Source organism: Diachasma alloeum, unplaced genomic scaffold, assembly GCF_001412515.2.
Source record: "Diachasma alloeum isolate Michigan unplaced genomic scaffold, Dall2.0 Dall_scaffold_00208, whole genome shotgun sequence".
NCBI lineage: Eukaryota > Metazoa > Arthropoda > Insecta > Hymenoptera > Braconidae > Diachasma > Diachasma alloeum.
Window position 1 is genome coordinate 429,235 of NW_021680373.1, and position 72,089 is coordinate 501,323.

General features: G+C 36.6%; 1 protein-coding gene across 1 annotated transcript; it reads left to right on the top strand.

Annotated features, from left to right (window-relative positions):
• Nucleotides 1-29,399: 29,399 nt before the first annotated feature.
• Nucleotides 29,400-32,465, top strand: LOC107036304 (protein escargot). The gene is made up of 2 exons (XM_015254185.1): nt 29,400-29,842; nt 29,954-32,465. The coding sequence occupies exons 1-2, from the start codon at nt 29,722-29,724 to the stop codon at nt 31,237-31,239; spliced, it is 1,407 nt and encodes a 468-aa protein (XP_015109671.1). The 5' UTR covers nt 29,400-29,721; the 3' UTR covers nt 31,240-32,465.
• The last annotated feature ends 39,624 nt before the right edge of the window (nt 32,466-72,089 follow it).

Sequence of the window (72,089 nt, forward strand, 5' to 3'; positions counted from 1 at the left end):
CCTCCTTCGACTTCGGCGAGTGAAGTTACTTATTATTATGTTCTTCATTTCTTTTTGTTATCACCTTTGATTCGGGAACACCTGGGGAGGAGTGAAGCTCGTGTCTCCACACCCTGAAATTTGACATCCGGTCGGGGGTTCGTCGGCGCCCGATCCATTTTTATTCAGAGACTCAATCAATTGATTGGAAAAATCGTTGGAAATTCGAGACTCAACGGATTTTCAACGCTCGATGAAGAATTTTTTTTCGTCTTTCGTTAATAGTAGTATACGTGTAATTATTTATGTAATTGGTGAGGGTTTCAACACGTCAGACCGAATTAATAATAGAGGAAGGAAACAGGTAATAACGAGGCGTGATCCCGAGGGAAAGTGTACGTCCTTTTTGGGTTGAAATTTCTGGTAATTTCAATTCATTTCTTGGAAATTTTTATGGAGTGATAGTTCACTAGAATTTCAAGGAATTTCGCCGTTGGAAATTCATAATTTCGTGGAAAAATCAATGGAAACTGCAAATTTTAGGTCAATTATTCCATGAAAATTGATGGAAATCAAGAAAATTCTAGTCAGTTGGGGAATTGCATTAAATTTCCAGCGAAATTCGACATTCGATCAATCTTGTTTAACAACTGATTGGAAAAGTTGTTAGAAATTTGAGATTTTGAGAATTAATTGATTCATAATATTTTCTTATGAGTTCTTTTTCCGTCTCCACCCTTTAAATGTTCATTAAATGAGAGTTTCACTAGAATTCCGAGGAATTCGGTTATAAAAAAATGGCCATTTGATGAAAACGTCAATGGAAATTGCAAATTAGTTTCAATTATTCCACGAGAATTAATAAAAATCAGGAAAATTCTGCGTTATTTAGTCCTGAATATTCGTCTTTCGATAGAAATCACAAGTAAATTGAAGAATTCTCGTCTTTCTACTGTCCAAAAATTCGGAATTCCATTGCATTTTCCGCAAAATTTGAAAATTCTCCATTTTTCTCCGCTAAATTTACTCCAACGTCCCTCTCCAAAAAATCACTACGAAACTTTCCCCCAGTTTTCTCTCACTGTTCTCCCAAAAATCCCTGGAATACCCCGAAATCATCAAGACAATAATCACCCAACAATTAATGACATTCCAATAATCACCTATTTCCTGAAATAAGAAATTTCCAAACAACCTCATTCAAGGATCTACGCCCTCACCAGTTAATTCAACGAGGCAGCTGACGGATAATCAGCGTCCGCTCCTCATTCTCTCCTCTTAATTTCGAAAATGTGCCGCTCTTAACGGGTTCGGAGGACTTTGAACACTCGATGAAGACTGGCACGTGTGGTGGGGCTATCGGAAACCCTTCTGGGATCATCACCGTGGCCCCTCAAAGAGGTGTCGATTATAGTTGTTTGTGGAAGGTGCTCGTTGGTCAAGGTCGAGGGCCTCAGGCCCACTCACCGATCTTTTTTTAAACATTTTTTTCCTGAAGATTGCTGATTGATTTCACGCGATTCTGATCAAACACCTTGAGGTGCTCCTTTAATTCATTCAATCTGGGACCGCTCGTTGGTTATTGAATTCAAAATGCGCCTCACACATGCATATTTCATATGAAGAAAAAACAATATTGATTTCAAAATGAATTTAGTGAAGATGGCGTTGGAAACAAGAGCTCCCTTGATTCATTAAGTATTAGAGAGCAAATTTATTAATATTCACGAGAAAAAAATATACTTGAATTGAGTATAAAATATACTTGAATCAAATATATTTTATACTCAATTCATGTTTTTTTCCGTGATTCAATAATCATTCATTTATGAACGCATTATTCATTTCATATGATTAAAACATTTTCATTAAACAAAATAGACGAGTTCTACAATTTCCAAAGTCAGAGAAATATTTTTTTAAATTGAATAAATTGAAATTAAGGTTCTAATTAAGCTTTTATTAAAACTTGGACTTCATTTTCATTTGCATTCTTATTCACACAAAATGAATAGTTTAAAAAAAATATCAACACATATTTCCATAATCAAAATTAAGACTTTATTATTTATAAATGAAATCATTGTTCAGATGGTGAATAAAAAAAAGTTGAAATGAATTTTTAAAAATTCCAAAAAGGGTTTTATTTGATTAAAATGCCTGATTTCTCTGGCTGCACGATACCAGAATCCAAACAAAAAACAAGGAAACCCATCCTTTGACACCGTGAAGAGTAGAGGTTCAGCCCCAAGTTTTTAAAGCTCAGTAGCAGATGTTACAAAAGTGCTAACTTAGGAAAGAAAAAACACAGGCCACGTGCACGTTCTTCAACTCGGTCATGGATCCCTCAATATCCACCCTCGCCTCCTCGGTTAACCCCAAACATCGTGCCTCTCACTTTTCCCCCCCATTTTTCCTCTCTCGTTTCGTCAAATCCCTTTTAAGTGCCGAAGACAACGCCCTCGAAATGGTTGGGGCCACACGATTGCGATGTATCATCGTAGTTAATAAGAGTATAGCCTCATCTGTGATTAGTGGGTCGTGATGGCGTGCGATAGGGCCACTTGGACAGGTGACCGATATGTTACGTGAGTCAAGTCAGCGTGTGGCGATGCGTCACTGATTTCCATTTAATTTTCTGGTTCATTAGACGGAGAGAAAAAAATGTGAAATGAAAAATCATCGAATTAGAAACATTATTCTCAACAGAATTTTTTTGTAGAGAGAATTTTTTCTTCCGAATGGAAGCCCTGCATTCGTCAAATCCCAAATTTCCAATTTTCTGTGTCAAAATAACGAGTTTTGTTGGCATTAAAAAAACAATTTCTATATAAATACAAACGCAAATAAAAAACGAGTGTAAGTGTGGATAAAAGCAGAAAAATTTATTGAAAATTAACCCCCGAAGTTCAACAGCTTTTATCAGCGATCAGTCGACAATCATTACAGTAGCGAAGTGGTAAAACGGTTTAAGTCGATTTTGACTATTGGCCATTTTTCAATGAATATCTCGGAATCTAAGGGAGATAGGTAAATTTTTGTCAAGATCTTTTTTGCAGCACTCAATTTGCTCTAGAAAAAAAGTTATTATGACAATTTCGTTATCTCTTCTAGATTCGGAGATATTCTTCAAAAACTCAACTAAGAAATAAGTCGACTTAAACCGGTTTACCACTTCACTACCGATTTGCAATATTTTATAATATTATGAGAATTTTTACCTTTCTATTACTATGATTTTATAATCTTACTTGAAATTTGAAAATGTTAAAATAATTCATAATTAAATGTTCTATTAACTATTGACTAAATAATTCTAAATTTCATAAAAGGATTTTTCAATTAGATGTGTAATGGTCAAAATTCTGATTCGATTACTGCTTGATAGATTATTTCGGAATTAGAATAATCGATTGATGATTAATTTGGTAATTGAAAATTGCTGGGTAGTATTATCAGTTAACAGATGCAAAATTCAACTTATTTTGATTTTTTTTTAAATAAAATTGAAATAAAATATTTTTTTTTGTATTAATTTCAAAGTCAAACAGCCGAAGTCGATAATATACTAACTACAAAGATGATAACCTTAGATTACTATTTATTTATTTATATTGATTATTATTATATACCAAATTGATGATTGTTCTGATCCGTGGCTTTTATCGCATTTCCTTCCCCAATTTTCTAATCTCCAACCGATTTTTCTCTGCGCGTGTATAAAAAATACCCCAAAATATGTAAATGACGGCCAAAAACATCTCGCGCTCCTTTATTTTCCCCCACCGAAAGCCTAATTGTCCCGTCGTAAAATTCGAACCATCATCGATGACCGTGCCAATTTTTCATGCTCCACTTGTGGGCGTACCTCGAAAAATTTCGACCCGAGGTAGCCGCAGAGGTTTAATTACCTACTGGGGCCATCATCCAAACACCTCAAATCCCTAATTTTCACGGCTGCCACTAATTACCACCTGCAAACAGGCGAAAACAAAAGGTGGAAAATTGAGGCTGCCAGCATCCATCAGCAACATCAAACAAAAAATAAACGAACATTTCGAAAATTCGTTCAGCGCGACGATTTCAGTGGTAAGCCCTCATTATCTGTATTTACTCTAATAAGATATTTCGAGGTCTTCAAAAAAATTTTTTTGGGTTGGAGCTACTAAAATTCCCAACAGATTCTTCATAAATTAATAAATTTAATTTTTATTGCGATCAATACACGAATTTATTAATTTTCATTTAAATTTAGCATATATCAATGAATGAATGGGTAAATAATTAAATAAATAAATAAATGAATGAATAAATAAATAAATAGTGTCATAAATATACCAGAACAATTCATCAGCGACATCAAACAGAATCCAAACGTTTTGTCGAACATTTCGAAAATTCGTTCAGTGCGACGAATTCAGTGATAAGCCCTCATTATCTCCACCTATTTTCCCTAAAAATATATTTCGAGGTATTGATTCTAGAGATGTAAGATTGAGACGCTGAGATAACGAGAACTTACCTGCACTATTCCTGAAGGTTGGAATATAGAGATTACACACTCGGAGGGTAAAACCGTAACAAACAGATTTACGTCTCGTCGTGCATTTATCGTTTTTATAAACATTGAACACTTAATCCCTCAGACTCGAGGGAGTGTGTGATACGAGTGGAGGAGAGATAACTCTACATTTTTTTCCCGGAATGCCGAGTGAGCTTCAACCTCTCTCGTATTATTTCTCTCTTGTTTCCTATTTTTTTTTTTTTTCGTTTCCCGAGGGGCGCGTATTCCCGCAGTCCAACGGTGATAGTGGTGACCTGATAAGGCTGTTTGACAATTTGGCAGGTGACATCAGGAGAGAAATATCAGACTGTGGAAATATGTATTGACGCACCTTGTGATAAATGCAAATAACAAATCGATACGGAAATTCCTCTTGTCGCGGAGACGAACGATTTTGATACTAATTTTTTTGAGAAGTCGTGGAGTAACGGTTGTGGGAGGTGTCGCTTAAATAGTAGAGAAAATTCGTTTTTAATCGGTGATTTGTGGAAGTTGAGACAAATGGTGCAATTTAGATCAATCGAATTTCTTTTGTAACAGTTTTCGAATTTTTTAACAACTGTATCATTTTTCATTTATATTTTTTTCATTTTCGGTAAATTATTCTAGACGTTGCAATAGATATTGCATTATTTATTCTTGAAGTGTAATGTGGAAGGAATTATTTATTTCAAAATCTGAATTATTTTCAAATAAAAAATGTCATGTGAAAGTTTATAAAAATACCTTGAAAACAGGAATAAAATAGAGAATTTCCACTCGGCAATTTTTGAGTTTTTTAAGCAACTTTCAAGGTTTTTTTTTTGTTTTTAGGACTTTTTTGTTATTTTATATTTCTAGTTGTCTTTCGTACTTTTTTCTTCTTTTCATTACTCCAATAGTTTTCTCTTCTCTGTGGATTATTCTTGACGTTTCAAACAATATCAAATTCCTTATTTCCCGAATGTAATAAAGAGGAAATTATTTATTTCAATACCTGGGTTATCTTGACATAAAAAATCTCATTTGAAAGCTCATAAAATCCTTTGAAAATGAAAGCAAAATCGCACATTTCACTGTGCATTTTACTCCGCCATTTCAATAATTTTGTTTTTCTCCGTGAATTACTGTAAACGTTTCAATGAATATCAAATTCCTCATTTTGCAAGTGTAATAAACGAGGAATTATTTACTTTAACATCTGCATTACCTCCATACAAAAGAGAAGAAATCCCGAATAATGGGAATGGTCTTCTCAAATAATGCAGTCGTCAACATCTCTGCGGTTTTTCCTCGTTTAAACTACAGTAAATACCCCGAGTCCTCGCGTGCGACATGGTCGCCCGTATAATACACCGTCCGGTGGGTCCTGTACACTGTTTACCCGGCGACCGCAGAATTAACCGCATTAATCTACCCCGGGATCGTTTACGCTGATGGCAGGGGGAGGGGGACGGTGGAAAATAAAGTGATGGACAAAGATGAGAAACCGCAACCGGCCTTCTGTTGTCTCAGCGTCGTTCCCCCCATCGCTTCGCTCCCATTCGTCCTCATATTAATCCCGAGACTAGACAGTTAACAATTCGTTTCGGATAAACTTGGCGCGAGACGTCTTCGTCGCCCGGAGTTTTCTCCGGCACCGCAAATTTAATATTTGTATAAATGTTTAGCTCAACCGTTTTTTCATTCCCTCTCGTCAGACGGTTTTCACTCGTCTCTGTGTGTATCGGTAATTTCCGAGCTTCCGGTGGGTTCAGTTTGATTCCCCTTGGCACTTGGGGTGGTCCTAATGCCGTTCGATGATGCGGCTTTGCTGGATGTTTAAGGATCGCGTGAAATGATGATCTTGTTAGATAGGTTTTGAGAGGCGATGTTGACCCACCTGGCGTGTGGGAAGTTCTAATTTTTTAATTTGATGGAAAAATTGTTTGAATGAAGAGAAGATGAGGAATGAGGTTCGACTTGTGGATGAATGCGTTGGGAAATTTTGGATGTTAAATAGGAAATATTTGGTGACGGAACTGAAGGTCAGGAACTTGCGTGGTTAGAATTTCTCATTTGCGGGGAAATTAAATGATGGAAAATTGTTTGATTAGAGAGTAAATTAGAATTTTCTACTTCTCTGAGAAGTTCTAATTTTTGAATTTGAGGGAAAAATTGTTTGAATGAACAAAAGATGAATAATGCGTTATTGAACACTTTGGATGTTCAATAGAAATTTTTTTTATTGACGAATAGGAAATATTTGCTGCAGGAATTGAACGTTAATGCCTTCATGAGTAAAATTCCTTATTTTCTAATTCCAATAAAATTCTAGGTTTTTGGGGGTGAGTTATTATTTTTCCAGGTAAATTAGATGATAGAAAATCATTTGAATAGACAGTAGATGATATTGTAATATTCGATTCAATTTTTAATTAGATGGAAAACTTGTTTGAATGAACAACAGATGAATAATGATTTATCCAGTTGTTGACACACCTGGGCCGTAAGAAGTACTAATTATTTAATACGATTTTAAAAATTCTTCAAATATAAATGAAAATGTTCAACTTCCGGATGAATTCAATGAGAACACTCAAAATTCAAGAAAACTTCTCGACTTTTCAGGTTTTCACTAGAAATTATCAACGAATAAATAAATATTTTTATGTGCCGCAAATTATTCATCTCAAAATGTTCATAAAATATGAAGTTTCTCTGCAATTTGAATTTTAATAGTTTTGACGAATAAAATAAACAGTTTTAACCGAAAACTTTGACTTATTTATTACTTTACTAGACAAATCAACGAATTTTTACTGTAAAACGATAAAAATGTACAAAAAATCTCTATTTCCCTGGAGAATTCAGGATAAAATGCCCATTTTTTCAGACAGAAATTTCATTTTTTGAATTTTAGTTTAAAATTTCTAAATTTTTCAATTTTTTGGGGGTTATTGACCTATCAAAGTGTCATTTACCCCTCCACCATCAACAAAAGGCCACTTACACTTCAATCCAAATACAAAAACCCTGGTAAATAGACGAAATTGATGCGCCATTGAATCTTTATCGCACTATCTCACCTTTTTATTACGCATTTATGATACGTGGAGTTGACTGGAGTACAAAAATACTACTGTTCCGGACCGGGGAGTCGATTTTTTGTCCTGCACAAAGGCATCATTGTGGCCTCAGTCTACACGTTTTGTTTACCGATGTGCTATCATCTATCGATGTGCAGCAAAATCGCTTTTGCGTCGAGGTATTTCTCACGGGTTGAGATTATACACCAGAGTAGGACTGGATTCCAATGAGAAAAATCAAGAATTCCATTCTGAATTCAAGAATTCATTTTCTCCGTTGAATATTCCATTTTTTAATTAAAAAAAAATTTATGAACCTCTCCATTTAATATTGGAACTACCCATTTTGCCCCAGTACATTTTAAAGTATTCGAAAAATGGGTTAGTTTTCCAGTTGCAAGATAAGCAAAATCGAAAATTCCATTTTGATTTCAAGAATTTATCTTTCTCTGTTGAACGTTCGATTTTTTTGGTGTCTCGCCGTTTAATATTGATTAGTATCGATCATAAATAAACGACACAGGTCTCGAGGGAAGAGTCCCGGAGCACCTGGCCGCGGACCCCCCGCGCCAAAGGCAGATGCTGATGTACCCACTGCACATAACGCGTCTCAACGTGATTGCCATGGGCTTTCAGTGATGACGTGTGGCTCCTTCATACTGTCTGTTTCAGGCGCCTCAAAAGTACCTCCCCACATTCATTCCACCTTTCCCATTCCCTTCAATACCTGTAATGGATGATGTGGCGAGAAGGGGAGAGGACTCGTGCGAACATGCTCGATATCGATCCAACGAATTTAACGCTGTGTGAAAAATTTCGTATCGATTTTTCAGGTTTAACGGAAATTCATTCCCTATTTTATTCTATTTCACGATTTTCCTGGGAAATTTTTCAGTGAATGAACATGAGAATTCAAAGAAACAATTCAAGATGTATTGAATGAAAGCCATAGGTGGTGGAGAAACCGAAAAATTTAATACGGAGTAAACAAAATTTGAAAAATTAAAAAACATCAAATGAAAAAAATTGATTCAGTTAAATGAAATCGTAACTTTCCTGACAAATTTGTCTGAATGAACATGAGAATTCAGCGGAATAATTCAATAACTATTGAATAAAAGCTCCCGATGATGCAAAAATAGAAAAATTTAATGCGGAATAAAAAAAAACCCTGAAATATTACAAACAATGAAATGTTAATAATTGATTCAATTGAATGAAATGTTCTCTTCATTTCTTACACTTTCATTAAATTAAAAAAAATACAGATTGCATTTTATAAATGTTAATAAACAAATAAAAAATGAGAAAAATTTCCTCCGCAGCAATAATACACAGCATAATTTACATTTTTTCAACGTTTTTTTTCATTAAAAATTCATGTTCTTATGGTTTGAGAAAGGGTTGGAAGATAAAGAATACCGAGATGAATATGTAGAAGACAACCTGTTCCCCAACGGTCATTCCCACAGTCTCAAGTCACTTGTATCGTCGAATACATAACGACCATATTTTTAACAATAACAGTTTTTTCCCGGGCGTTTGGAAAAGGCCGAGTGAAATCAGGCATTCATCGCCTCTAAATAATCGTAAAAATGACGCAATAACTCGTGAATTAAAAAAAACAGATTGAGATTTGAATGGGGGAACAGTGATGATTTAGCCACCGCTAGTGGATGAAAGGGATATCTAATGTTACCTATCCATCATCTCGCCATCGGCATCTCACAAACACGCACATGCCATTGCGAATGAACGTGCTGAATATCCTCGGGAATTTTCTAATCATCCCGACGTTTGCCTCCGAACAAACGACGACTGATTGAAAGCGGCTTTTAATCTCGGTTGTATGAGAGGTGAGAAATTAAAAAATGGGGTAAATATTTGGGACGGAGTATTCAGGACGATTTCATTCGGATTTTTAATGTTATTACGAAATGGGGGAGATTACGAACTAAACTGAAGATTTTTATAAAAAAAATAATTTGATTAAAGTGTTCTTCAATCTGATGTTTCTAAAAACGAAAAAAAATGAAGGATTTTTGTTTTATTGGGGATTGTTAATTAAATTTTTTCTATGGATGAAGTATTCAGGACGATTTCATTGGGGTTTTGAATTGAATTATGGAATGGTTAAAAGTCTGAACGAAATTGAAACATTTTACAAAAAAAAAAAATTGATTAAAACGATTTCAATTTGACATTTCAAGAAAAATTAAATTCTTGGGTATTTTATTCCATTGATATTTTCATAGAAGGGAGATTTAAAATCGAAATTGGAATCACTTTTTGGACAAAGTTTCAAGACGATTTTAAAGGCAGAAAGATCTTTTAAAATAATTTTTTTTCAATTTATTCAATCAATATTTTCGTTAAGGCGAAGTATTTAAGACGACTCCATAGCAATTTTCCAATCTTATTATGAAATGATGAACATTATAGATAGAATTTAATAATTTTGCAAAAAGAAAAAATAAATATCTCTTCTAATCTGATATTTCTAAAATAAAAAATCATCGACAATTTTTTCCAGTTTAGATTTCCATCGAAAAGACCTTCTAATAAAATATTCTTATTCAGAATCTTCCGAGAAAAAACATGTTTAAAAAATTATCTTAATGCAATTGTAATTAAAAAAAATATAAATAATAAATTAGAAAATATTGCACATTGAAATAAAATAATGATTTCTCTCATTCAATAGACAAAACTCCCGTACAAGCCAATAATTTTCCATCTCACATTACACAGATTCGGTTGTGGATAAATCAGCCAGACTGAATAGCCCGAGTTAAAATCCATGCCTGGCTGCATGTGCATTAATACACGAGGATAATTGTATGCTCGCACTTGGCGATCGATCGATACCCGGTGTCGATCGATTCGGTCGATCACGCGTGACGAAAAGAGGCGATAGGCTAGCTGAGGGAGCATTAAGTATCGACGAGTGAGCGAGACAGATCCTCGAATAATATTCGTAACTCCATTTCCTGGCGTGTCCCTGGTGTGTATCATAAACACACTTACCTGGGTATCATGAATACCCAATCATCAGGCGGTGTAGATTTCATCTAGATTTTGTCGGGAGAGTGTTGATTAATCCCTGCAATATTTCTCATAAAAAATGAGGGATAATTCCAGGGAATTAATGTTTTAAATTAATAGTTGGAATAATTTTTTTTCTTCGTTTTGTTTTTTTTTCTTAAATGCGATTTACAATTTTCATTTCTTGCATTTTACACTCATAAAAATAATTGAATTAAATAGGCAATGCTGTTCCGTTCTATGGAAATTAAACCCTTTAATTATTCAAATCATTTTCACTACGAAAGTGGAAATGGAATTAATGTTTCATTTTATTCTATTGAAATTGAAAATAAAATAGAAAATATTCAGTTTGCTCCAGTGTTAGAACTGAAAATGAATAAATATTGAAGTTGCTTAGAATAATATTAATTTTATTATTTATAATAGTTTAAAATAGACAACAGTATTTTATTCTTCATCCCACTTGAATGAAATTCTGTATATTCATTTGATTCTGGTTTTATTTTCAAGAATGAATGTATATAATTCAAGAATAAAATAATTTCATCAATCATCAAAGACAAGTGGTTTGAATGATTTCATCACAACACCAGAATTCGAATGAGCTTTTTCCCCTCGCAACCCGTCAATTAATAAGGTATTTTCGCACGGTCACTTTATCAATCTCGTAAAACTCGGCTCATACCTCTCGCTTATATCATCAACAATCCACTGACCCACAACATGTTATGCGTATATATAACACAGCCACCATTTAATACGACCCGGTGCTGTATTATCGGCTCACGGCGATTCTTGGTCTCGGGATATAAAACAGACACACGTGCCCGGAACGAAAACGATCCGACTATTATCGATCGAGGGGAGTTGATCCACCTTTGAGAGAAGGAGATGAAATCATGAAACTCAACGGTAGTGAACAAGTCAATTTTCCCTTTCTGCTGAGGGTACGGACAGAGGAGTGGCGCATTTGAGTTGAATAAAATTTTTCATTTGACATTATTCTATTTTTTTAACCATATTGAATTTACATCATAAAGAATGAGGCATATAAAAAAATTAAACGATTTAATTACAGAAATTAGTTTCATTCCTAAAGCTGAAGTGGAATAAACGTTTCATTTTATTCTATCGATACTAAAAATGAAACCGAAAATATTTATTTTACGCCAGTTTTCGAACTGAAAATTGATAAATATTGCTTAGTTGATTGAAATAGTATTGATTTTATTATTTGGAATAATCTGACATAGACAACAATATTTTATTCATTTCAATTGGATGAAATAGTGAATATTCATTTAAATCTGGTTTTAGTTTCAAGAATGGATCTAATGGATTCCATATTAAAAATGAAACCGAAAATATTTATTTTACGCCAGTTTTCGAACGGAAAATTGATAAATATTACTTAGTTGATTAGAATAGTATTGATTTTATTATTTGGAATAATCTGAAATAGACAACAATATTTTATTCATTTCAATTGAATGAAATACTGAATATTCATTTAAATCTGGTTTTAGTTTCAAGAATGGATCTAAATAACAAATTTTTTCGTATAAAAGAAACTTTGGTCACTAACTGACTCTCGAGCTTTAAACATTTTATCTATTTACTTTTTAATTTTAGATGCAGTATTCGGTTTTGTTCGTTGCAAATGTCAATCGCATTCAATATTTGTGTTTCTTTGCGTTAACAAAATTTAAGAAACAAAAAAAAATTAAAAAAGCTATTATTTGATTCCTTGGAATGTTTTTGGTGGAAATGTTTCGATTATATGGAAATGATTCATTCATTGTGCATAAAAAATATTACATATTAATAAATTCCTTCTCTTTGCCTAAAGATATAAAACAATTTGTCTAGTAACTGCATCCGATTTTTTAATATTATGGATTTGAAATCAATTTAAGATGAAATTGTTAATGAAATTCCACAGTAATTTAGGAAATTGCATACAATCCAGGTTTTCATTGAGACAATTATTGAAATTTCAGTGATAACATGAATTTTCAAACTTGTTTTGAAAATTAAACATGAATTCAATCGAATTTTCATTAAATTAAGAATTAAACCAAAACGAGCTATAATTTTTATAATCTTCAATCATTCTCTTGTCATTTGTGCCTCAAGATTAGAACTCTATTAAACCTTCAAGAAATTAACTGATTTATTAATAACAAAACAGATAGAAATTTTCAAATACCAAGATACCGTTTTTTTAGATCAAAAAATCCAACTCCAACGTTTCCTATTTTATCAAGAACCCAGTGTTCTTCATGATACTAGTAACCAGAAACTTCTTTTTCCCCTGTGATTTTTCTCCATGCATATCACCGAACACTTACCACCTCATTCGATAGTTGGTCCAATTGAATTCACCTCCCCTCATAAATAACGGAATTTAATTCCCCCGAGTTCCCAAATACGAACGAATGAGGTGATAAATTATTCCTCGTCTAAAAATAGGGATTATGCATCTCGAATTTGCATTGAAACTCAAGCGTTGCATTGTGCCGAGTGGAAATAACCGAGAACCAGCTTTTGAAGTATTTTTATTCGATAACTCCAGTGACCCCTGAAGAGTTATAAATTACAGGGAACACGATATTGCATTGACTAGTCCCTGGACAACGACTATTGTCTCTCGGTTCGGAGAAAGTGTGACCCTAATAGCTTGTTAGCGATCAGACGAATCTCAAGAGTCAATTTAATTGAGTTGAAGTTGCCCGTGCGATGGGCGGGGGGAGGGGGGGAGGGGGCGGGGGAGAATTGACTGAAACCGCGAGATGATAATAGAAGAGGAAGTGGAATTAGCTTTGAATAGTCCGGAGGCAGCGAGTGACGTTGAGGGATCTGATGACCGGTAGCGGATCGGAGGTGCCTCACTGTGACCCAGACAACTCTCGTTGGATGGGGATAATCGGAGGCATGATTATTTATTTAACGAGCTGTACACCCTGCGGTGTTGCGCACTGAGGACCACCTGGGTGTATTTGGAAGGATCAGCGGGACGCTGAAAACAGCCGAAAAGGGCGGATAATTTTGTTCCCGGTTGGCGAATTGTTGAGTTAAAAATAGTCGGAAGAGTTGGAAAAATAATTAGGGGAAAAAATAATGGGATAGAAGAATTATTGTTGTTTGAAATGAATAGTTGGTGCGATAATCATGATTTTTGAGGTTGCAGGGGTGAAATTTGATAAAAAATATTCGGTTGTTCAAAATGAAAAACTTAATATAATTATTTATAATAATCAAAAAGGGTAACATTAAAAATAAGAATAGAAACAGTCGGAAGATTTGAAAAAGTAATTAGAAATAAAAGAATGTTTAAACTTTTTTCAGCGCTGACATATTTAGAATTTTCAATGTTTGAATAAGTATTTTGATATTTTAGGTGTAAAACAGTCTAAAGACGTAAAAAGTAATCAAGAAAAAATTATGAAATGAAAAAATTAATATTACTGTGAATAACAATTCATTTTAATCCTCAAATGGGAATGATGAATTAAAAAAAAACTTTAAAACGAATAATTGATGCAACAATTAAGATTTTGAGAATATTAAGAATAAAACGAGGAATATTATTTAATATCTGGAATAATTATTTCGAATAGTCCCACAAGATGTTATTAAAAATGAAAAGTTTCCTCTGCAATTGCCAAACCTTTTATTCCCTCGCAAGCATTTACCCCCGAATATCTCGTCTTGATTTACCGTCCATTCCTCCGAACATTAGTCTTTCTCAAGTGAGGGAGGTCCACTTGAGGCATAAAAACCGATATCATCTCCGTGAAAAAACACTGCCGTCAACTACCGTGCTACACAAACAATTTTTTTCCTCATTATCTCCCCAATTTTTTATTCACTCCTCAACCAGCTCCTCTTATCCTCTCTCGGGCCGAGCATTAATGCATCCCAACGCATGCCCAGATAGTCCCAGCACTCGCTTCAAATATCTCTGCATTCCCGGGTGATACAGCGCAACAGGTACAAAATGCCTGCATTCGTTTTACAACCCGTTGTTTTTTTATATCGCGTGACGTCACGCATCCGCGCGCACATATTATGAGTATTAATATGTGGCAGCACGCAAAAGAGATCCTGACCCCGTGATTATTACGACATATTATTGAGGCCGATTTACGCATTGATATTCACCATTTTAGTCTGGCATTCATTCAATTTATTTACTGCGAGATTTTTTTTTATTCTGAAAAATTGTTTGAGTTGAGTGCAGGAGGCGGATAAAATCATGAAAATATTTTAATAGCGTGATGCAGATGAATGATTTGAAAATATGGTAATGTAATGGGATATGAAGGATTTTCTGCAGTTGAAAATATCATTCTTAAGAATTAATAGAAATAGGGAAGAATAATTTTTTTGATTTTTGACCGGAATTTCTAGGATAATTTTTGGGAAAATCAAGTGGTAATTTCACTAAAATTTCAGTAAATTTCGTCTTTGGAAATTCACAGTTTGGAGATATATCAATGAAAGCTGTCAATTTTAGTTCATTTTTCCGGCTTTCATTCAATTTATTTACTGCGAGATTTTTTTATTCAGAAAAATTGGTTGAGTTGAGTACAGGGAGCGGATAAAATCATGAAAGTATTTCAGTAGCGTGATGGAATTTTTGCAGTTGAAAATATCATTCTGAACAATTAATAAAAATAGAAAAGAATCATTTTAAAAATCTCTGTTCGAAATTTCCAGTACATTTTTTGAGAATTTTTATGAAGTGATAATTTCACTAGAATTTCAAGATATTTCGGCTTTGGAAATTCACAATTTGGAGAAAAATAAATGAAAACTGTAAATTTTATGTTCATGTATTTTGTATGTTCTCATCTTTTTCTTTGTGAAAAATGAAATAAAAATACGGTGATTTAAAAAAAAATCATTTTCAATTTCTCTAGAATCGTCCGTTCCGTTCATTTCTAAAAACTAAAAAATCCCCTGCCCTCCCCCCCGCAGCGAGATAAACATCTAAAACCCAATGAATAATCATTTTTCATTACGCCTAAAGAAAAAAAAAAATTACATCCAAAAACAGGTGTAGGCATGACCACAGGCCCTTTCACCTCTCCATCACCGAAATTAGTTTCAATTGTTGAAATTCGATTATCAATCCGCGTAATTTCTCACTCGAACCAAATTAACCTCGCCCCAAATCCAATCTATAATAATTAAATTCCCAATGTGTCAACTCATGGTCCGAGAAATTCCCGAACTAGACAATTTCACCATGACCGCCGCATGGGTGTAACCCCGTAAAAAATTCCATTCCCCTTGTTTCAGCTGGACAATCACCGAGCAGATCAATGATGCATGTCAATCATACGAGTCCAGTCGCCACAATTAAAAAATTAAATTAACAACGAGAGAAAGACCGAGAAATAGCGGAGGCAGGTTACGCACCGAGTGAGTTACGTCGGTATAATAAATCGGGTGAAATTTTGCGAGACAACGGTGAGTGAGATCAGTGAGGAGTTGAATAAAACTTATCCTTCTTACTCTGCATTGTGTAACGTAAACGGGGCCGACTCGGCGCTTGACCGACTCTCATATTCGACTGTAATACGCACCCACGTAGCCCAGAGGCGCACGAACTACACGCACAAAACCCATGTATTTTACTCCACATTGTTATCATGCCCTACGACTACATGTACCTGGAGGGGCCGGGGATTAAGAGCACGGAGACACTCTGGGGTGAGGAAAGGACTGGCGCAATTGTGCACTTGGTGAAAGTGCGTGTCAGATACGACAGTGGCTCGAAACACCACCGCAGAGTGAAGTTGAAAAATTCAATTTAATTATGGTAATGAGCCTCGAAAATTAGGTTTGGGTGCGTCAAGGTGGAATTGGTTTTGTTGGAGGGGTAACTCATCGAGGATGTGTTATACACTGTTAAAAAAATTTGACCCGAAATTCTAACAAAAATGTTGGAAGTTTTATTCACACATAGTGTGGTAAAATTACAACACTTTTTTTACAGTTAATATATGAGAATTTTCTAGGAAAAAAAAGGAATACTCGCATACACGAATATTGTAAAATTACTACATAAGAAGAGCAATTCTATTCCATTCGTGTTGTAAATTTACTACATTTACCTGTGGTAATTTTCCAACTTACTTAAATGAGATTATCAGAATTTTGCTACATGGGACTGTAGGATTTTAATTTTAATACACGTGTGTCTTGCAAAAATATTGGAAAAGTACAATTTTCCCGGTAATTGTATTCGAAAATTCAAATACAAATAAATTCATACACGAGAATAATAATTTTACAATCCCCTGTAGTAATTTCACTATATATTGTAGTAAAATTCCACATATTGACTGCAATATTCATACAAAAATATAGTAAATACCGATTCTACCATCGAATTTGTAATTTTACCACACTTTGATGCAGCAAAAGTATAATAATTTTACAAACTTTTTTAACAGTGTATGCAGACGAAAAATTCCACGAGGTTTTAGGAATAGTAGAACATCCTCGGGAATGTCAAAAATTTTCTAGAGAAAATGGATTTCGTCACATGATCACAGATATAATCATAAATTAAAGTTACCGTTAAATTTTGAACTAGTCAATTGATTAATATTACTCTACAATTTTTAATTATCAAGTTAATCATGAATTGAATATCCAAATGTCGAATTATTTCATCAATCAATAATTTAGGTAGGAAGATTGACGATTATTTGGTTAATCGAGCAGCCTTTGTATGAAATTGAGTGTTAGTTGTGGACTCAATGGACAATTTACAGTCCTATAATGTCAATTATGTAATTCATCTTCAATCGGAAATTGAGATTATCAATTATTTTACTATTTTCAAATTTTGAAAATTCAGGCAACAATTTTTCTGAATTCTCAATCTATTGAAAATTTAACATTAAATACATTTAAATTTTCAGAATGAGTTTGGAAATCCAACCTCCAATTTTCCATTGGAAAATCAATGATCATTTAAAATTGAAAAACCCAATTTTCTTGAATTTTCAAGATGAATCAGAAATTTTATGAATGTTTTCATTTCAAATTGAATTCAAACTCACAACATCGCGAATTCAGATGACTCTATGACTGACATTTCAAGGAATTTCCCATAATGTTGATACTCTTGGAAATTTAACATTAATGGAGATAGACCAAACCATAAATTCTTAAAGAATTCCAGAATCCCTCAAGAAATGGCTTATTTTAATGAATTAATTGCATTTATCCAAACATCTCGCAATCAATTTTCCATCCAAACTCAAACATGCCTTCAATTCTCGTTTTTCTTCCCATAAAAAGACTAATTACTCTTTAATAAAGACAGACGTTTATTTTGATCCTAAGAAAGAATTCATTTGGCATAAATCAATCACTTACTTCACATAATTAAATTGTGATCAAAATAAGCGTATGAATATCCGTTTGTTGCAGTGAATGAAAAATATTCGCATAATTAAATTCATCTGAGTCAATAATACATTCTCATTCTGCCTAATTGTGTTCTGGAACCCGTCAAGCCATTAATGATGATTGAATAAACCGTCTCATCCAGATTTGTTTACAATACGCGATGATGCCAATGGGTTCATAATAACACCAGGTCCCCCCCAAGTATCTCATAATGACATCAAACGAGAATGAAAAAACCCAACACCCAGGGAAGGAAGTTTTAGAGCGGCACGAGAGCGTGTGAACGCTCGATACGATCTAAAACGCCTGCCACGGGGTAGGAAGGCACCAGCGCTGGACAAGAAGGTGATTCTTTTATCAGATCAACCATTAAAGGGACAACTGTATTTGTGTGTTATCCACGGTGCAAAATGCGGGAGGGAATAGCCCGACGATTCGTCAACCCCAAGGTGACTTTTATTAACACAGTGAACGTGTTTTCTGTCTCGCGGGAGTATTGTTATTGGAAATTGAGAGAGTATCTGGGAGTTTCATCGGGCCTCCGCAGATTGGAAACTACCGCCTGCTGGGTCTAGTGACCCAGTTTTTATACGATGGGACAAGCTCACGCAGTTTGACATCTTGATGCTATCGAGTGTTTTTGGTTGTTTTGATGGGTTTCTAGTCATCTTTAATTTTTAATCTGTTTTAAGGGGTGAGGTTGAATATCATTTCTTAAGAATTCCGAAGAAATTGTTTTTATGGAATTTAAATCATTTGTTCGGAATCGTAAGAAATTTAATCATATTCAGAATTTTACTAGAAATCGATTTCATGCCTAAAAAATTGGGTTTCCGAACGTTTAAACAATTTCAATTATTGATTTATAAACAACAAAAGGTTCAAAAAATAAAAATGCTGGGCAAAATGTAATGTTAATGACGCTGGATATTCATGGTTTTTTTAAATTTTTCTCGCGCAATTTAAATGACAAATTTGATGATTGAAAATTGTAAAAGGTACTTGGGATATCCTTAGGATTGGGGCAGATCGAATGCTGTTTTTTATTCAGCATGAAGCGTCCCTTCCCTACGACATTTGAGTATTTCATTGTAAATTTAAAATTGTGCTTTTATTTAATTTGGAAATTTATGCCTGAAATTTAATTTTTCCTAATCACTGAATTGTTGAATTTTCAAATACCATTTCAATGACTAACTTCTGGAATACTAAATATTGGCGTTAAATTGTTCTAAAAAAATGACATTTCTCTGTGATTTCAGAAATAAAATTGAATATTGTTAAAATATTCAGAATAAATTCCCATTTTTCAAATAATTAAACGGAGTTTTATTATAAAATAAAGAGAAAACCCCAATTTTCTAAACTCATCATGAATGTCCACTGAAAACCTGAAAGTAATAGTTTTTTTTTTCATTTCAACGATGATTGAACAAATGTTCATTTTAGCGGTTCCAATTCGTTTTCTTCTCTCTGCAAATGTAGATATTCATCACAGAAAATCCATAAAATACGAGAAAGAGCGATTCTCCCCCGCATTGAACCCTGAAAAATGAGTTCTCCCTTGCATGAGTGTCAAATTTAACGGTACAGATGAATCTCTCAGGTATAAAACTCGGGGCACGTGTGCAAAAGCACTGGTCATCTGTTCCATATCGCACAAGTCCCCCTCCAGCCGTGGGTCACCTGCCCGCCCTCCGACAGACCCACGACGAGCATTTATAGCGCACGCGCTCACCCCCGAAAAATTCATCTCCAACATATGGTCCTCTCCCTTTCCCGGAAAACTCATCTCGCTTATCTAGGAATTGACGGGCCTTATTTTGGGGGTTTTCGGGTAGTTTTAATGGTTCTGTCTCTCTATTCTCGGGGAGATGAGTATCGAATCTGTTTCGGGGTGTGGGCTAATCCTTTAGAAGGAAAACACGCAGAAAATACAAAAGAAATTCCGAAAATATCGAAAGGATTAGAATTTTCTTTTTTTAAAAATTGGAAGTAGACGAGCGAAATCGAGATGAGCCGCGATAATATTGACCGATAGACCGCAATTACACCTGGAGTCACCTCAATGGAGACCTTGAAATCATCTTGATGGAAATTTGAGAAGAAAAAAAAATTAATTTCGATCAAATCAATTTTTTTCCTTTTACAGACAAATAAAAATTATTAAAAAATTTAATATTTAGTAAATAACCTAAATGATTCATGATAATTTGTCTCAAAGACTGGAATTGCCTCACTCCATGTCAATTCAATCGTTGAAAATAATTTAACAACTGATGAAAAAGTGAAAAGAGAAAAAAATCGAATTTCGATAAAAAGAATTTTTCCATCTTACAGATGAATTAAAATTAAAAATCTTCCGAATAATAGATCGCAATTACCTCAATTCATCTCTACAAAGTCCATGGAATCATCTTCAACAGCTGATAAAAATTTGAGAAGAAAACAAAATCAAATTTCAATTTAAAAAAAAATAGATTTCCCTTTTCCACGTAAATAATCGAGATGACCGCGACAATTCATCCGACAGACCGCAATTACCTCTCTTCACCTTAATTCATCCGTTGAAAATAACTCAGCGTAACGAAATTATCATCTCCAACAGCTGATGAAAATTGTGAAAAGAATAAAAAAAATCGAATTCCGATCAAAAGAAATTTTTCCCTTTTGAAATTAAAGATCCGTTGACCGGAACTTGAATCGCACTATCTCGGGCATTGAAATGCTCCCCCTCCCGGAACATCAACATTGATTTTTCCCGGAAGGAAAAAGGCGCCGCGATCAGCTGTCGCCATCGTAGAAAAGGAGCAGATGTGTCTCAGAAAATGGAAAAAAAAGACTCACATACTCACACCTTCAGATTTCTCCCTTCCCGGTGACATCAATCCCGCAGCCATCACATTCTGCCCTCCCCTGACACAATAAAAACTTATCCACGGACTCTTCTCCCCGGCAATCCGCAGGTGAATGCCCTCGGGTACTCGTCCTCAGCAGGTACAAACTTACAAACTAGCCGCGACGCAACAGGGGGATGAGGGATGCAGTGCGGCTGGGACGAGTTTCAACGCGTCTGAGAATGGAAAAAACGTTTAATTTTCCCCCTGGGGGTTAACAAAGAAATGCGGAAAGAAGTACGTTTGAGTTTTCTTCGGAAATTAACGGTAAAAGAATTGTAAAGAGGGGAAGAAATTGAGGGTTTCGGTCTCAAAATGAAACACAATTTTTTTTCGCTTCTAATTTTTCCAAGGAATTAGGCAGAGTCTCGCGAAACGTGAAGAAATGATTTCAACATTAAAAAAAAATGTTCACACAAAAAGGAGTAAAGTTGAGACGAAAAATCTGAAACTTTGAAATTGTTGTTATTTGGGAGAACTTTTGGATGAAATTTCATCTCAATCTTTCGATTCATCAAATATTTCCAAAAATATTTGATATAAATTTTTTTTATATAAAATATTCAAAAAATAATAAAAATAATAAATAAAAAAAATTCCAAAAATATAAAAAAATGTTTTTGGATTAACCATCAACAACAATCTCGCAATATTCTCAAAATTAATTAACCATCAACAACAATATTCTCAAATGTCCCTGAATTCCTGAGCAAAAAAGATTACCTTCCCAATTTTTCACAAAAAAAATCATTGAATGAAAATATTTTGAGCCAGTTAAAAGCCAAAAGCCTCGACAAGAAAAAGAAACAATTTCCGAAGGAAGAAAGACTTGAATGCCCTGGAATTTCATCGTCACAGTTATCCGCAGGTACATATTCCGCTGAAAGAAAAGGTAAAAAAATCACGGCAGGTACCACTCCACGGTTACTCAACAAAGAGGGCCCCAAAACATAACCATCATGCGCAAAAGAGAGCTCGCACGAGGGCACTAAGAAGCTGCGAGTGATTCTTTCTACCCCGAATGGTACGTTTTTAAAACGACAAAGGAGTCTGAGCGAGAGGACGAGGGCGAGGGGGAAACGGAGAGAGGGCCCTTGGCCGCCGTTTCTATTCATGCAACTGAAGAAAGAAGAAAAAAATATGAAGCCTCGGTGCACCGTTCATTCAGAATTCAAGGAATATCCCTCTCTGCACATTGTGCGTGCTCACCTCCGTGTGCGGGTCACCTATGGGCTCAGGGGTGCTCCCTCGAGGACCGTTGGAATTTTTTTTTTCGGAATGTTTCGGTTTTGAGATTACCGCGGGGGGGACCAAAAAATTGAGAGAATTATCTTCAACTCAATCGAAACACAAAAATTGAGAGAAATGAAAAAAAAGTCATGGGGGTTGAGGAAATGATCTCTAGATAATTGCGTTGTGTTGATTAAAAAAATTGTAATGTCATAAATTGAAACAAATCGTGATTTTCTAGATAATTCTGGAGATAAACACATTTTTAAGTTTTTATCTTCGAGGTAATGCTGTAGAAAAAAAGATCTGCTAGTTGAATCCCAAGTTAATTCAATATAATTTGCGGAATAAATTTAAAAATTGAAAAAAAAAATCACTGAAGTTCTAGATAAATCTCGAGCTAATCAGCAAAGATACAGATACTCGGCTTTGAAATCATTTTAAATACCAAAAAAAATTTTTAATCTTCGAAATAATTCTCCACATCATTCGAAAAAATGAAAGAAATAGTAAATTTTCAAGATAATTCATGGTAGAAAAATCTAGAATGTTAATCTTCTAGATAAATCATTACATGACTCATCGAATGGCAATAAAACTGTCCAGATAATTCCCAAACCCCAAAAAAAAGGTTTTAACGGTATCTTCCAGAATGACCACTCATCCCGATTATTCATCATCGAGCCCAAAGGTCTCGAGTCCCAAGGTCACTCCTGTTATTCTAGTGACGCACCTGTGAAGCACGGAGTATCTATTTCGCGATGAATGGCTGGGTAAAACCGCCCTCCCCCCCCGTGAACACAATTGACAACAAGAATTTAAGTATTACCCCGGACTGCGGGTTGTGTACTGATTGGTCACGGCCACTAGAGGATCCTACTCTCCTCAGAATGCTCCGTTTGTTCCTCCAAAACCTTCCTTTTAATTCACTTGATTTCTTTCTCCGTAAATCTTCCACAAAAACCGGAAAACCTTTCCGTGAATTTTTCCACAATTGGGGAGGCGATGTGAAAGGACTCGGGGTGTCATAAACCCGAGAGACATTATAACAAAATTGTCATTATTTTCCGTTGAAAAAAGCCCGTGAGGTGTCAAACTGTTTCATTGAATGATTTCGATGGGAATATTGACCGCGATTGAAAGAATTCAGGGGCAAAACGCCGAGTCAGCGAAACAAAGTCGACTCGACTTCCTGCAGAAGGCGGTCATATGTCGAATTGAGGGCAATAACTTCTCTGAATTACTTGAATATCCAAGAAATTACCATCAGGTAATTTCAAAATCATCATCAATGAAGAATTCTACACAAATTTCCTGTAACTTCACGTTCTTTGTTGTTAAAAATTGAAAGCTTTTTCACTTGAAATTTCACCAGCGATTTTCTAACAGTGCAATTCCCCGAATACTCGAATCATCATCAATCCCTTTCCCAAAAAACCTGGGGAAAACAAGATTAAATGCGTCATACCCCAGCCCCAAAGTACCTGAAACAAACAAAAGACAGAAAAAGCCTGCGGGGGAGGGTAAGAGCCCTGAAAGCGCCGAGGCCTCGCCTCAGGTACATTTGTTGGCCCTCCGATTCACCAGTGTTATTCATAAACACCCAAGACGCCGCGTAACAAGTTCCCCCTCCCCCCGAAAATCTCAAGTGCCCAAGAAAACTATAAACACGAGTGATTGCTCGCGCGAACGGCGATGACGAAATCAGATAATCCTACTAATCAATGATAATGCTGAAGTGGTGTAAACAGATTAGAATTTGGACGTGTGGGCCCTCGGAGACACGTAACGGTCGCCCTCAGACGTCGTCACGTGGATAAGACTGGAACTCTGACCGAGATAAACAGGCGAAACGTGCACATAGAGAAGATTGTATATCTCGTTGAAATAATCCGCTACCCAGCAGTATGATAATTCGAGCAGTGGAATGCCTAGTCGCACGTGCTTTTCGTCAGACGATATTGAGATGGCTCGAATTACTCATTCTGCTGCAGAGAATTTTCTCGTTATCTCGAATTTTTTCTTCCAGAGTTTCTTTTTATTTCAACAGCTAATGACAAAAGTTGTTTAGTCCACGTTTTTTTATCTGAAGGTTGTCAGTGTATTTCACGCCTCGAGGAGTGAAACACTGTCTTTCAATAATGAGTGACTCAAGTGTTTATCGGGGCGATAAAGTCCTAAACAATCCTTGAGTCAAAGACCTGTCAATAACGAGAGATGTCGGTGTTTACGTACAGAAGAGCAGAAATGCTCGTGTTTTTCGCTGTGTGTGAATCATCTTGACATTCCTGTTGTGTTGACACGATACGGTGATTCATTCCTTCGAGATGAGGTTTTACAGGGGGGAAAAGTGAGGGGAAAATTTTAGGTGGTGGGGTAAAATCGAGGCTTTAACTGTCTTGTCGTGGATTTTCATATGGAAACGGGGGAAATTTTGAATATGCGTGAGGAATTTTGATAGATGTTGGTCAATTTTTGTAAATAATGGCAAATGTTGAATGTTAGAAATGGATTGAATTTTATTGCACTGTCAGAAAGTGATTTCACAATTTCTATGTGTAATATACTGTTTTAAAAAATTGACTTTTCGCTGACAGTTGACTAATAATTTTCGAAAGAGTGACATTGAGTTTGATTTAGAAGGGAAACTAATTCAGTTGCAGATTTCCATAAAAATTCAATGAAATTCAATTTTTTTTTAAACAATAAGAAAAAAAATGTGGATGTGAGAATCAAATTGAATTTTACTGCACTGTCAGAACGTAATTTCATAATATCTATGCACAATATACCGTTGAAAGAATTGAAATTTCATTGACAGATGACTAATCATTTTCAGATGAACGACATTGAATTTGATTTAGGAGGAAAAGAATTTTAAAAGAATTAAATTTCAGATTTCCCGGAACATTCAATGAAATTCAAAATATTTTAGAAACAAGAAGAAAAAATCAAGGAAATACGTGAGTTTTCAGTAGGAGTCAGACGGAAATTTCACAACTTGATTGAATTTCCAATAGAACATGAATATTCAGAAAGAAAATCTCATAAATTTCCAATTGTTCCCTGAATTTTCCGAATTTTCGCGGAATAATTGAACTGGAAAATCAAGTATTTTATTAATTTTCCCATCATTCTACCCGAAAATCAACAGAATATTTGATTTTTCAATGACAAAATTTCCTGAAATTTCTGTGTAAATGAAACATGATGAACGACAAAAATTTGCAATAGTGTTTTCCATAAAATTATAAATTTTCAACAATTAAATACGTCAAAATTTTAATGGAACTATAATTTTATAATGTATCAAAAATATTCATCAATAGTACACGTGCATTTAGATAATTCTCAACAATAATGAAGAATTATCCATCAATAATTGAAAAAGAAATGAGTTGCAATCCTAATGCAGCATAAAAATTCCCGGACACAGAATTTTTTTTTTCTATTTAGATAAAAATGATGACAAGTCCCTCTCAATTCTTCAGTAGCAAAACGAAATACGATAGTTCCTCACCACCGTCAAAAAGTTCTCGACTTACATTTACGGATCCCTGCAACCGATACGCCACATCACCTCGTGTGTTACCGATGTTCACCTCGGTTTAATCTCCCCACTCCTCTCACTCGAGAAAAGGAGGAGAAATATCAAACGAGGCGCACATGCCCAGAGGGACGAGAGAGAAAAAAAATAAAGAGAACGAACTGAATCGTATAAAACATACATATTTAGGGGAGGGCAAAATGGGTCCATGAACTAGTCTCGGTGGGGCCCGGGTTACCGACGCATATGGTAGCGGGGGATAAAACATCGGAGTGGTAATAGCCAGGTGTTTTCGAAAGGTTGGCCGTCCTCTTTTCCTTCTGTCCTTCTTGTTCCCCTCTCGCTCATTTTTTTTTACCTCTTGAGCAGACAAAAAATGTAAACCAGCTTACTTCCGAAGGGGGGTACTACCGGTGCATGTAGTAAATATGAAAATATTATTTTAGAATATTTTAATGCAGCTTGAGTCAAAATAAAAATTTCGGCAAAAAAGTTGACACCTTTTGCTCTAATAGTTGTGAAAATACTGATGAAAACATTTTCATTTTACAAAATTATTATTTTAGGCGGTCTTGAAACTGTACTTGGGGCAAAACGGGACGTATTTTATTCAATCTCGCATAAAATTTCCGTGTCTTTTTCATAACGTAATTTGCCTTGCTTGAAAATAATTTTTTATTAAAAAAAAAAAGATTTCTTGCATTTACTTTCAATTTCTTATTATTCTTATTTATTGTTCTTATTTATTTTTAATTTATCCTCTTTAAAATCGTAATTTATATAATTGTTTAAAAATCATTGGATACTATAAGAACTAGTGCCGAATAAAATCATTTGAATGATGAAAGAAAAATGATTTTATGAAGACAATTTCACTGATCGTAAGATATTTTTGGTGAAGTGGGCTACCTGACTGGTGGTGCACTCTTCCGCCTCCCTCTGAAATAAATTTCTGGCCTCTGGCGTTCGCGTAACCGAGTGATTCTTAACTCCATCAAGATAAACCAACGTACAAGTCAGAACAAGAACGATTGTCAAGGAGAAAAGGGAGAAAAAGCATTCCTCCGTTTATTCCACAAGCGAGATTAATGACAGAATTATATTAATATAGGAGTCCGCGCTGGCTAGGACATTATAGCCTTGAGATATGAATTTATTCAACGGCCAACGAGAGTGATATTTATCCGGTGAATGAAATGAAACTCAACGAACCTGCCGCACATCTCTTATTTCTTTACTCCACAATTTTGGGGTGCACGAACGGCCGAATATGAATTCAAGGGTTACATACCTGATGCACTCGGCAGAGCACTTCCCGAGTTAAAACTGGTTGAAGCCCCGATTTGATACCTGAAGGATTGGAAAAAATAATCCCTCTACCCTTTCCCATCCTTTCTTTTCTTAAAAAATGATTTTGGGAGAGTAAGTGCAAGGTAACGTGCCCGCAGGGTTTTGTTGTGCTTCTGAAAGAATTTTTTTCTCTCGAGGTGAGGTACGATGGGGTGCGCAGTGGAAAAACCGGGTATGGGCCAGCAGGTCTGTCGAGTTGAGTCAACTTGGCACATGCCACTAAAATTTTGTGAAATATGCGGTAAAAAATGGAGGATCTGTTAATTTAGTTGAGGCAGGGGTGAATAAATATTTAACGAATTCTTTTTACACGAATGATTCGCGATGTGTGGTTTGGGGAATCAAAAATATTTTTCTTGAGGATTTGAACGATAAAATTTTGGAATTATCGAATTTTGAAAAAATCGAAAATTGAGTTCTTTAGGAAAATTTGGGAATTGGAGTTTATTAAGATGACGACATTTTTCATTAATAATTTATGAACGTAACTTTTTTATTCCAAAATTCATGTTTTAGAAATTGTAAATGAATAAATCATCTCCAGAACTTCATTCACAACAGAGTTCATGCAGAAAAAAATAATATCTCCAAAAATCTGAACAATTTCAATTACTAATGGGAAGGGAATGTTAAAAGAACGTAATTCGTCACAAAATGTCATGTGAATGACGCGAATTATCCATCAATTATTATAAAAAAAAATTATTTATTTAATTAAAGACAGTGAAATGTTACGCAAAATAAAAAATACAGTCCATTTTACCCCATTATTCTGCGAGAAGCGGATAGAAAACTCTAGGCAATAAAATTGACTTCTGAGAATGAATTTTCCGACAAAAAATGATAGTCTCCACAGTGGGAAAATGTCCTAACCACTTTCCCCAAGAATTTTCCCCACTGACCCTGAACTTTCAACTTCCACCATAATCAAGTACAAACGTCCAAACAGCGGCCCCCACCCCACCGTTCAATTGAGAGTAATTCGGACGCCCCAGGGCCCCTCCATTGAACCCACCAGAAACCCAGTGTCTAGCACACTCGCCGGAATCCACTCGAACCCACGACAATTCGCCCAACAAAATTCAATTAAATTAACAACAGTAACAACGGCGAATGAAAACCCAACGAGCCGTGACAAAAATTCTCAACGTGTACACTATTTTTTTTAACATCACCCCTTTCTCCCGCTGATCATTAAGACGTAAAATTTCCACATCATTCATTACGGGGAAAAAAAAACGACAATAAAGGAGCGAAGAGTGTACCCAATTCGCTGAAAGGGTAGGAGTTAGATTTATAAGCCCGAAGGGGTCTTTCATCCGCACTATAAACGTGTGCATATATGTGTGCGTATAACTGCGCAGCACGCGTGGGCGATGCTATGGCACGCGACACGACCGTTACGTTCAGAAAAATGGTATGAGGGGTGAGCGATTCGAGGGGGAGAAGTATCTGGCGATTGGTTGGGGTCATTCAATTCAACAAAGAAGATGAGAATTCAGAATTTTTAAAACTTTCAACTAAATTCGGCACATAAAGTGTTACAAATTAAATTTAAAAATCATTTTTCGCATGAAATAAGAACATTCTGCAAAAAATTCCAATTAAAAAAAATTGATAGTTCAAATTTTCTCTCAAAAACGAGAAAAAAAAATATTTTCACCATTTTTTTGGACTCATTTTCCCTAAGAATCTCTAAAAATTCTCAATTTGACATTTTAAATGTCGAGAATGAAAAAAATTATAAATTTCAAATCGAAAAAGATTGAAAGATCACAACAAAAAATAGTTATTCCTCAAAAATAGAAAAAAATGATTACAAAATCGCTCTTCCATTCACAACTCCGAAAAAAACGTGAAATTCCAATTCGAAAAACGGAAAAAACTTCCCGAAAAAACCATAAAGAATAAGGTGAGGGTTCTCCCCAGCATCTGCCATATCCCCACACAACAATTGAAAACGTCGTATCTAAAAGCGAACGGTACAAAACACATGAAGCCCAGGTAACCGGAGAGAGCCCACCGTTTCGGAATAAGGGAGTGGTATGAAGTGAAAATTTGAGTCGTAGTGGGGGATTACGAGGCGCGCGACTTTACGGGGGTAACAGATGCTCGTCCGCGGATTGGTGGACGGCTTGCGACCGTTCCCGTACCATTGGAGGTTAACGCGGGCCCCGTGGGCCAGCATTGGACGTACAGCACGTGCGGGCCACCTGCAAGCGGCCGGAGTGGGGACGAATAGTTATAAATGCCAGGGAGCGTGTTGCTGCCAGTCAGAGACCGGCTAGCAGCCGATACGAATACATCAGCCATCCCTTGCTCCTTCGACCTTCGAACCCATTCATCCGTTACCCCGACAATCGTGTGTACACGTTATTCGAGGAAACGAGAAAGTGCGACTTATCAAATAAACAATAAACCATAAACAATCAAATGTTGATCGAAGTGCCAGTGAGGATTTAAACATTGTGAAAATAAAAATACAAAAATCCCTTTGTATTTAATTACTTTTGAGTGAAGTGAGTACGCACAGATCTGTTGTCTCCCGATACCCAGGATTACTGGGGGGCAACTGTTGTCGTACATATTCAGCTTAAAATAAATAATTAAACAAATAAGACAAAAATGCTCATTGACGAGATGCCGCGAAGCTTCGTCAAGAAGAACAACAGCTACAGCCACTGCCCGTTGAAGAAGCGACCAGTGCATGTGATGCTGTACGATGAAGTGCCAGAATCAGCAAAAGGTAAATATCCAAACACCCTCAAAGACCCAAAAAAATCAACCTCCGTCAATCCAAAAAATCCCCAAAAAAATAATTTTCGCGAACTCACCGAAAATCTTCCTCTGCTTCCAGATGAGATAATCGACGTGGTGACCGACGACATCCCGGAGCCGGAGAACCTCAGTACCAAGCCAGAGGACCTCAGCAGATCAGCCCCAAAGCGTCGTTCTGTCTCTCGTTCCCCGTCGCCAGTTCCCCACAAGCAGCCTCACCTGGACCACCAAATTCCGTCATCCCCAGTGGCCCACTACCCCCCGAAACCGCTGACTCCGCCCGTCGGAGTGGCCCCCATCCACCCGCTCGTGAAGAAAGAGCGGGTCGAAGTGATCCAGCACGACGGTGGTGCGGTGTCAACGGGCTCGATGCACTTCATGTCCACGAAGGCGCCCCTCGAGCCCCTGAACCTGAACACACCAGTGGAGCCGGTGCCCCATTACGCCACCCCGGCCTGGGCGAGAGCAGCCCCCCTGTACCCCCCGCACTACCTTCCCTACCCGGCCTATCGTTTCCACCATCACCCGGGCGCCGAGCTGTACCCGGCGTACCCGCTGCCAGCGTATCCTCACTCCCCTGAGCACGCGTCAGCCTCACCGCCGCCGATGCAGCACACAGCGCTGACATGCCCGACGATCCAGAGACCGATTGCCAGGAGTTACGCGCACTGGGCCGCGTCGTCGAGCCCCGACCACTGCGGCCTGTCGCCAACGAGTTCAGTGGGCTACTCATCCCTGCGTTCGCCACCCCCAGTCACCCCCGAGGACCTCTCATCCCCCGGCAGCGACAGCGGGAGATCCTCAGCTGGAAGCACCTCAGCAGGATCGAGCATCCTCATGAAGATGGACAGCAACACCAGCCCCATCGCCACCTCCAATCCCGCTAACCAGACGAGTGCGTCCACCAGGTACCAGTGCCCGGACTGCGGCAAATCGTACTCCACGTACTCGGGCCTGTCGAAGCACCAGCAGTTTCACTGCGCCGCCGCCGAGGGCCAGACCAAAAAGTCCTTCTCCTGCAAGTACTGCGAGAAAGTTTACGTCAGCCTTGGCGCACTCAAGATGCACATCAGGACGCACACGCTGCCCTGCAAGTGCCATCTCTGCGGGAAGGCCTTCTCCAGGCCTTGGCTACTCCAGGGACACATCAGGACGCACACCGGGGAGAAGCCCTTCAGCTGTCAGCATTGCAATCGCGCCTTCGCTGATAGGAGCAATCTCAGGGCTCATCTGCAGACGCACAGCGATGTCAAGAAGTACTCGTGCACGTCGTGCAGCAAGACCTTCAGCAGAATGTCTTTACTCACCAAACATCAGGAGGGCGGCTGTCCCGGTATGAATGTTCCCATTGGTTACGGGTGTTGAGGGGGATGGGGGGTATTCCGAGTGCCTTAACGTGGAATTTCACGATAGACTGAATTTACGAGGAGTACAAATATTAATATATTTTCTATTTTTATTGTATATGTGAGCAGAGTTGCCAGATTGGGCGGGTTGACGATAATTTGGCGGGTTCGGAATGTTTAGGGCTCGAGGGGCGAAATGTATTTGAAAAATCTTCGTAGGATGAAGTATGACTCAATATCTAGTTTTGCAAGTTACTGATTTTCTTGTTTACATATCGGTATTCAATTCTGCTGTTGCAACATTATCTAGCCATCGTTTCCGATGATGAGGACCAGTTGTTCCAATTGTTTTTTCTAGAAGCTATTCTTTGGAACATTTTTTTAATGAACTCGTCAATTAGTTACATCAATGTTTTGACAGATTCCCATGATGACTTCATTTGTAAATCTGATTTTTTGGCGATATTTCGTATCCAATGAAGGTTCATTACATTAAACACGCACGTATTCACGCATAGACTGCTGAAAAAATCATTATATGAAAAATGGGCGAATTTTTGCCGACACTAGCACCGACTTTGGACGATTTAGGCGACATTGGAGGGAATTACTGGCGACGAAACCCCTGAAATATCTGGCAACCCTGTATGTGAGAGGGTAAATGAGAAAATCGAGATTTTCTTAGTTAGGGACGAGGTGTCGAGCTAATCGGGTTCTTTTTGTACTTATTCTGGGGTCGAGTGGATGAGGAGGTTTTTTTCCTTTCAACATGGTTTTTTAGGGGAAATCGTGCCACCGCTGGACGCGGTACCGTGAAACTTTAGTGCCATGATTTGATTTTTTTTTTCATCTTTCAGTTCCATTCCTTTCGCTTATTAATTTATCTCTAGGGTTAGTTGTAATTTCGGTTAGGTTGCGGCGGAGACAGCACTAAAGTGCTGAAAATGTACATAATTTTTTGGCGATGAGGCACAGGCCGTTTGCGTTCTTAAGTGTATGGGGAGAAAAATTATTCACTTTTGATTGAGTTACTCGAACATACTAGTCATTGTACATAAACACAAAGATTAAAGAGTGTGTGTTTGGCGTGTGTGCGCAGAGAAAGTAGAGTGGAGTCAAAAATTGGAGGATTATTCCGTTGGAATACCATTTTCGAGAGAAATATTGCGCGGACTCAGGGCGAGTACCACTATAATTTTATATAAGAGGTTTTTTGTAAAGAAAGTAAATATAAACTGGCAGCGTACAGAGGATGTGTTCTATATATTAAATATTTTATACGAAATAAATAATTTTCAATTGAATTTGTCATTATCTTTTTATTTAGTTTGAGTTATCCTGTTACCCTGTTTCCTAATGAGTTAATGTTTGAAGTGGGGAATTTGACACATGTTGGCGCTGGGGATGACACAATGGAGCTTTTAGCACGAGGCAAACAGCATCTGTCGTTGGAACATCAGACGATTTCATGATTATTTGTGTTAAGTTTGGCTGTTGTTTATTTGAAAATCATCAATGAGGAGAAATTGTGAGGAAATCACTGGGGATTTAACTCGGAATGAATGGTCTAACAGCTTTGAAAGGCAATACAAATGGTCAGTGTCATTCACTACTGGCCCTGGACAGGTGGAACTTCCTATTCTAGTGAAAAATGTCGATTGAGTTTTTGTTTGAAGTGTTTGAAAACCAGCAGAGGATGAATGCAATACTGAGTCTTGAGGATTGAGAAAAGGAAGGTAAGTGAGAGGGTCTCGGTGTCCGAGAGGTCGGGTCTTTATGACTGGGACTGGTGTACCAGGCGATTGGAACAGGTGTGTTTCTTGCATTTGGGGACCAAAGGCTATTCTTTGCAATTCAGGGGGACAAAAGTACCCGCGGGGACAATGGAGGCTGCGAGGGGCGGGGGTTTAGGGAGGTCGGGGCTCGGGGGGAAGTTCAGAGGGCGATAATTCCCGGAATCCTGGGGAGTTTTTTTTGTTAAACGGGAAAATGCCCTTTTATTTATAGTGGACAGGTTTTATTTGTGAGAGGCAGGTTTCTTTTCTGCTTTCGGATTTCAAATGTATCAAATTTGATGCGTTCGGGAGTGCACTGTAAAAATTAATGGCGCAGGGAAAAAATTAATCAGTGATCGAGGGGAATTATCAGTGGGAAAGTAATGGGTCATTTTGAATTTTTGATCAATTCCCTTTTCCTTTTGTAAATGAATCGATTAAGAGCTGGAATCGGTGAAAAATAAGGGACGTATTTTTTTTATTCGTGAGGGAATTCTTCGGGAAATCAAAGAATTCTCCAGAGGTGAATAATTTTCTAGATTTTTGTGGAATGAAAAAATAAAAATTGACGTTTTCCTAGAATTTTGTGAGAAACCCGGGAATTTTCTCGATTTCAAGTCAAAACAGAAAAGAAATTAATGAAATTCGCGAAAAATAGAAATTTACGTACAATTTTCTAAAAAACTGGGGAATTTTCACGGTTTTCTAGAAATTAGAATCGATATCCAAGTAAAAATGTGAACGAGAAATTAATGAGATTCTCAAAAATATGTAATGAAAATACAAAAAGGAAGAATTAATCGATTTCGCGTATAATAAACACGAGGAAATTGACAATTATGACGCAAGGAATAATTTGTGAGCTTGAAGAATATAAAATATCGCATTTACCTATCGGAATTGAGGACTAGTAGCCCGACAATTGCACCAAGTTTTCATATTTTATAAATAGGATTTTCAGAGATTTTTGGAACTCGTGTTTGAAATAGTGGAAATTTCTTTGAGGTATCTTTCACGCTTCGACAACAGAATCCGTCGCTGAGAGCCGACATATCCACGCGGGTTTTATTATGGAGGAGTTGAGTCGAGCCGTGACCGATCACCGAGATATCACGGTCAACTAATACTGCCACGTCAACGCCTTGTCATTTCAGTTAGTTTCTTATAATCTTGGGATTGAGGTTGAGAAATATGGGGGGATGAATATGCGTTCGTAGATGGAAAATAGAGAATATTATTTTTAATTTGAGATAAAAGACTTTTTGTTTCAACACTCGATGAATTAAAATAGACAATTTATTCTGTCCCAGTATTCTCTAAAATATTCTCTAAAATAATTATTTTTTCATCTTTTTTTTCCCAAAAATGAATAAAAACATGAGAAGTTTTAGAAATTTTGTTTTTTCTTCTTGTGTTTGAATAAATTGAAAGAATTGAAGAAATTGAATTTCTATAATTTAAAATATTGTTGATGAAAATGAAAATTGGAATGAAAATTGTTTAATTTTGTTGTAAATTGATTCGATAAAATTTGAATAAAATACAGATTAGGACAAATCCGAGAAAATTTCCTCTTTGAAAATTCCAGATTCCGCTGTTATGAATCTCGCCGTAAATTGAAAAATGAAGATGAAGAATGGGGCTAATTAGGTATGGTGTCGGCACAACTGTGACGATGAAACAAGAGCATAACAACCTGTTACCCCTGGCGGGTCTCTCTTGGGGATCCTTTCAAGAGGTATGGACAACAGATGGCCCATGGCCCATACTGCACCTGTCAAAAGTAGCCGAGAAGCTATTCGACAGATTGATTACCATTTTCCATAATTTTCTTGTCTTAAATTTAACGCCAATGAGTTTCTACTCTATTATCCCAACATAAATCTATCTTGTGAGGAAAAAAATTTAATGGAATTTCTTGACCACTGGAGAGAAATTTCTCTTCAACTTTATCCCAAAATGCTAATACCATTTCCAGTAAAAATTGGACTGTTTTACAGAACTTTTTCCTAAAATATTGTGATAAAAAAAATAATAAAAAATGAAAACTGAAATTTAAAAAAATTAATGAAAGTATTTTAAAAGAAAAAAAATCCAATAAATCTATTTTATGAAGTGCGAATATTCCTCAGTGTAAACATATTTAAATCCACCTATCGGGATAATGTAAATCAAGGTGAAGCTCCGAGTCCTGTACTTTGTATCTAAATTGTTGGCCATAACGAATTTACTCGCGTGTTGAAAAAAAATTTTTCGAAAATTACCCATGTGCATAAATGTACATTCTGCATCTTCGCACTTTAATGATCGCTTAAAACGGACCCCAATGGTTTCTAGATAACATCGTCGAGTCATCAGTCAGCGGCTTATCGTCGGGAGGGAGTCGAATAAAAGAAGGCACGCGCCGAGAACGCACTGAAAACTGTAAAATCACTCCATCGAATCACGTCGCGAGGATTTTATTATTACGAGAGTTTGTCTCCTTTTTTTTACTAACGACATCTTTTAACTGCAAACGTGGGACAAATGCGCGTGCATTTATCATGGGTGGAAACTACCCGCGGGGGCTGCCCACTGGAACGTAATTAATTTCGACGCTGATTAATATGTGTAAATTGTGGGGTTAGGAAAGTGTGGTAATGGGAGCTGGGGAGGGCAGTGATAAAACTTGATGGCAGAATGAGGATCAATGATTTTTGAAAACATTCAGTGATACGTTTGGTTAATTATAATTATTAGTTAAAATTAAGATGATTAATTACAATTAATAATTAATCATGATAAAATTAAATTAATGAATAATAATACTTAATCATGATTAATGATTGTAATGATTATAATCAATAATCATATTATTATAATTCATCTAGTCTGTCGTCAATGGGAATTACGTCTATTATTACTTCAATTCTCATTTAATTCTGACTGATTTCTCTCATAATTTTGTTCCACACTTTTTTCATACATCAGAATTTAATTGATTTTATCAATTGAAAAACTGAAAATAATACTGAGTCATTGAATCCCAAAAACTTAGGATCATTTCAGTTGATGTAAAAAATTTCTGAAAACTCAGTCGATTTCTAAAAATTAATATTCAATTCCTGAAAATAACGTATACATTCCGAAAAACCACTGAAACGAATGAAAAAAAAAATTTTCTTTATTCGCAACCCGTTTTGTCCAAAACTCAAATAAAACCCATTTAATTTGTAAAAAATGAATCCGCCCATTCCATTCCCAAAATAGCACCTTAAACATTCCCAGACCGGACCCAAAACGAGAACAATCGTCTAACTGTTAAATTCATTTGTGACCCGAAGTTTCCGTGGGTCCCAGCTGAAATAAAAAAAAATCATCAACACCGGTCATCGTCAAAGAGGAGGAGGACGGACCTGTGGGGACGATTTGACGCGCGTCATTATGCGAGGTGTGGCAAGGCACTTGAAACGCGTAGGTGGTCCCCCCCTCCTCCCTCTCTATGCAAAACTCTCTCGTGTTGCACGTGTGAACTCCGCTTTCCGATCTTATACACAACTGCTGATGTCTGGTATAATCGAAATCTTAAATGCACGAGGAAATTGAGTCGTCGCGACAATTTTGTCGGGCACAGGTCCGTAAAATTAACAGGACCTCGATTCCACGGTTAATGATGGAGTTTAGATAACCTTTGATCCCACGAGGGGTAAAAAACTGCGACAATCAAATGCATTCCCAGTGATAAACCTGAGAAAAATGGAATGCCACTTCTGTCGTTTTGTATTCATTGAAAATCGAACATGCGAGACAAGTCAGTTCTTTGGTTTCGTGGAAAATGAAATATATTATAATTATTTCATCTATAATTATTTATAATAATTTTACGGAAGTGATGAAAAATGGTAAAAATAATATACCTCATTGTACTTTTAATTCATAAAATATCCCACACTAAATAGTACTTGAATTGATTGTAAAAATAGTATTTTTAAGACGCCTCAATTCAAGATATTAATCCCATTAAGACATGGACGTATACATGGGCATGGAATTATAAGACGTATTAGGTCAGATTTATACCATAGAAAGAATACATTGACGAGGATAGAATATTTTTTTCCGAAAAAAAAAATATTGTCTACTCGAAATTATTTACAGTTTTGTCATTAATGCAGTTTTCTCTTGAAATTATCATTTGTTCCGTGGAAATTATAAGTGTTTATTCGACAAAGATATACACTACTCGATAACATTCACTTGATAAAGCCAGAGCCTCATATAATTTTTCGGCAGAACAAATTTTTTCTCTGTGTTAAATATTATCCTAAGGAAAAAAACCCTTGGCCAAAATATACTCGAATCAAGAATAATATGCTTGAATCAAGTATATTTTATACTCACTTCAAGTACATTTTTTCCGTGTAAATTCGAAATAAAACATCATCAAGAATGTCTGAAACGCAAATGTCTTAATTAATGTCTCAATTTGAGGCACTAAAAATGTCTTCAATTCGTAGGCAAAAGCTTTAAAAAAAAGGGGAAAAAAATTGATCCTCATGTTTCTAATGAATGTCATTCATCCACTTCGTTCAAACATGAATATTCCCGTACTAATTAAAAAATAATGGACACCGCCGAAACAATGCCCCTGCCGAGTAAAAAATACAAGCCCCAGCTGACGTAATAAATTGCATAGTTCGCATAACTCCGGGCCTGCCGGTGGTCCTTATCGCAACACTGTAGGTTTATACACTCGCGGTGTATAATTCCAACGGGGGGAAGCAACAACAACTAGACAGAGCCCTGGCGATACGCTCGGCAGGCCACTGTGCACAAAAGGTGGTGCTATGAGATATATAAAACGACACACCCGGTATCCTCGCAATGAATCGACTGCTCTCTCGTTTGATGTATACCTGTAATTAAAGACGAGTCACGGTGATCGGTCCACTGGGTGATCCTTGTCAACGGTACCCTTGTGCACCCTCACTTTGGTGTGGGCAATTAAGATGATACCCCCAACACGCTTTTATCGTCACGATCCATCGGCAGGAATTTGATGAATGAGAATTAACTGGAATTGAATTCGAGAAATTTTTGCATTCGACAATTATCAAAATTAATTTACCCAATTTCAACTCAATTTTTTCAAATATAATTTGTAATCCAAAGTTTAAAACCCATTTTACTTCAGTAGTGATCAAAATACAATAAAAGATTTCTCCACAAAATTCTGCATTTTCAATGACACAATTTCCGGAAATTCCAGTGAAATTAGAACACGATAAAAATGTCCGGCATTTGGCACAGAAAATTCAGACAAAAATTTTAACTCCGTGTCAAAAAAAAATTAATATCCTGGAGTTTTTAAACCTGAAAGAGTCTATTCGTAATGAAAATAAAGTTGCGAAATAATTTCTACATTTGATTAATTCACAAGACACTAATGTGAATGGTATACGCAGTCGTAGCATACAGTGTTGAGGTAGTAAATACGGGGAGTCCCAGGAGTTGCTGAGCGTCAGCGCAAACGCTGGCGTCTACGGTGATTGGCCTGTACATCTGGCGCGCAGTTACGCGTCTGCGTGAGCTTGTTCGGTTCGTCGCGCGTGCCCGGGTGACGCCCAAGTGGGTTAATGCCGACAATTACGCGTTTTCTCGGGTGCCCGCCCTCTCCCCCAATGTATCACTCACAGTAAATAAGCGGACTGAGTAATCCGTTAACTCTCTCCTCCACACTCAATCTTATTTATTTTTCTTAATGAGCATTATTTTAAGGTTATTTTTTTTCATTCGCTTCATTCGGGATATCGTAATGAGTTTAATTCAGCCCACGCACGTTCCCATTAACGTTGGTGGTGTGGAGTGGTTGGGGCTGGGTGCGAAAAATGGTAGGGAATAAAAATAATGAATAAATTCACTGAGGCGCCTGCTGGAGTCGGCGCACCACGCCGCGCCAACCTGTCTATTCGTGAGTTATGGCGATCAACGTTAATTTATGGCTGCTCGATATAACGTGGTTACATACTGTGGTTAATACGGATAAGTATGTGAGACAGTGACCCAACCGGTGTCATACAATGCTAATGATTCATTGTTGATGTTAAATTGTTCTTCGTTTGGGATAAAAATTAATTCTTGTTTGATAACATAACGAGATTGAAGAGTTTATCTCGTTTATGGGATAGTCTTGTGCGGAACTGAGCCGAAACACTTGTTTTAATCCCGTGGTAGATAAAAATATTATCATAAAGAAATTTCGCGAAATTTATTGGATTGTTTTTATTTCAATTGATTCAGGGTTTTTTTCGAAAAAACTATTTTGAGAAAAATATTAATTTATTTTTTAAATAATATTCACAAGAATTCCAAGATTTGACTTGAATTTCGTGAATCGTTCGATGAAAAAGTGAAGTTATTTTTGGAAATTAGCGGAAGCTCCTTGAAACATAAACAATATTTTCAATTATGAAAATTATGAAATAAAAAATCTTGGGACACGTCCTCTCATAATTCGTCAAGCTCGCACTCTCATCCAAAATAGCGCCTCCTTCCCGCGATTACCGGCATAATTTGCAGGAATACCGCACAATGATTTGTGCCCCTCATTTACAATTTTTTAATACAACCTCGTGGGTGAAGCGTCCATTGTGCCCCGGGTGCATAGTACGAAGGTGACTAACGGTGGTTAATAGTTCTGGCGAGTTGGAGGAGTGCACAGCGGGCGTAGACTCGGCTTTTTATCATCCTCGTCGAAGCTCGTGGACGATGTGCCACGATCCGGCGCCCCCGGTTATGCAACCGGATCGTTCTAATAAGCCACCTCTAGCCCATCCGCATCAGAGGTTATAGTTGAGCCACTCAGCCGTGGTCATTCCCACTTCTAATCATCCCACGTCTCCCATAAATTAAGATTAAAAATATTTGATAACAATCTTATCGGTTGAAATTCATCGAAAAATCGATTTCTCATGCATTTATCAGTAATTTCATTTGGAAGTCATTTCATTACTCATAAAAATCTCTTACGATTTTTTCATACCAACTGACAACGATCGGTCTTCTCGATTCCCCCGTGGGTTGCTCCACCGGTACTTGAATTCTCCTGTGCACATTTTTTTTTCCACTCGATTTTTCTCCAGGCGTAGGAGGATAAAAGAAGGAGGTAAGCGTAGCCCGACGGCACGTGGAGAGGAAAAATAAAAGGGCCGAGGGGAGGAGGGACTGGAGACAGGGAGGACATACAGACACCGCGGGACGATATTAAAAATCACAATGCGGCATATTAACTTGACCCACAATCTCTCTCACATTCGGCCAGTGTTGGGGATTTTTTTGGCTCTTTTTCCTCCTCATTTCTTCCTCATTCTCCTTCCTTCATCTGTTTTATGACCGTCGAATTTTACTGCGCCATTGCTTGGGCTCAGGATAACACGGGAATTAGCAATTGTAATGTTATATAAGTCGGATTGAGTGAGGGAGGGATTCGGGAGATGAACTTCTCAAAAAATTGAATTCTTAAACATAAAAAAAATTGATTGTCTCATTTTTTAAATTTTCAATAATTTTCATTGTCACGTGGACCTCGAAATGGCAATTTCATTGAATACTCCAGTATTCAATAAATGTTTCAGTAACAAACTACATGAAAATTTCAGGCGAATGAGGTGTTAAAAATTCCAATTTTTTTCCTTAAGTCTGAGAAATTTAATAAAAAAAAATTCTGAAATAATTTTCCTACAGTTCAGTAAATCAATGATTAAAAGTTGACAGACTTAAGCAAAAATTTCCGTGCATATCTGCACTTCCTCCTGCTTCACCGTTTTATCAAAGAAAAAAGAAAGCTCCGAACATTCTTTTGAGGAAGTAAAAACAGCATTGGAAGCCCCCGAAGGGGTCATGAAGTTTTCATTTGACGGAATATAACGCACGTGGCGTTTAACAGCCAGTACCGTTATCAGTATGGCTTTTGCGCACGCGCGGCCGGTCTTTTCGTCTCATCGGAGGGAAATCAAAGAGAGCGAGCAGTGAAAAAAAAAGGTAATAATGAAAAAAGGTCCCCATAAAACCACCTTCGCCCTCGTGACTCTTTCTTTCGGCGAATCGATAACGAAACGATCAGGTATTTACGATAATGCCCAATTGAAAAAAAATATTCAATAATTATTCATCATTTTATTTATCTCTCCTCGTTTCTCTCGGTTCTGCGGTGAATTCTCTCCTCTCCACTTTATTTACTTCTTTTTTCTCTCCTCTCGCTGCAGCCGTGACCACCGCAGAGGTAATTTTTTATTTTTCACTGCGCACACATGTGTTTCCGGATAAAAGAGGGTCTTCCCTGCGGGCGCGAGCTTCCCTCTGTGGGATAATCAAAGTTACCAGAGGACGGTAATGAGCGGCTCCAGAGGTCGCGCACGGTCATCGTGGTAATGAATTGTTTTGCACCTCCCGGGCAAATATTCCCTCCACCTTCTTTTGTACACTCTGGCATTAAATTCTTAACGAATTATTCTTTATACGCGGTTTGGGGGACTGGTGGATGTCTTAAATTTTTGGCGTGTCATTCGGTGAAGGGGGGATATTATTTTTACGCATCCTCCACGGGGGAAAATGTGCACAATTAAAGAGAACCAAGTACTCGGGCGATTATTTTTCGCGTGAAATATTTTTCAACATTTTTAGTTCGCATCTGAGCTTTTATTCAAATCCTGCTTGAATAAAAAAACGATAGTTTATTATTGAAACAAAATTGACAAAGTGATTGGAAAATCACCAAAAATTCGTCTGGATTTCTATTAATTATTTCTAATCAATTTCTATTAATTATTACTATTAATTATTCATAAAGAGAAAATGTTTTAAAAAAAAGTCATTTTTGCAAAATAATATTTTTTGTTTGAATGAAAAAATTGTTTCTCCATCAAGACGTAACAAAAAAGATGACCCATTTTGCCCCAATAGCCTCTAGAAAAAGAACTAATAATTGTTCCATTTACAGTTGCATTAAAAATGTATTCAAAACGAAGAACGAAGAGGAAAAAAATTCTCGGCATGTAAAATAATTTCCGTGCACCTCATCGATACCCAAATACCTTCGCTATTAAAAAAAAACTGGGATGATATGAGTCCGTGAGAAACTGGGTCTCCATCGTGGTGAATTCCCGTTTCGTCGTGTAGGCGCAGCAGCACGACGCCTACAAATCGTGTTGTTGATTTTGTATGCGCACTCGTTAGTGAAATGGCCATGAAGCGCATCTATGCCAGTAGGAATGAGCATTCATACACCGGGGATTCTCGGTTTACGAAACAAACGCCCTGATCACTCCTCGCGGAATAATTTTTTCCGATATCTCACCGCACACTGAATGAAAAAAAAATTCGCTGAGAATAAAATCCTAGTCAATTTCAGTTCCACCAATTTTTCCATTAATCTATTGCGAATCTACAGAATGGAAATGTTGGAAATGGATTTTTCCATTTCAAAATTCACGAAACAATACAGATAACAATTCATAATACGTTGAAAATTGAATAAAAATACTGTGACATTTATTTTGAGTTGCGTAATTCACCAGAATTTTCACAGAGATCCGCAAAGATAAACTTTGCGGAATAAAAAAAGTAAGATTGTACATTTGCCCTTTTCCTCCCAATATAATTTCACTAATAATAAAATTATATTCGTCGATCACAGTGAAAGATGAATTCAACAATTTTTCCGTAATTAAACCGTAAATCCAATGACAGAAAGCATTAAAAATTAATTTTTCCATCGCATACCGTGACATTTATTTTTCTATAAACTAATTTTGCAAATAAAAAAGTCAAATTGTGAATAAATTTTTTCCCATGTACTTTCACTAATAATAAAATTACATGCATCAATCGCCGTGAACTTCACCAACGTCTTCGCTATTAAACCGTAAATTCAATGACAAAAAATACAGAAAATTAACTTTTCAATTGCAAAATCCACAAAACAACATAATTTCCGCCAGCATCTTGTGATTGAGATATTGATGAATGACGGAATGTAAATTACACGTGTGCGGAAGTACTCCAAGTAACTACATACCCGGTAAAAGGGTAGAGAACCCACCCATGTAGAAATCCACCCATCCCGAATGCTAATTTCTATATTGATGAGTGTCATTTGTAACCATCGATGAATCCCCGTCCATCTCGCGAGTACCAGCATCCTTACCCCTCCCATGTATCGAAAAATGAATGATGCACAAGTGTATGTACAGGCTAATTGTCCCTCGAGGGATAGCTCATTTTCCCCTCAATCAATGTGCAGCTGAAAAAGGAATAAAAAATCCGCATTTTACGCATTTCATTTGCAGACGGGATGAAAGCTGGCGGAGAGCGAGGAGAGAAAAAATACGCGGGGAATAATAAGCGTAGCTCATGATGTCTCATATTGCTTGGGCAATTGGACTTTTCTGCCCAAAGGCCGATCACGACCCCGCGCGATCCAGCATGGGGGTTTTATACGAGAGATCGTTAGATCACTACCGATGTGGATCGCAGCCCCCGCGAGGCACCTTTCCCCTCCCCAATGCTTTTTTATGCTTTTTTCATCGTCTTTTATACACCATGCCCGATCTTACGATATAACTCGACGATAAAATAGTGTGCCGGATGTATAAACGATACTCGTGGCGATATCTTTCGACGTTGCCTCCCTCGGTGGTCAGGGCTTGCTCTTAATTTGAGGGGAATCGGTTGGTTTTTGATTGATTGACTGTTTGGAATTTATTCACACGCAGAGAAATATTCAGTAACAATTACAGAACAATTCACGTAATCCGCAGTGGGGAATCGTTTTCCGGCAATTTTTATAGGAATGGAAGAGAAGAAATCTGAAACGTTCAGTGAATTTTCAGGTTCATCACTTGCTTGCCGATTTATTATGCCTCCAAAATAAAAAATTGTTGAACGTTCAACAATTTTTATGAAGCTGGTGAGTTAGTTCTACGTTCCGTTCCGTAAAATTTCTCAATCGTTGGGGAAAAATTACGGAACGACTTGTTGTCCCCACAGCGGTGAGTCATCAGACGGCTGATTAATTTTTACGGAACAAATCGTAGAATTTACGTGGCGATTCGTACAACTTAAGTTCCGACTCACACTTCTTTTTAAATTTTACTTCGCTCGCGGATTACGTTTCGAAACGTAATTTTTACGTTTTTTTCGGGTAATTTTTATTGAATTTGTCTCTCCGAGCACTGTACATTATGTTGAGCAAAATAAAGTAATGACAAAGCCATAGGCTGTTAAAAATTTTGTCTGAAATTTCCAGTACAGTTTTTGGAAATTTTTATCGAATTTAATTACCACTGAAATTTCAAGGAATTTCGTCATTGAAAATTCAGAATTTCGGGGAAAAATGGAAGAGAACTGTAAATTTCAGTTCCACTTCAGTTCAGAAAATAATTGAATTTTCAGGAAATAATTAAATTCACAGTTTCCATTGATTTATCATCAAATTTCAAATTATCAAGTCACACATTATTAAAATCTCGGTGGAACACTCCCCCGACAATTCCCAATTTGCTGTAAAAAATCAACAAAACCGCCAATTTTCACCCCAAAAAATACCATTCCCTGAACAATGGTTTCGATGTGAATAAAAATTCAGTTCAACCTCCAATAAAATCGCCATTACGCGTTTTCGAATCCTCTCCCCATCGATATACAAAAAACCCATAAATACACGAGGTGAACGTTCTACCCGCAATGTTTTAGCCCCAGAATTCCCGAGATTTTTGAGTACGCGCCTTTTGTTATTATCATTAACCAAGAGCGACATAAATCAGGCCATTTTACTCGTATAATTTGATGGTAAACTCGTCTCCCCCTCCTCTCCCCTTCATAATTTTTTAGCTAGCCCTTAAAGAAAATACCGCAGCATCGCGTTATGGCATGGTTTCGGCCGAGAAATCGTAAGCATAAATATCCCCAGTGGTATAATATAAATGCACACGGGTTTAACCATCGAACAACACCGAAGGGGGCACCCGTTGCCGCGCATGCGCTATTCTATATTCCCTTTATACTGCTGTCAAATTACAGTGGTGGCCACCCATAATGGCGTCGTGAGGGCCGTTAAGTGGGACGTACCCAATGATGGTAATAATGTTGATATTAACGAACGATGCGGAGCTAAAGTTTTGTTAGTATCGTTACAAGGGAATATATGACTCCGTTTTCGGGGTCTAAAATTATAGGTGTTACGTGGCTGTGCGTTTGTTAATTTTTATGCTTATTGATTTTAATATTTTACCACCTTATATGATGGGTGGAAAAAATATATAACTCAAACGGACACTCGCCATCAATTTTTATTATGTGCAGAAGGGATTGTACATTTTTTTTATTATTTTGTTGCTTTTTTTTTACTGGGCGGAATTTTTTAAACGTCTCGCACGTTAGAACAACACATCTTAGTCGTAAATTTTAGATGTAAAACTGAAAGTTTGCTGAAGAGTATTTTATTATTTTTAATTGAATGCTTTTTTTTATTGAAAATAAAATACTCTATTTTTAGGATTTTTAAAAATTTTTTCATGGAGGGGAGGGAATTTTTTAAACAATTTACGCATTACAAGATCATGTTAGCCAATAATTTTTAAATGACACTGAAATTTCGCAGAAGAATTTTTTTATTATTTTCATTTTTGTCAAAATCATCGATATCTTTTTTAAAATCGCGTTAATTATTGCAATAGTAATTCTTCTGGCATTTAAAAAATTAAGTTAAACTACAAATATGAATAAAATATGCAGAGAACTGATCTAATCGAATAAAACTCTTCATTTGACATTTTCTTATTCATTGCAATAATATTTAGTTGAAAATTAATGTTAATGTTGAATTTTGTGCAAAATTAATGGATGAAAATATCTGAATCACATGAAGTGAATAATTGATCAATTCATTTAATAACCAAACCATTTTTTCAAATTAAAGCCCATTAATTTACCCGAATAAAAGCTCAAATAAAATTGATTTAAAATTCTAATCACTCATTTCCATTCAAATAATGTTTATTCAATTCCAATAAGCTACTCCTCGAACTCTGAACGTACTGTGAAGTTCAGTAGATCGAGGCATGGGGAAATGTTAAAGTGAAAGAGTCTGGAAAAAAATATTTTGCAAAAAGAATTGGACAGAGGGAGCTGGAGCGGAGTTACGGGCCATTTGACGTCGTGGTCGAATATTTTGGCAAATTTATGCTCAATAAAAATTAACCAGACCCCCCCATCCCCCGAGCCCATTGGTACATATACAGGTCCCTCTCCGAGTCAGTGGTTTGTGCGCGTCGTTTAACGACAAGGTGGCCCCGTCTGTCCGTCTCCACTCTGGAGCGCTGGATGGACTCTAAAAGTGCGATGATGCCCTCTCTCCAACATCCATAGTGCGGCTGTGTGCAAAAGCCAGGATGATTTACCGTTGAATACTGCATTTTTATTATTTTTAGGGGCTTTTTATTCTTCGTTCCCGCGTTTTTTTCACCGACTCGGGAACGCGGCATACGTGTCACAGGTATAAATCAGTCAGTGTCGACTTGGGGATTAGAGTTTTTAGACGAGACAAAATTATTTATCNCCCCCCCCCCCCCCCCATCCCCCGAGCCCATTGGTACATATACAGGTCCCTCTCCGAGTCAGTGGTTTGTGCGCGTCGTTTAACGACAAGGTGGCCCCGTCTGTCCGTCTCCACTCTGGAGCGCTGGATGGACTCTAAAAGTGCGATGATGCCCTCTCTCCAACATCCATAGTGCGGCTGTGTGCAAAAGCCAGGATGATTTACCGTTGAATACTGCATTTTTATTATTTTTAGGGGCTTTTTATTCTTCGTTCCCGCGTTTTTTTCACCGACTCGGGAACGCGGCATACGTGTCACAGGTATAAATCAGTCAGTGTCGACTTGGGGATTAGAGTTTTTAGACGAGACAAAATTATTTATCTCATTTCCAAAACGTTTATTGCGGGAATTTGAATGAATAAAATGTCGGGGTTAGGAGGGCAATATCAGCCGCATCGGATGCGCTTCATTTCACGGCCACTAATTGCTAGTAATCGCTGATTTATCGTGGAGAATAGGGTACACAGAAGGTGCATGCATAATCGTTAATAGTGAAGCTGATAATAATTAAATTAATTAGTGGAAAAGAAATCCGAGTGTTTGCTATTAATTTAATATTAATTGTTTTGTTATCCACCGATTTATTTAATAAAAAGAAATTCTTGAATCAAACAAAACCAAATTATCTGTTTCAATTCTCAATAACACATTTTTTGCTCCGGAATGAATTCAAATATATTTACAATTTTTCCCTATCATTAAATATTTATGGAATTAATCCCTATCGAAACAGACTAATTCAATTTATGATTTTGCTTCACATCGCATAAAAAAATACAATAAACAGCGGAATGTCACCGGAAATCGCTGGCCATTATTACCCCAATCAAACCCAGAAAAACTGGTGCCTCGCGTGTTTTAACCACCCGATTAAACCTGTTTCGTGCGATTTTCTGTAATACAATAGTCGCCGAGGGGTTGAAAACCCGAGGGGATGAAAAATTATTTGTGGGAATTGCCGTTGTATCGGAATCGGGGACCAACAGGTGACATCGTATCGATTATTCCACGACCCCTTCATCCATTCCCTCCATTTCTTTTCAATTTTCGTCCACCATTGTTCGCGGCAAGTGTGTGAAAAATTCAAGTAGCAGGTGGCAACACTTTTTATTAACATGTGATCGGAGATAAAGACCAACGCTCATTGAGTCAAATACAAAGCTCAGTCGACAATTAAACCCCCATAATTATCCCTCCCCCTGAATTCCCTGAATTTTCAGTCCCGTCTGAAATTTCTTCATCTGAATTCTCAATTTTGTGAGTTTGAATTTAATTTCGAGAAAATTGAGGTTTTTATGTTCAGCCATCATTGATGTTTCAATGAAAGCGTGAATTTTCGAACTCATTGTAAAAATTTAACATCAAGTGCAATTGAATTTTCAATAGATTGAGAATTCAGAAAAGTTTTTGCTTGAATTTTCCCAATTTTCAATATTTTTTAAGAAATTGACTGATTCGAGTGAAGAAATATAAAAAAATTTCACGTAACTTCGTTGTTGTTAAAAATTTCAAACTTGTTCACTTGAAATTTCAGCAATAATTTTCTAACAGTGCAGAGATATTTCCGATGATAGCGACAAAAATTTACTTTTTGTGAAAGATATTAAATTTCTTTCCATCAAGTTGGTTAATTTCCTCAAATAAATCTGTTAAATCCACCCCATTAAATATTTCCATGTGGAACATACAGTTTCGGCACAAATTATTCTCGCGTTCAGTAGATTTGTTCGGGCCAATGGAGAAGAATTCACTATTCGTCTCCAACAATATGATGACAAATACTTAAAATCGAATTCGCCTCACTGTTACTCAACTTGTTCGGTCTTCGCGAATCGTCTGCTTTCTTTAAAAATCGACGAACTTGCCTAAAAATCCCTCCCCCTAGAATTTTTCCAAGACATCAAATAATAATCCAGAATTAAAAATTCAAGAATAAAAATTCGTCACACCGAGTGGAGAATTGGAACGTGTGGTGCGTGCTTGACCGCTTCCCCTCGAGGATTAAAATTCATCCATAAAGGGACGAACGCGGCATTTTGCCTTCGAATGCCAAACGAGTCACCCGAAGTAATAAAACTGACGCGAGCGCCTTTCACTCATCCACTAAAATCAAATCTCCTCTCATTCCCCAAGAACAAAGAAACCCAAAAAAAAAATCCTAAAAATGTGTTTTGACGTTCCCAAGACTTCCGACACGCTGTCGAGGCAAGGTCACACTGCGAGTGTTTAAAACACACGTCAAAACTAGTGGATAAACTCCATATGGCGAGCATATTTACCTCATGGCTCTGCAGACACCTTTAGTGTTTGCCCTTAAGAAGGGGACACTAACGAAATTGCACGTAAATCCCATTTATCCCTCGGGGGCATTTTCAGTATCTGGACAACACATGCGGCATACGACTGGTACCATAAACTCACCTCTATTTTCCCCTGCTTAAGGTAGAATCTATGGTGAACACCTTTACCGGGTTTTTCTTTTACTTTTTTCCGTCTTTTCTCTTGCCTTCCTTCCACCCTCCCCCCCTCGGCAAATAAGGGACGCCTTCTGGTATTTTATTGCTGTCTTCTGGACATAACTCTGTTATTCCGTGTGCATTCATTCGCTCCTTGGAATCCATTAGAAAATTACTCTTGAAATTTCAAGTGGAAATGCTTGAAATTTTTAACAACGATACAGTTACATGAAATTTCTGGATATTGATTCATTGATGAAACAGCTAATTTCTTGAATATTCAGGTAATCCTTGATTTTCAGGTCCATACAGCACTGAAAAACCTCGAAAATTTCTGAAAATTCACGCCACAACTTTTCTGAATTCTGAATTTATTGCAAATTGAATTGTATTTGATGAAATACACAATTTTCATTTCGCTTTCATTTAAAATTGAATATAACCTCATAACGTCGAAAATTCAGATGACGCTGCGACTGAAATTTCAAGAAATTTCTAACAGAGTAGGTGGATTGAAATAAAAAATTTGACGGGATGGAGGATAAAAATTTATGAATTAGAAAAATTAAAGTTTCACAGTTGTCTAGTAATTTTGAGGACAATTCGATTGAATTTATTAAATTCGATTTAGGGGAAAAAAATACGAAATTTCAGATTTCATTATGAAAATTAAGGAATGTATTTACTGGGATTTTTCTGATTTCTGTTAAATCGCATGGGATAATTGAAATAATAAAATAAAATATAAATTAATTGAAAATTCAAAGAAGTGATGACGTGATAAAAATTTTCAACCAGTGGACCGGGAATTTTTTTTCGTCTGGAAAACTATTGTTGCAAAACGGTTGTTATTTTCAATTTTGTGTCAAACTCATCATCTCCATTAATTAAATTATGTCCAATTCTCAATCTCAAAGAATATTCTCATTTTTTAAATAATTTTTTTGCAGTGGGCGTTGCCTCATGATACCAACAATGTACTTTCCATTTTCCCCATAAAAAAGTGATAAAATTCATATTTTTATTATTGAACGCCCAAGGCATGTTCCAGCACGCTAAAGGGAATTCTTCACATTTCGAAATAAATACTCGCCGGTCTAAAAAAGGAGAAAATAATCCCTGGAATAACCAGCGTGACGTTCATTTAGACTCATTTAACTCCCTAAATAAAAAAGAAATCCTTCGTTTTTGTGCCCACATGTCGTGCGAATTATTGGCCATAAACCTCGGAGCCGATGATAGCAATTGAAGAAATAATTTTGGACGTTTCGTTTTTTTCCTCAAACTCACGTCATAAAAATGACCATCGTGGCGCCTAACACACCGTCACGGTGGATTTGGCGTGAAATTTTGGATATAAGTCGACGTGAGATCGATATCGAGTGTCATTTGGCGGTGGGTTGACGTGGGAATGGTGACAATCCGGGGTTTTATTTACTCCCGCGTCTCGTCATCCCTCGGAATCTCGGCATCGTTGCGGTACCTGTAATGTCGGAGCGCGCACCCGTTCGACCCGATAACATCTCGGTATTTACCATAAATTTGTGTTTGACGTGGGACAGGGTAATTAACATTGTAAATAACACTGGGGATTTTAGGGGCGATTCACTACGGAGGCGAAAACATCTTAAATCAGGAATTTCCGATTCATGGAGAAAATACCGCGTTTGCATCAGATAAAACTGATCGTTCGAAATTTTCCTATTTGGTTCAGCAGGACCTTTCTCTGGTTACTGTTTTAGGCTGGAATTTCCGGCAAATTTATTGGGAATTTTTATCACGGTACAGTTTCACCGAAATTTAATATAATTTGTTATTAAAAATTTGAAATTTTAGTTGAATTATTCCATGAAATTTTAATTAATTGGAAATTAAGCATAATTGGGTACTGAATATTCATGTTTTGATTGAAATGTCAAGAGAGTCGAGGAATTCTCGTCTCCCTGCTGCTCTAAAATTTGGAATTCCATTCAATTCTCAGGAAAATCCGGAATTTCATGGATTTTTCCCTTAAATCGAATTCAATGTCGCTCTCCTGAAAATTACTCGTCAACTATCCGTGAAATTTCAATTTTTTTCTAAATGTGTTGTTGGAAATTAACAAATTCATATTTATTCCAATCAAAATGTCTTAATTGGATAGATAAAAGCATTAATACACGATAATAAAAAAAGTCAACAGATTTTATTATTGACAAATCAGTTAATTCCTCAAATATTCAAAGACAATCTAATTTTCATAATGAAAATACTGAAAACTATCCAAATTCAGGCACTTATTTTTTTTTATTCTCAATCTATTGGAAATTTTTGGAATAAAATGTTTCATTTGCAGAATGTGTTGGAAAATTCGAGCTTCAATTTCGCATAAAAATGAAACGTTTATTCACAATTTAAATTTAAATTGAATGCAAAGTCTCAACATTGAACGTCAAAATGCATTTATCCCTCAAACTTGAAAAAATGTCTAAAGCTCTTTAATTTAAATAGTTCAAGTGATTCTATTGAGTACTATTTGAATTAAAGTAGTATACACATAACTTAAATTTTGAGGATGAAAATCTGAAATAAATTTCAAACGGAACACTCGACAGTCTAACATTATTGATAACAATCAAATTAGAAGTGACAAAACGAGAAAATTTAATGGATTAATTTTCACTCTCGTATTTCAAAGGATTTTGAATTTATTTTTCCTGACTCCCCTCAACGACGTACATAGAGTTTACCTATACTACTTTAATCAAGTCTATCACGAGTAAGAATTACAAAATTAAAGCACGCATACTTTATAATTTCCATTCACAATAGGCTGCCCCAATTCGAACGCTACAAATCACTTACAACATTTTATATTCAACGAATATATTCATAGCCTTCTTAAACACCTCCCGAAATGAATTTTCAGCCCGCAAAAAGAAGGCCTACCTGCCCCCGACGTCAGCCCGCCTGACGTCTTAATTAATCCATTCGTGTGATTTTCGCCCTCATTAAAAAAGCAAAAAGGAGTAAAATGAAATAAGAAGCACTTTTGTACTAGTCCAGTGTAGCATCCTTGGGGCCCCCTCGACATAACACCGATCTTATCTCCAGTGAGAATCGACACAGGAACCCGACAGGGCAAAACAGGAACGAGGTAATCCGAGAACACACGTCGGCTTTGCGCTTTTACAACATTAAAACCCCCTCCAGCGAAAAAAAAAATTAAATCCGCATTTTTTTTTTCGCTTTAAAATAGTATCATTCCCCGGTAAAATCGGGAACAATTCTCGAATACCAATTGCGTCATGATGCACGTATGCCTCTCTCACTCGCGGGATATAAAGATCGATGAATTGTAGGTTACTGGACATGGAAGGCGATTGAGAGTGGTGTTTGCGAGAGGCACGTGGGTGAAGAAGAGGCGAGTGGATCCGTTGACTTTCTCCGCGCTTCGTGTTTTTCTTGGAATTTCGCTTGTGGTGGCACGTGGTGCATGTCCACAGATGAAATTCACAGTCACGCGATTATAATAATTAGTGGAGGGAAGTATGGTATTTTTGGGCAATTAAATTTATTTGGGTATAAATTTTTGTTTTAATTGAGAAATTCAAGTTGAACCGGTGAATTTATCTTCGCATTCTTTCTCATTGAGGACGGAACAGTTTTTCTAGCTGATGGGGTCGATGAGATGAAAGAAATTCATCTATTGGATTCATTTGAAATTGAAAAGTGAAGTCGTTTTGACTAACTCATTCCCAAAATATCTCAAAAAAACTAATTCAATAAAGAAAAGCGTTTCTCCGCAACATTCTGACAACTAATGGGGCAAAACGGATTGTTTTTCAAATGATTCAACATCTTTATTAGTTGAAGGCATCAAAAATATGAAAAAAAAATCCAAAATTGCAAAAAAAAAATCATTTTGTCTATAAAAAAATGTCCGTATGAAAAAAAATTATTTCTGTTCAAATAAATTTGTCTATAAATAAACTTTTGCACCTGAGAAATTGCAGTTGACCAAGAGAATTAATTTTAGTATTCTTCCTAATCCTGAACAAAACAATTATGAAACAGACAAAAAAAACTTCATTCAAAATTGAACAAAAATCAGTTTTGTCTAATTAACTCCCAAAATATCCCACAAAAAATGAACTTAACAAAAAAAAACGTTTCTCGTCAACATTTTGCCAACAACTGGGGCAAAACGGATCCTTTTTTTATGACAGCCTGAAATATCTCCATTCTCTCGTTGACCACTGATAACGCTCCTAAATTTCTAAAAAGAGAAAACTTACTCCATTAATTGTTTATTCCCCGTGATAAAACCCCTCATTTTATCGATACAATGTTGTATTTTTATCATAAAAAGCGTTTGAACGTGGGACATTTTACGATCGAGCATCGATGAGAGTAAGAGCCAGGCTATTAAGATATTTGAATAATATTGAAGGAGCCCCCCGTGTTTATAAACACTTGAAAAACTGACAAGGCTGATAGAAGGGGGGGGGAGGGGGGAATTTTTTCGATAAGGAAAAAACTTGGTGTCCCGGTGGAGTATCGTCTGGCAGGGATTTTATCGCCGTCGGCGACAATAAAAACCGAACGAACATGGGCCCAGCAACACTGCTTAAATTCACCTCATTCTCCCTTTTATTTTCATTTCCCCCTACCCCCTCCGGCCGCCCTCCCCCGCCGCACAAACAAAAATTTAAAAAAAAAGAAAAAAAAAAAGAAAAGAAGAAATACATGAGGGAATTAAAACCACAGACCGAATTTTTATTCCGCCTTTAATTCAATTTCGCGAAACCGGAGGAGAGAAAAAAAAATGTCAAAAAAAAATGTCAACAAACAGAGCAGAATGCCTGGAATTAATGCTGACGGGAATGGTCATCGAGAAGGCCAGAAAAGCACGTGTTGTTTAACACTTGCCAACTAATACCAACAACAGATGAAATCACGCCATGGGGAGGTGGGGGGACAGGGTGATCTCATGTGTTCCACGGAGTGCTTGAAGTGTTGGTGCACTAGGATGAGTGATGAGGCATGAGAGAGCATTGCCGTTTCTCTTTCTACGAAAGCCAGCGTTGGTACGTGTCCGAGAGCGTAAACTATCGACATGCTGTTGGCACGTGCTGCAGACTCGGGGCTTCGGACACTCGTTTTAATAAATTCAGGTAACGTGCATTTTTGCAGTTGGGAGAGTTAGGAAAGGTGGTGTACACATGTGCGAGCGCTGTGAGAAATTTTCGGCTGGAGCTTTGGGTGGAATTGTTGGAAAATTCCGTGGGGCAGTAGTTACACCGGAATTCGGAGGGGTTTCGGCAGAAAAATGTAGAGTTTTGGGGAAAAATTGATGCGAATTGCAAAATTTTAGTTCAATGGGTCCGAGGATATGAAAAAAAAAGAGGTGAGGAGAAAATAACATTCATCCAGTTGTCACGAAACCTCTAAACGTCGCGAAATGAGGATTAGATAAATATTGTGTTCATTTTCTCCAACTAATCTTGAAGTGTTTTGGATAGGCGACGACGATGGAAATGACGTAGAACATAAATTCAAGCGTTATTGAAAATTCAAGTTGGGAGTTTCCGGTGCAATCTGAAAAATGGCTATGAAATTTCAGGTTTTACGGAGAATTCATGGAAACTCGTGAGTTTTCAGCGGGGGTGAACCAGAAATTTCACATGGAATGGGAATATTCAGAGAGAAATTATTCTCTACTGCAGAATAAACCGTAGTAAGGTTTAAATGCGTACAATAAAAAAAAATGACATGATTTTTTAATTTTTCCGTGAATTTTCCTGCTTTTTCTGAATTTTTATGGAATATAGTTCAACTGAAAAATCAAGAATTTTGTTGATTTTCAAATCATTCAAACAGAAAATCAATAGAATATTTCTTTTTTCAATGATAATATTCCCTGAAATATTAGTGGAATTCAGGCGAAAATTTTTAACAGTGCAAATGTCTATAAAATTTCAATGTCTTTAAGAAGAATGCAACGAAGACCCGATTTTACCGAGTGTTCCAATTGAATAGCAGATTCCATCAAGGATTTCATCTTGAATAAACTTAAATTCTCAACATTCAGAATTCAAATGCATCTATTCCTCAAATTTTAAAAACATTCGAACAACATGACATTTATATCTGAAAAAAATTACACTAGACTTCACCACAACATTGACATTTAATAAATTATAAAAAATTGAATTATTGCGTAGACAATAAACACGAATTCAAACAGAAAATCAATAGAATATTTCTTTTTTCAATGATAATATTCCCTGAAATATTAGTGGAATTCAGGCGAAAATTTTTAACAGTGCAAATGTCTATAAAATTTCAATGTCTTTAAGAACAATGCAACGAAGACCCGATTTTACCGAGTGTTCCAATTGAATAGCAGATTCCATCAAGGATTTCATCTTGAATAAACTTAAATTCTCAACATTCAGAATTCAAATGCATCTATTCCTCAAATTTTAAAAACATTCGAACAACATGACATTTATATCTGAAAAAAATTACACTAGACTTCACCACAACATTGACATTTAATAAATTATAAAAAATTGAATTATTGCGTAGACAATAAACACGAATTCAAACAGAAAATCAATAGAATATTTCTTTTTTCAATGATAATATTCCCTGAAATATTAGTGGAATTCAGGCGAAAATTTTTAACAGTGCAAATGTCTATAAAATTTCAATGTCTTTAAGAACAATGCAACGAAGACCCGATTTTACCGAGTGTTCCAATTGAATAGCAGATTCCATCAAGGATTTCATCTTGAATAAACTTAAATTCTCAACATTCAGAATTCAAATGCATCTATTCCTCAAATTTTAAAAACATTCGAACAACATGACATTTATATCTGAAAAAAATTACACTAGACTTCACCACAACATTGTCATTTAATAAATTATAAAAAATTGAATTATTGCATAGACAATAAACACGAATAATACTGAAAACAACATTCTTAAAAATATAGAAATATCAGTCATTCACGCTAAAAATTCCTCAAGTGAACTCCTCACGACATCCCCAAACCCCTGAAATTCACCTGACGCCTCGATACCCCGTAACAAGCGTTCAATCCCCCCCTTCATCGGTGCGTGTACCCATGCATCATCAATTTATGCTGAACAATTCAGCTCGTATGCATTAAGACACACATTCGTAGTACCGCGAAGGCCCGCAGAATCAACCTCCCTTTTATTTCATTTAAAACGCTTGCGGTTGGTTCAAAGACCCGATATACCTGTAGTGCATATAGCCGTGTGGTTATTTTTTTTAACGACTCGTACCACACACGTACATGTGAATGTTTGATACAGCCGGAGCCCGGGCGACGCACCGGCGTTTGTGTTTTGGCTGGGCAATTAGCATACGATTGACCTCCACCATCTTGGGGTCGGGTGCTTTTCGGTTCAAGTATCAATATTAAATTCAATTATTAATAGTAAATGAAGTAACATAAAAAATCAACTCTTTAGGCGAAGAGAAAAATTTTTTTTCTGGAATTTATAAAGATTTTTTTCATCTTTTCGATAATAATATTGGTTTAAATAATTGAAATGGATATTACAGTTACTTTTATTATTGTTTACGATGAATATTAGAGTTAATATTAATTATTAATATGAATTTTTTGATGGGTTTTATATCCATTAAATGCATGTGAAATGAATCAACTCATAAATTTATTTAAATAAAGATGTTTCAATTGCATGACAAAAATTATTCATCCATTCCAAATAAATCTATTCATTGCTGGTATTAATTAACAATAAATAAGGAACTGACATAAACATCATTGTTATTGTACACTAGAGGATGGGACGTTTAAATCGAATAAAACTCTTCATTTGAAATTTTCTATTCATTTCAACAAATTTATTATCAAAAATAAATCGTTTCATAAATTTATTTGAATGAAAAATTTTCAACTGTATAAAAAAATTCACCCATCAACCATTTCTCCGGGGGAATTATTTTTCCGATTATTCATAGAGAATACTAAGTTCCCTCACGATTTTCATCATTATATCCTTTAAATCCTTCAAATCGTCTTAATATTTAAATTATTTAATAATTCATTTCTGGAAAAGTCCACCCACCCCAGCACGCGTAATAAAAGCAAATGATTCCCTGATATTTCTTAAACCCATGCTCCGGGGAATTCCCAATCATAGCTGGTGTACTGGAAGAAAGGGACAAGGGGACAAGTACCTTTTGCCACCAGCAAGTCCGGTCAATTGCCGGGCCTAATCCCCAGGGACTCCACGGGCACCGAAATAAAACGTTACCACCAGCAAAAATATCGCCTACCTCATTCCTCATATTTTCCCCATCGGCAAACTGTTTAATAGGCCTAAGTACTGCCACCAGCAGGACAATGCCTCTGTGCCCCCCTCCCTCAGTCGTAAAACCGTACGTGACAAAGTCCACTCCCCAGCACCTTATGACCAATCATGATCCCTTTTCTGGGACTTTCCCGTTATATATCTCAATTGTTGGGCTTCCTGGAGATTTTCATGCGGGTGCCAGGATGTCTGGGATTAATTTGGGAATGACTTCGAGGAATTCTGGGGGAATCCTGCAGGTATTCAGTTCAATTGACAAGTGGATTTATGCTTGATGGTCGGAGGCTATTGGGGGTGATAAAAATGGGGGCTGGGGGACATTCGGGGGACTGATGATTATGATTATTGATTTATGCTTGGTTATTTTCGAGAATTTTTTAAAATGATTGTAGATGTGTGCAGTGTTTATTATAATTAATGGGAGGAGTTATTTTAAATTTCTATGGTGGATTATATTAAATGAATTTGGAATGAAGACTGATTTCTTGATTAAAAAAAAATTTCTGCGTTTTTTTAATGGGGTTTTTTTTATTGGAAAAAGGAGAAATGAGAATGTCACATGGGGATATTTCTATTCAGCATTCGAAGACGAAAATAAATTTGCTGATTAGGACGGTTGTCTTTAATTTTTTGAAAAATGCGGGGAATTTTAATGGAGATCGCGCTGGTGTGAAGTAAATAGACAAGTGGATTTATGCCTGATGGTTGGAGACTATTGGGGGTGGTAAAAATGGGGGACTGATGATTATTAATTTATGTTTGGTTATTTTCGAGAATTTTTTAAAATGATTGCAGATGTGTGCAGTGTTTATTATAGTTAATGGGAGGAGTTGTTTTATATTTCTATGATGGAACATATAAATTGAAGAACATTTGGAATGAAGATTGATCTCTTGATTGTTAAAAATTTTCTTGTGTTTTTTAAAATGGATTTTTTCAATTGGAAGAAGGAGAGATGAAAATGTCACATGAGAATATCCCAGCGTTCGAAGGCGAGAACAAGTTTGCTAGTCGAAACGTCTGGATTTAATTTTTGGAAAAATGCGAGGAATTTTAATGGAGAGCCTGTAGGTATTGAGGTAAATAGACAAGTGGATTTATGTCCAATGTTCGAAGGCAGTTTCCAATGATGAAAATGCGAACTGAAGTAATTTATTCAGCACCATTGATGATTACTCATCGACGTCCTGTGATTTTTCAATAATTTTTTCTCATCGAATTGATGAAAATTGAAATTGAATAGGTGAAAATGCCACCAGAGAATGTTTCAACGAAATAAAAAATCTGATTGGAACACTCCAGGTATCCGGCTAAATTGACAAGTAGATTTATGTTGGATCTTCGATTCCACTTTTCAGTTATAAAAACGTGGATTATCTTGAATTATTTGGGATGATCGATTATTGTTAATTATCAGTTCACAGTTTTTACAATTTTTTTCTCTCAAATATAATAATTTTAGGCGAATGCGAGTCAAAGGAATAATAATGTCGCATAAAAATGTGACATAATACAACATTTGAACATTCGAAGGTAAAACAAGTTTGACTCGGTCGCACGATACCTGCAATTGTTGTGTCAATTTTATGGAATATTTTTCCCCCCATTTGTCTGTGAGAAAAAAAGGGTCGGCGTGAGAACCCAGAGCGAATAGCACTCGAGTGTCTGGGGGAGCTGGTACGTTATTGAGGGTCTCATTGGGGTAGTTTGGTGACCCCCCACTGGCGGTACCAGCTCTTGAGGCAAAGCCCTGCCGTGGGGAAGTCCCAAAACAAGTGGCTAATTATTTCGTCCTTGGAAGCTCGACGATTTCATTGAATCTTTCACTGTATTCCCCCCCCCCCAGGTGTCCACCCTCGAAAAAAACCCTGAGAGTGATTGTCAAAAATTAAAGGGACGACTATTAACTCACGTTTTATGATGAATATAAAATTTAAATAGAATTGAAATTCTAGTTTATGAACTTAATTTTTCATTTCGGGAACATTATTTGTATATTTTGTAGAATACGCCGTATTTAACAGTGAGTTACCGAGCATTTTGTAAGGATTGAGTTATTTAAACTCTAAAGATTTTAATTTGATTTGAAACTGATTTTAAAAATCTGTAAAATAATGAAAAAATTGGGGGTTTTAATACATAATTGAAAAATCATTTGGTTAAACAATTATTTTATACTTGGAAGCACGAAAAAACCCTGAGGGTGATTGTCAAAAATTAAAGACAGTTGATTTACATTTTACAAAATTCTCTGAAAGACTTTTAATAATTTAAGAGCTTTTTTTGTACTAATTTAAAAAGTTGATGTCTCATTATAGAAAAATAACTATTTAATTTCGTGATTTATTGGGGTAAAGTGGGTGCAAGAAGTCTTATTTAACCCTAATGTTATGAAACAAATTGTAATGATTTTATTATTTACCCTCTACAGTTTCAATTTAAAAAGGTTTTCTAATCAGAGGTTAAAGCACTGTTTAGACAGCGAAGAGCTTAAATTTTTTCAAATGTAATAATCCTCCATTAAGATTTAAAAAAATCGTTCATTTGATTTCAATAGAAAGTTTCTTGGAAAGACTCAATTCTTAATGTCGCACAATCAAAACATTTTTATTGAGCAAATATTTCCGAAATGAACAGAAAAAAATATATAACTATTTTCTACCAACGAAATTGTGATTGAATTGAAATTTTCCCCGGTTCATTAGCCACATGAGGACCGAGTGGGGAAAATTTGTCGCAAAATCCGGAGAAATGTGTAGGTCAGTTTAACGACGGGCAATTCCCAGTCCCTTTCGGCACAGGTACCAGTTCAATTCCCATCGACTGGTAAACTTCACCTGCTACCGGTGGCCCTGTGGACATTCTCCATCACTTCTGTCACCATATGCCCGCCGCAGTATAATCCCGGAGTTTCCCAAGGCCCACAAGTGGTGCTTGTAATTTTTCTGTTACCGGGGTTTGCCCCTCGACCTCCCTCCCCCCCACTTCTTCACCTTTTGAACGGCCACCGGTACCCCCTAGGGTTTCCACCTTGGGGAACCCCCTTGAAACATGTGCACTGCTATTTCGCCCCTGTGATTGCCAACGAGAAATTGCCAAGTGTCTTCCATGTGGGGACAAGATGGTGCTGCAATCCGTGGACCGAGTGTGATGGGAATTTTTATTCGGAAAACATGTGTTTTTAATTTTTTTTAGTTATGCGGAATCACGTACTTCGAAGTTGACTATTTATTCTTTATTCTTTATTTATTTTTTGGAAAAGATAACTTCTCTTTGATTATTTTCTTCAATTTTTCTCTCGTAATTAGGAATGTCTTTATTTTGATTAAAAAAACATTTGTCTGAATTTTAGAAAATCGTTTATTTTATCCGCACAACGTTTATTCAATTCAAATAATCTTTTTCTCTGGGGGTCGCACAACACCAATTAATGCATTCAATTAATTATTAATGTAGTTAATGTTTCAATCATTAATTGATTAATGCATCAACTAATTTCGATTTCTCCTAAACCCAAAAATTAACAAATCAATAACAACAACCCCAAAAACAGTACCATGATCACATCATCCACGAATAATCACTTCAACATTTCGTCCCCCATTTCGTGAATATGCATTGAATATCCCAATAATTTTCATGAATTTGCATTCGATGAGCATGAACCCCCCCGTCGCGATGAAAACTGAAATAGCAAAAATGATAAAAGAAACCGTAAACAAAAGAATTTCCATGCCCTCATACGGTGGTATGCCGATCCGATTCGATCTCGAACCGATTCGTGAAGGCGAAAAAAAAGGAAATGAATGAAAAGAATATAAAAAAAACAAAGAAGCGAAACAAAAGGACACAGAAGCAACAGTTCACGGCGAGGGAGGGGGCACTCGATAAAAGGTAAACCCGTGCTTCCTGTGATCGCTAATCCGCTGAGATCTTGAGTTCACGACCCGAATAATAACACAATATATTTGTGTAATATAGTGAATGGTGGCCACTTGGCGAAAAAGATGAATATCTCGGTTTAACGTACGTCTTCTTGTGGAGCTACCCGATATTCCTACTGCATTTTAACATCCCGGACTGTATCCAAGGTCATCGCTATATCTAACCTCGATCTAATAGTGGAGTATATGAATATTTCTGGATGGTGTGCATATTCATTGAAATATACCTCCTGTGCCGGCTGCTTGGCGGTGATTTATGATGAATTTTTTTTCGGTGGAGGGAGTTTTTTCGGGTGACAACCGAGTACGCAACGGCCTGGGATGAGAAAGATCGATGTACGTCCCCGATTTCTTCGACCCGGCGACTCGACCCTTCACACCAATTCTGGCGTTTCGCAATAACAGAAGTATTTTTATTTCGTCTCCGGTGTTGGGAGGTTTTTTTTATTACCTTCTGACCGGTGGTGAAACAATTGAATTATCGTGACGTGGTCAGGAGTTTAAAGAGAGAATATTAAAATTGGTAAACGATTTTTTGAGAAATGCTCGACAACGTTTTTATTTTATTCCGCATTTTTTGGGCGGAGCTGGAATTGAGTAAAGGATGAAGGGTTTTGTGGAAACGTATTCTGGGAGAGGATTGATAATATTGAAAATTTCGGGGAGAAAAAAGTCAGGATTTCAAATTTCATTCATAAGATTTTGTTTCGTTTCTAAAAGATTTAAGAAGTTCTGTGCATTATTGTTGAATTAAACTTTTTTTTCTTTCAAATGTAGGTATTGTTAAGCCCTATCGATCGTCATTAATTAAAATGTAATTCCTCGATTAGTTTTTTTAATTGTCAAATTTGTTAGAAAATCGGTTGACCCAGGATAACTGAAAAAAATGTTCTAAATTGATTGAATGATGGCTTAAAAATTTGTTTGGATGCACGGAGAGAAATTTTCTAGAAAAATTCTAGTACGATTACTGGAAAAAATCACAATCCACCAGCTGTGAAAAATTCTAGTGCTGTCAAGGTAAAATTTCTTGGTATTTCTGGTAAAATTTCTGGGGATTTCTGTGAAATTTTCACAGAAATACGGGGGAAAATTCGCGTTTTCCCCAATAAAATTTCTAGTGCTGGCACTGGAATTTTTTCCTAGCCGTCACTTTGCGCCTCTTTTCCCGTGCTAGCACTAGAATTTTTCTAAAAAATTTCTCTCCGTGTGTCCTTTCGACCGAGTTCTCACAAATTTCTCACAATACTTCCCCCGGAATTATATAAGTTAATACTATTTATTCGCATTGTTCCCTACGAACTCAACACTTGACATGACTTTTTTTCATCAGACGATGACATTGAAATGTTTTCCCTTCTATTAATACCTCCGGAATAAAATAAAAGAGAGATTCAAGGATACAAGTCGAATCATTTAATTCCCACTCGTCAAACTCACGCAACTTTCTTTTTTTCGTTAGAAGGGGGTAGAAAGAATGATCTATAGTGAAGATCGATATCATTATTGATTGTCCTCTCGAGCAAAGGCGACGTAATCGAGACCCACACACTCCGACCCGAGGAATACATTTTTCACACTCTCCAGAGCTTTTACCTTATTCTCAATTTCTCTCTCTCTCTCCCTCCCGTTTGCTCCCCTCCTCTCGTCTTTTTGGAACGCGCAACACCGCGATAAATACGTTATTGTCCCGTGTGCATTGTTGGCATGATTATTATCGGTGAACCCGGGGGATTACTTTTCACGCGCAATATTTTTTATTCGCTTTATTTTTCCTCTCGGGGTCGCGTAGCGGTACGATTCGCACATACGTAACGCAAATATCGCGTATTTCACGCTTTTTATTCTGGATATTTTATTTTATAGGTTTTTTATCGGGGGTGGTGCCACTGGAAGCTCCTCCAGGTCAAGAGTCGCCACTTATTTGTTAAGAAATTGAAAATATTTATTCACTTTTGAATTGTAAATTTATTTAAACATCATTTCCTCACGCGATAAAAGAATTGAATGCGATATTTTTCATTATTTTTTTTGTTGATTTCACTTTTTATTTTTTATTCCACGGATGACGCCACTGGAGTGTTTATCAAGAATTTCCCAACATTTTTATTAATTTCATAATGCGAATTCGTTTGGAATTAATTTCTTCATAGGCATCGAAAAAATTGAATGAATTATTTTTCACTCTTTTTCTTTTGTATATTTTAATTAGAATTTTTTATTCTGGAGGTGGCACCACTGACAACTTCTCCAGGTGAAGAGTCATCTCGTGTTCATTAAGAAATTCAAACCATTTTTATTCATTTTCGATTGTCAATTCATTTGAAATTCATTTTTTCATGTGCAAGGAAAGAATTGAATGAAATATTTTCCAAATATTTTCATTTCGTACATTGTAATTTAATTTTTTTATTCTGGAAGTGGCACCACTGGAGACTCCTCCAGGTCAAGAGTCACCTCGCATTCATTAAAAATATCAAACCATTTTTATTAGTTTTGAATTGTAAATTCATTTGAAATTAATTTCTTCGTGCGATGAATCAATTGAATAAAATATTCTCCACTCCTCTTCTTCTTTGCATGACTTACATTTAATTTTTTATTCTGGGGCTGTGCCACTGGGGACTCCCTCCAGGTCGAGAGTCGTCTCCCATTCGTCAAGAAATTCAAGCCATTGTCACTAATTTTAACATGAATTCATTTGAAATTCATTACTCCACGCAATGAAAGTATTGAATGAAGTATTTTCCCCGAGGTGTAGCTCACCTGTCACTGCTGGGGGGCCCCCAATCACCCCAGTGACTCGTCCGGAAGGGGGGAAGCAAAAATATCTGCGGAAGTGGCGGACTCTCGAGTCACAGGTGACGCTATCACCGAGTGGATATCAGTATGCCGGGTTAAATAGTGCTCAGCTATGCATTAGGAAGGAAGTGAGGTCACCGGACCTTGGCCCACGATCGGCGGAGGTGCAGCAGGTGGACGCGGACGACACAGACGGCCCGACAGAGAGAGAGAGGGAGAAATGGTAAATGATAGTGCTAATGTTACTGTGCATTGGCATGTAGGCAAGTGTGAAGCCCCAAATGTGGTTTCCGGCTTTTGGCTTCAGTACATATTTTTTGTTATAAAAACATTGAATATAAGTTCTATAACTCAATAACAATATAATTTATTCCGTTATTAATAGAATTACCCAACTAACTGACGAATTAATCAATTTTAATTTCAAACAAGTGGGAAATTGCTCCTGTATTGCGTATAGGATAGTTATTTTTGCTAATAAATTAGCAATATGCTTCGGAATGGTCATTTTACTCATTTTTTTCCATTGTATATTATTCATAGTCTAGTTTATTTTCTTGAATTGAATCAATTTCTTTCCGAATTAATTGTCCTTTAATTGTTTTAGATTTTCCATTTAATGAAATTCTAAAAATTTCTAAAAATTTCTATGAAAAGTTATTAGGAATATTTCATTTATACATAATTGAATTCATTTCAGGCGTAATATCCAGAGATATCTGGGGAATTCTAATTTTCGAAAAATACGAAATTTTGGGAAAATTCAAAAAATTAAAATAACGATTATTGCTATCGCTTTCATCTTCCAACTCGGTCAAAAGGACATTCCAATGAATTTTTTAAGCCGTCATTCAATGAATTTAGAACTTTTTTTTAAATTATCGTGTTAGAACTGAATTTTGAAAGAATTCGAAAATTAAAAAAAATGAATCAATGAATTAAATTTTAATTAATGGCGATGGATAGGGTTTAACAATACCTACATTTGAGAAAAAAAATGATTCAATTCCATCTATTCATTAGCGAGAAATTGAAGAATAAGTTTGTTACTTATAACAAAAAAAATTGAATACTTCGTTCAAGTAATTTTAATTCATCAATTCAAGGGATCTCCCCTCGCACGTCATTTTTCCCCCCAATTAAGGGTTTTTTCTCTTTGAAATTACGGATGAAACGACGTGTGTAGTGTATAATAAAAATCCAGTACGACTCCGCGAAAGGAGCCGCCTGTGTCCCCACAGGGCACTTGTATTAGTGGGAATTCCTTTTTGCCCCGGTTGGTGTTTGGGCCAGTGTGAGACGCGTAATGCCGTAAAGACGTTGACGATACAATCTGCCATAGTCGTTGGCGTGTGCGCATAAGAGTGCGCGTGCCTCGAATCGCGGATGAGTTACCACGTCTCTTCAGACTGTTTTCATGTGATTCATTGAGTCTTATGGGATACAAGGAAATTCAACGCTGAGGTTGAGTTACACTCGGGAAAATGAGTCGGGCATTTTTATTTTATTTTAAAAGGATGAACCGTTTTGCCCCGGCAAAATAATAATTATATTATTATTTATTATTATTATTATTTATTATACGTAATTAATAATATAATCATTATTTTAATTATTACCATTTTTATTTTTCTTATTTGAATTATTATTATGATATAATATAATTATATAAGAATTTTTCTATAATTGACTAATGAAAAATAAATGCAATTTGGAATTCTATTTTATTTTTTTAGAGAAAATTCCACGAAATTTCTCGGGAATTTCAGTTTTCTCTGAATTTCCAGGGAATTCCCAGAAAGTTCAGGGGAATTTAACAATAGTCATTTCCCCTTGAAAATTCCTATAAATTGTGGAATTTCCGTCTTTTTGCTGCTAAAAAATTGGGACTTTACTTGAATTTTCAGAGAAACTTGAAAAATTCAATGAAATTTGGGAAAATTGAGGAAAATTCTGAAAAAATTTTCCTTGAATTCCAGATTTCTCTGACTTTTCAGGGAATTCGACAGTGAATATTCATGTTCACATAAAAATCCCTATAAATTGTAGAATTTCTGTCCTCCTGTCGCTAAAAAATTGGTACATTACCTAAATTTTCAGAAAAACTTCAAATTCCCTTAACTTTTTCCCCTTCAACCGATTTCCCCGTTTTTCCAGAAAATCCTGCCAATTTCTTCAACACTGTAGTCCTGTGCTCCAATAATTCAATACCCCAATCACCTCATAAAATCTTAATGATGCGCGGTAATAACCTGCCGCATCTGAAGCCCTCGCATTAAAAAATAGTCGTGTAATGAGACGCATAAATGTCCGCTAGACTCTCACACCGCGCTTATATATCGAGTGTTGCAGGCAGGGGTCTCACGGGTCGTAACCCTCTCCCCGCAGTCTCGCGGTTATGCAGTACCGGATTGAACTCGGTTAGCTACCAGGTGATCGACCACGCCTCATCACTTTGCCCGCTACTTCGTACATCCGAACGTGTAACACCCGTTGATAGTGAGTCCGGATAAAAGCCAACTGGGTGTTACCGCACTTTGCCCATCTCCCTCGGTGCATTGGCGGCGCTCATTGGGGGTCACTGTTCGGGGTCAGTCACGCCGGTGCAGGTCTCCCTCGCATCTTCCGTAATTTTTTTTTTTTTTAACAAATAAATTCACCGGGCAAATGTTTTAATAAATTGATTCTTAACAGCTGTTTCTGGCCGATCGGCTTTTAATTCCCCGGCGAATCTAACTCGTGACCTATCCCACCTCGGGGAATTGCCGAAACTACCGGATCGTGTTCGTCGAGCGATAGTCGTTACGCCCATGAAAATTGCGGAGAAGCCACAATTACGATCGCGCGGGCGTGCACCGTTTCTTGCCGCCTTGGTTACGCTTCGCTGTTTTTTTCTGGCTCTTTTCACTTTCTTGGATTCACACTGGCGCTCACGGTTTATCGAACACGCTCACTATTTTTCTTATTGCGATAGTTTTTCGAGATTTGAAGATTTTTTATTTCATTTTTTTTCGGGTTTAAGCATTTGAAACTATCTATTTATTATTGAGGATATCCAAGTCCTTTGCCTTTTTACAATGATTTTATTATTTAAACGTTGTGGGTCGGAATTTGAATATTGATACTGAACCGTTTAAAACATTTTAAAAACCTGAAAAAATTTTATTGATAAAATAATTCAAAAATTACAATTTTTTAAAATTATGAGCATTGTCTATGAATAATTAATAAACAATTAATTGTCCACCATAAAAATCACGTGACCTAGACGCCACATGAACTAGAATTTCCATTTTCATAATTCAAGAATTTCTACTTCTACAAATTTGCAATTAAAATTTTGAATAATTTCATCACATCACTAAATCAACGATTGTTCCTCAAGAATGGAAATTCATCAACTGTATCTGTATTGTGCCACCCAAAAACTACATTTCTCCCTCCACGAATTATCGAAACGATGGAAAATCTCGCCGAGTTAACAATCGCGAGAGGAGCAACGAGATGCTTACGTCAGTCCAACGAAATTCGTGATCAGCTCCACCCTGCGTCTCCCCGAGAATATTTGCCTTCAATTTTTTTCCCCCTGTGCCATTATTACCCTATTATGTCTTGCATAACAGTAACAGTGAGCCAAGTGAGCTATTACATCGGTCTATCGAAGGTGCAACGTATAGAACAAAATGGAATTGAGTCTGAGTACATGGTGGAAGTCGTTGTGGGTCGATGCGCCCGCGGGTCCATCCACCGGAGAAGGTGTCGGTTCTACTAAACTCACTAGCTACTTTTTTTATTCATCTGAAAAACCGTAAGCATGACTCCGCTTGTCCACGTAATCGTTTTGAACTTGCACCTTGCACGACTCGTTTACCGAGCCATCTCATCCGGGGATTTTTTATCGAGAAAAAAAATCAGCTTATCTTTTTGTTTTTAAATTGTCTCGAATGAGGTAGCCACCTTACGATCTCTGGCGTTTCTCATAGCCTCTTTATTAGGGTCGATTACTCCTTCTAACCCTGGAAACTTGAAATTTAATTGGCTTTTTTCACTTAAATCGAATTCAAGTTTTCTTTCCGGAAAATTCAGACATTTTTTTCCACTGAAATTTCCGGGAAGAGTCTTGGGAATTTCGGACAAGTATCACGTCCACTGGAATTTTGTTAGTCAAAATTCATAATCTGATGGAGAAATGTGGGAATCGGAAATTTCAATTTAATTGTTCTGGAAAAATTAGCGGGCAATCAGACAATTTCGAAGAAATCTCTCCTTGAATTTCAGATTTCTCTGAATTTTCAGGAAATTCCTTTAAAAAATCCTGGAATTCCCTGAATTTTAAAGGAATTCCCGGAAAATTCAAGGGAATTTGACAGTGAATATTCATTTTCACTTCGAAATTCCTATAAATTGTGAAATTTCAAAAATTCCGATAATTTGTGAAATTTCAAAAATCGGAACTTTACCCTAATTTTTAGAGAAACTCGACATCATCTCGTCCGGGGATTTTTTTCGAGGAAAAAACAGACTCATCTCTTCATTTTTAAATTGTCTCGAATGAGATAGCCACCTTACGATCTCTGGCATTTCTCATAACCTCCGTATTAGGGTCGATTACTCCTCCTAACCCCAGAAGTTGAACGTTAAAGCCGCGTAATTGCTCAATGCAATGGCCAATCATTTCGGCTCATCCAAATAAATGGCGCAACAGTTTTTCCATTGTGAGGAAGCCTGGTTTCGTCACGATCCATCACGTAGATTTGGATTATTAAAATATGCGGGGTTAATATTCGGTGGGATTAATCATGAATTGCCGTAAGATGTTTCGTTGGATGATGGAAAACCGCAGGAGATTTGAAACGCAGAGGTGAACTGAAATAATTCAATCATTGCTTAATATTCGGTTCTGAAGAAATTCAGTTTTTAACAACGAAAAATCTGTGTTGGGAACAGAATTTAAATCATAAATGCTTTCACTTTCAATTCAATGGAAAATATTTATTGATTCTAAAACGTAATTTATATTCGAGGACGCATAATTTATATGTACAATTACGTCTTTCTGTGTGAAGGATATTTCAATTCGAAGTGAAATTCAATTGTGAAAAAATCATGAAATTCCAAATTTTTCAGCAGCAGAAAAACGAGAATTCTCGAATTTACTTGAATTTTCAATCAGAACATGAATATTCAGTGCGAAATTATGCTAAATCGTTACTTATTAAAAAATTCAAGGATATATTGACCTGCATTTTTCTGATTTTTATTAATTTTCATGCAACAATTGAATTAAATTTACAAATAAAATTTTCAATGATGAAATTTCTGGAATTTCCAAAAAGTTTTCCAGGAATTTCAGCTAAAATTTTTTTAAAAGTGCACTTAAATTAATTTTTGCAACATCTCAGGCCCAAAAATCAAATCTCGTCCAATTCGCAAAATAATTCTCGAATGTAATTCTCTTTATTGTCAATTCCATTTAGTCAAGTTAAATTTCAACGCAAAGTTCACCCAACAATTGTTAAAAGTCTATTAAAATTAATTTTTGCAACATCTCAGGCCCAAAACCCAAATCTCAAATTCGCGAAGCCATTCTCGAATTTAATTCTCTCTATTTTCAATTCCGTTTAATCAACTTGAATTTCAACGAAAATTTCACCCAAAAATTGTTAACAATCCATTAAAATTATTTTTCACAACATCTCAGGCCCAAAATTCAACTCTCAAATAGCGAGGCAACTCTCGAATTTAGTTCTCTCCGTTTAGTGAATTTGCTACAGCCTCCCAAAAGCATCATCTCATCATCATCACCTCAAACAAACCGTAACTCATCACCGCGACGCGATGCAAATCGATTCGTACCGATACTCTTCCCGTTTCTGTTTGAACGATTCTCTCTCCTCCGGCCGTCCATTTTTTCCCCATTCATTACCGAACAACACATCGCGCAGTGATGCCAACGAGCGAGTACATAAGTGTTTGTCCATGTACTCGAAATACCAAAGCCAGTCGCGGTTTTTTGTGCCACGTACCCGGTAAATGGTCATGATACAACAATGAGACCTGTCATCGGATTCGGGACGCCCATTGGACACCGCAGCTCTCGCTACGCTTCCATCGTCCCGTACCCAGTGTCTTTTCAATAGCAGAACTCGGTAAAAGAAGATATCATCAACAGTACGAAGAGAAAAAAATATGTGAGACGAAAAAGAGAGACAAGCCGAAGTCAATTCCGACTGTATAGAGACGTCTCGCCCGACGTAAAAAAGCCTTTTATCATCGGGCATTATCGTTTAACGGGTATCGGATCGCAGAATTAATTTCCAATGAACTGAAAGCAGTTCAGTCCAATGAGATTTCAGTCATTTTTAAATGTCTCGGAACGAGGCCAGCCAAAAATCTTAAATTGGTTCTCGAGAGGTAATTGAGGAGACGATGGAAACATCGATGAGGGTTCATTGATAATCAGATAATGCCCAAATGCCGGTGCACGGAGAGAAAAGTATAGGTGAGGCTGGGGTAAAACGGACACTTTTGACTTTTTTAAAAATGTTAATGAGGGGTTGAAATGTTGATAAAATTTAATAATTAATTTCAATACAAAAAACAACTCTTTCCCTTTGCGACGAGCCTAAACTGAGCTCAACTGATAAATTTGTTTCTGAGTTATAAATAATTTAAAAAAGTCTATTGTATCCCACATTTCCAAATTCGCCCATTAAAAATGGAAAAATGGTTGAATCTACCGTATAATCTGTCCCAAACTGTAAAAGATACTCGTACCTAATATTCAAGAAACCACCGACCGTCATTCTCCCAAAACCCCCAAGAACAAATAAAATAACAGCCCATAAATTCCTCCATGCGTTGAATTCCCATAAAAATCACAACTCCTTGAAATTTCATCAATAAAAATCCCCGCAAGCCCCACAAAAATAATTGACACCTGATAATGTCAAACTACTGATAGAGATTGGCCCCGGGAGCTACCGGGATACACCTTGGTACATCATCTCGCAGCTCATAAATAACCCCCCTACCCCTCCCTCTCCCTCCCTCCTCCCCTCACTTATATATAATAGCCAGTGGTGGTTCATTCGTGTGCGTTCGTTACGTCTGTATCAACCTGCTATGCCAAGAGGTTACATGCCACCCGAACTGCGAACGAGATATACGATACATCGGAGGAGAGAACAGCCCTCCCCTTTCGTCCTCGCATCTCTCCTCAATCGATTTATCCGCACGTGTTTCTCGACTCGAAACACTTAACGAGCCTTATTCAATAACATTCAAATTTAATGGCTCGCTCGTAAACAACATCAACGAATTCTCTCGAATCGAGTTTTTGGTTCTGCCTCTCGGGGTACGGTAACGGGGGGGAGAATGTACCTCATCAAAATCACCTTATATTCAAGGTTTATTCAATCCCGAGGGATTTCGAGGGAAACTAACTACGTGGCTAATTAAAATATAATGAGACGTGTAATTATTGAATATCGTAAAGCATGGACGGATGGCTGTGGTGGATTCAATGGGGAGTGGGAGATTGATGGGGTGTATGCTAAGTGAGTTTCTTTGTATATTTTACTTCGATAATTCGGTTTATAAATAGAGGTGAATTCGAAGCGTGTTTCGAAGGCGAAAACGCATGAAAAGTTTTTCGAGGGATTTTTTTAAAGGGCGATATTGGTTGGAATTCATTTTCTGGCTTCACTCGGTTACAATTACAATTACAATTACAATACTCTTCGAATATTAATGAACAGCTCTGTATTTGGAGTAATAGGAACCTTCTGTTTGTAATTAATTCTAAGATTTGAATTGATTAATTTCAATTCTACAGTTTTTTATTGACATTAATCGAGGGATTTTGATTGACATTCGCTGTCAGAAAAGAATTAAAT

Coding starts and splice junctions, on each gene's coding strand:
- LOC107036304 (XM_015254185.1), top strand. CDS start 29,722: ATGCTCATTGACGAGATGCCGCGAAGCTTCGTCAAGAAGAACAACAGC. Junction 29,843..29,953: donor AGTGCCAGAATCAGCAAAAG/GTAAATATCCAA, acceptor CTCTGCTTCCAG/ATGAGATAATCGACGTGGTG.